This window comes from Chlorocebus sabaeus, chromosome 17 (genome assembly GCF_047675955.1).
Source record: "Chlorocebus sabaeus isolate Y175 chromosome 17, mChlSab1.0.hap1, whole genome shotgun sequence".
NCBI classification, from domain to species: domain Eukaryota; kingdom Metazoa; phylum Chordata; class Mammalia; order Primates; family Cercopithecidae; genus Chlorocebus; species Chlorocebus sabaeus.
Window position 1 is genome coordinate 28713187 of NC_132920.1, and position 63636 is coordinate 28776822.

The following is a 63636-nucleotide window of genomic DNA, read 5'->3' on the forward strand; positions in this document are numbered from 1 at the left end:
GGCATGATTTCTTTATCAAACTTAAAAAAATCCCCAATATAACAGGGAATTTCCAGCATTTTAACCTGAAACTGAAGACCATCATTGAATGCAGGTTTCAATTGCCAGTCTAGAAGTTTACTAATTCTTCTGTGTATTGGAGCCTAGATGTGCATATCCTTGTCAATCAGTTTGGCCTAAGGGAGTCTTTCTTTTAATCATCTTTTCGAATAGGAAAAAGCCTCAAATTAAGTGTTTTCTGAAACTTTTTCATTATAGCTGTCTCATTTCTAACAAAATTTTAGTGCCACAGTTATATTATGCTTATGTGCAGAGGCTCTTTGGAGGACCACCAACCATTGTAATACTAAAGATTTTTGCTACTTCCCCTGGAATCAATTTTGCCCCTGTGGGGGTGATATCATCCCTGATATGAAGGTATACACCGAGAGAAATAAGACAAAATATTAAACCAAATTTTAACATAGGTGACAATACTTTAAAAGAAAATTAGTTTAAAAAAAATTTAGTCATTATTTCCGGGATACGAGATAATGAGCAATTATTTCTTTTATTTCCTAGTTTCCATTATATACTTATATATACCTATAGAGGATGTTGTAAATATTCTATAATATTATGTATGTATTCTATAATTTTAAGTATGTGAAAGAAAAACTGTATATTTTCCTTTGCTAAATCGTAGGTCTTTAAATATATTAAATTTTAGGGTTAGATGATTTATATATCTTTAGTGTTAACACAAACTGAATATATTACTTTACTATTCATTACCCAATGAGAATTTGTGATATTCTGCAGATTTGATAACATTTTCATGGAGATTTAATTAAAAGCATTGACATAATCATTCTATAGACATTTATTGGCTATGTAATTCATGTCAGAAACTGATTAGACACAGCAAAAACACACATGAATAAGAAGGTCTATATTGTTGAAAAGCTTACTAATGCATCTTCTTCAAACAGACATACAAACAAATAACGAAATAAAAATGGGATAATGCCATATACTTATATGGTCAGAGTTTTTAGGGACCATAGGCCATAGACCGATGAGATTTATAAATACTTTTCAGTTGAGATAAGATTTCAGCAGGGGATAAAAGGTTGAATAGAAGGTTTTTAAGTGATAAATGCCTAGAAAGATTTAGGATCACTCATTTTTAACAAAGGAAAATTGATACTCTTTTTCAGTGGCCACAATTTTATCATTCTATACTTTTGTCTTTCTTCCATAGTTGTTATGACACCATAAAGTTTACAGTGTCTTCATGCTTTCCTTAGCCTCTGATTTCACTGTCCTCCCTCATATTTTTTATGTTTACCAAGGTATGTACAACTGACAATTTTAGAGTCACTTGCAAAGAAAATGTAACTATTGGGTACTGGGCTTAATACCTGAGCGATACAGTAAGATGTACAATAACCCCCCATGACACGTGTTTATGTATGTAACAAACCTTCACATGTACCCCCAAACCTAAAATAAAAGTAAAAAAAAAAGAAGAGGAATCAAAACCTTGAAATAAAGGTATGATGTTCTTGCTGTGGAAATTTAGAAGCCACAGGGTTTAAGGATTGAAGAGAGATCCCAAACCCTTATTACTCCCATCCTCCCACTCAATTACTTCATGTAGGCTGTGACTTACTGTCTTTGAAATAACATAGCAAGGGCACTGTAGATGTGAGGAATCTTTCACTTGCAGAGAGGATTTTCAATCTCTGAAATGGCTGATTTGCAGAGAAGTGGAGTCGTTTATTCTCTAGCATAGCGATTTCCAAATTTTGAATGTATTTACCAGTAAAACAAAGTAAAAACGAAGTAAAGCAAAGTAAAAACATAAGCTTGCTAAATTTTCTTTTGTCATTTAAGAGCATCAGGCTTTGAACGTGAATGGGTTTTGGATAAATTGATTTAACTTCTCTTGATAAATGCCAACATTTCTTTAGTGCTCTACATTCTACTTTTCTTCCATCTAATTCATGATTTTGCTGAACATTTTTTCATCCACAGTATTCTCCTCAGTGCACTCTTTACATCTTTGTTTCGTAAAGTGTAGATCGGAGGGTTAAGGCCGGGTGTGATGATTGTGTAAAAGAGAGTGAAGAACTTCCCTTCATCTTGGGATATGGTATTCTGTGGCTTCATGTATATATAAATGATTGTTCCATAAAACAGAATTACTACTGTGAGGTGGGAGCCACATGTATTAAGGACCTTTTGCCACCTTGTTGCTGACTTGATCCTCATTACAGCTTGAGTGATAACTCCATATGAGATAAGAATTAGTGATAGAGGTACGAAAAGAAATACCACTCCAAGAGCAAAGACAACAATCTCAATTACTTTTGAATAGACACAAGCCATCTTGATCAATGCTGGCATCTCACAGAAAAAATTATTCACTTCCCAGTGCCCACATCTTGGCAACTTCAAAGTCAAGGAGCAAACAATTAAGGCACTGGCAAGACCACTCAACCAGGCAGTGAACACCATTTCCTGGCAAAGCTGAGGGTGCATTATTAAGGTGTAGTGAAGAGGTTGACAGACAGCAGCATAACGATCATAGGCCATCACAGCCAATAGGAGATATTCTGTGGCTCCCAAGTCAAGGACAAAGAAGAATTGGAGCACACACCCTCCATAAGTAATAGATTTTTTTGGACCCCATTGAGTTGCCAGCATCTGGGGGATAATGCTAGTTGTATAACAAAGGTCCAAAAAGGACAAATTGGATAAGAAAAAATACATGGGGGTATGGAGCTGGGCGTCTAGATAAGATGCAAGAATGATGGTCATATTTCCTACCAGAGTCACAATATAGACGATGAAGATAACCACTGAGATGACGTGCTCTAATTGGGGTCGATCAGAAAACCCTAGAAGGATGAAATCTGTTCCAGAACTTCCATTGCTTGTTTCCATTGCTCCTTAAGAAAAGCTAGGAGATAATATCATGGTAACTAAAAATAGTGTCAGCTTTAGGTAGAACTGAACATCTCCGAAGTTTGTCATGGGTATCCAAAACTCTCTTATTTGCATACTTTCTCTCATTGGGAACATCTCTTTTAACATTTCCCCATGGCCCAGTTTCAACAACTTGTTCATGTTTAATCCAAAATGAATCTAATAATATGCTAAATCCAATCAGGCTGAATTGTAAATCATTGAAAAAACTTAATTTGCTATGTCATTCATTGTTCTATGTATTTCAATTAAGTAATAAAATCATGAAGTCAATTATGTGATTTTTAAGAGAAGCGTGTATACTGTGGAGTTGTTCTTCTTTGAAGCTGTGATGTAAGCATCACTTGATCATGATAAATCCTTGCATTATTGAAAGAGTTAAGCTTGAGGTAAAAAGTTAAATGATATCTTTTTTTTTTGGAATAAACTCCACCATTTGATAGAATCACTTTCAAGATTTACTTGCAAATATCTACATTCCAGCCATTATAATTGTACTTATCATCACCACCAACTTACTCCTCCTCCTTATATATTTTTTACTTCTCAGCATTGCAGGCACTGTTGTTATTCTATCAATTTTGGTGTTCCCTACTATTCTGCCTTTTTTTGTGAGTGTGTTTTTTGTTGCCAGGAAATAATTATCTTTCTTATTATTTATCTTTACTTACATGTATAAAGGCCCATATGTTTTTTGAACAGCTTTAACGACTGATATTACACCATCTAAATAGCCTTACTGATTTGTTGCAGTTAAATATTGAGGTGATTCCAGAACTATTTGACCACCACGTACAACAATCTGTGTCCAATCCTGCTTACCAGCCATTCAGCAGAATTAGCTGGGCAGGTAATTCAAACAAAAAGCGGTTCATTAAATAGCCAGAGTTGTTTTAACCTGTGAAATTTACCAATTACATGAGTGGATGTTCTGATTGCTTTGAAACCCTTTAGGTAAAACCATCACCTCATTGGACTCTAAAAGAATACAGATACAGATAAAAATGTCATCGATCTCACTATTTCTGATTATTGTATCATATCACTCAGCAGACAAACTAATGAGTGACTAAATTAGTTGTTGTTTTTTTTTTTTTAAGATAGAATCTTGCTCTGTTCAGGCCGGATGCAGTGGCTCATGCCTATAATCCCAGCACTATGGGAGGCTGAGGCGGGCAGATCACTTGATGTCAGGAGTTCAGACCAGCCTGGCCTGTGTGGGGAAAATTTTGTATTTTCTACTAAAAATACAAAAATTAGCTGGGCGCCATGGTGTGCGCCTGTAGTCCCAGCTACTCGGGAGGCTAAAGCAGGACAATTTCTTGAACCTGGGGGCAGAGACTGCAGTGAGCTGAGATCGCACTACTGCACTCCATCCTGGGCGACAGAATGAGACTCTTGTCTCAAAAACAAATAAACAAACAAAAAACAAAAAAAAAAAATCTTACTCTGTGACTGGAGTGTGGTGACACAATGATAGCTCATTGCAGCCTGGACCTCTGGTGCTCAAGTGATCCTTCTAACTCAGCCTCCTAGGTGGCTGGGACCACAGATGCACGCCACTGTGTCCAGGTAATTTTTAAATGTTTTTGTAGTGATGAGGTCTCACCATGGTGTTCAGGCTGTTTTGGAACTCCTGGGCTCAAGCAATCCTCCTGCTTTGGCCTCCCAACTGCTGGGAATACAGGCCTGAGCCCTGGTGCCAGGCTAATGGTGAATTAAACATTTTTTCCACTGATAATTTCTGACCACAAAATTCAGATGTAGCATACTTTACATTTATAGTGTCCTTGAGGCCATGGAAACCTCATTTGCTTCTGGTATATAGTAAAATAAAGGGAAGATAGATTATCTATAGTATGTCATTGTTATAAGTGTTGTAGTTAGAACATAATAATGTTATAATCATAAAGAAGGAAATGTTATCAAGTAGTATGAGATAGAGATGCAGTTTTTCACAGCACAAAAATGGAAATCTGATTTAATTAATAAGTGTCCAGTTTTATTTTTTATTTTTATTATTTGCAATAGGTTGTCAACTAAGGAATGATAGTGCTTCAATGCACAGATTCTGAACTCAAAGTCCCTGGCATCAAATTCCAGCTTCACCACTTGGAAGCTGTATCCTTGGGCAATTATTTAACTTGTTTGTGTACCAGGTTCTTTATACATGAAGAAAATGTAGTAAAATTTCCTTCCTCAAAGGGATGTTGTGAGGGTTAGTATTTATAAAAGCACTTGGAACTGAGCTTGGTTCATATTTAATTCTAAAAATGATAACTTATATCCACCTATCATTGTTGTTCTGCCTACCCCTTAGTCCATTAATTTTTCACACAGTGATTTTACCACAGTGACCTAGAACTAAACTGGAATGTTTTACAAAAAATTTGTGTAACTTTAAAATTTACAAACATTTTTATGTACACAAAAATATGCAGAATCACAATGTGCACATTGAACTGAAAAGCTTCAGGAGCAGGAGATGACTTGAGGTGTCCAAACACTTTGATTACAAAATTCACTCAAGTTCCTTTGACTGCTGTTGGGTTTGCGTTGGGAATTAAAAGGTTATGAATTTCAAAGTGGAATAAAACCTCAGAAGTCATGAATCTAGCCTTCTGCTCTGCATAGGAGATCCTTCAACAGAATCTCTATACAACTGCTACTGGCATAACTTCAATGACAGAGAAGTCAAATACACTTGAAGCAGCCTCTCTCCTTTAGTCAATGCTGCTTATATTGAACTCAAAGATGGTTCCTTGCCCAGCCGTGGCTGGTCTTCTTTATTCTGAAAATAACACAGAGTAACTCAATTTAACATGGCCTCATAAAACCCCCAATATTGTTATATGAATAAATACATGGATACAACAAACAAAAAGTAAAGCCTGATGAGTTTCAGTGTATATTCTTGTAACCATCACCTAAGTCAATAAATAAAACGTTGACGATTACCCTAGGAGCTTTTCTTTGTGCCTTCTCCCAATGATAACTCTTCCCTATCCCCTGAAGTATCCACTATGCTGATATTTATAGTAATCCCGTCTTTGCATGTTAGTAGGTTAATTACCCAAATGTGCACCTCTAGACAATATTGTATAGTTTGGCTTACTAAAAATTTTTTATATACCTTTTAACTCTCTTTTAATATTAGAATCTATTACCAATATATGCTTAGATTTCTCTTCCCAAAGCACATTGTTAGCTGTTCCTACCACTACATGCTCTTTAATTACCATGCTTTTCTCGTTGCTCTTCCCTGAACACACCATGATTTGTCAAGTGCTGCAAATTAGTGAGTACAAAAGTAAGCACGATACTCCACTTGTGCAACACTACTGAAGGGAATAGTGAATGTCTATGATCTGCATAATTTTCTAAAATATACATTAATTATTTTTAGCAGGTATAAAACATTACTGGCTCTCTTTAAACTTTGGATCACGTAAAGCCCTGGCCATTCTTATTAGAAATGCTGCCAAGTCAGGCATGATAATTTATGTAATTTAATGTTGTGAACTCAAATACAGGACTTTTCATTTAATACTTTTTAACATTTGCATATTGATTTAAGCTTTGGATCTCAAACTTCGGATATTTTAATTTCAATTTAAAAGTGAATGTGTTATTTAAAATGAGACTTATAACACTGGCGCTGAAGAAATAGATAGCAAAAAAGAGGCATGCTACATTTTAATGGAAACTCAGTTTTTCATTTTTCACAGTATGGACTTCAGAGCCCAATAATCACGCATAACTTAACATTTTACTTTCTTCAGTGAAATCTGAGACAAATGAACCAAACATATTTCAACATAATTTATGATATGGAGAGAAAATTAGAGGCACAAAATTTCAAAACTGTCTAAAATTTTACAAAAAGTAAAAATATATGGATCTTTTATTAATTATAAAGCAAGAAGTATACTGCTGTAGTCATACAAAATGCAAGATGAAAGGATGAAATAAAAATAGGTAAGACCCTAGACTGGTTCAGACCGCCTGTGATTTTTGTTACAATTGATCTCAGCCATTTCCTCACTGTGTGAACTTGAGCAGGCTAATTAACTTCTTTAGCCTCTGATTCCTTATCTGTAAAATAGCTATTCTAATAGCACCTGCTTATAGGATGGCTATGAAGAGGATTACATGTTATGCTAAATATTTAGCATGATGCTTGGTGCATAGAGAGCATTTAGTAACTTCAAAATCCATGAACTGCTCTTGTTGAAGTTTAATCCTCATTCCTGAGGATTAAATTTATATTTAATCCTCAAAATGTTAGTATTATTTATATCTCACATACCTTTCACATTTTTGCTTTCACGTTAGGCTGAGTCTTATGCTATCTAGGATCTGTTTTCTACCTGGAGTCATCCTCTGTTAGAGATAGCACAGAATACTTACCAGAGCCGAAAAGATTAGAATATATTTTCATGAAGGAAGAGTTCACAGCTGTGATGTTCTCCTGTAGTCCAAACATACCCATGTTCCCATTATGATGTTCCTTCATTTAATTAATAAATTAGAAAAAAAATTCTTGTTGGGTGAGTTACTAATGCCCCCCAAAATTGGATTAACCACTGGTCATACTGACACTACAGTGCCATTCACACTTACATGCAACAGCTGAAGTAAAATTTAATAGAAGGCTCTATTTAATGTGGATATTGGAAGTAAACTAGATGTGGGACTGGTGAAAGTCCCTAATAATGAATTAGGTTTGGTTAAATATATTTTTGGTTGGCTATTTGACGTCTTTTTAATGTATACTCTTGTTATTCATATTTATAGCTAGATTTTTGCCTAATTAAACAAGGAGAGCACTATGTTGGTCAATGTATATTCCAAGAATCATTAACATGTAGCAGGGCTGTATTTATTTACAGCTCTAAAGGCTACCTATGTTTATATGGTTTAGACCTTGGAGACTGATGCCCCACAGAGGTGATTAAGCAAAGCTATGACTGTGGTCAGAGGCATATCCAAATAATAATTTTATGAAAAGTTCTCTTAAGACATTAGGTTTTGGCCAGGCGCGGTGGCTCACGCCTGTAATCCCAGCACTTTGAGAGGCCAAGGCAGGTGGATCACCTGAGGTTGGGAGTTCAAGACCAGCCTGACCAACGTGGAGAAACCCTGTCTCTACTAAAAATACAAAAAATTAGCTGGGCATGGTGGCACATGCCTGTAATCCCAGCTACTCAGGAGGCTGAGGCAGGAGAATCACTTGAACCCAGGAGACGGAAGTTGCGGTGAGCCGAGATTGCGCCCTTGTACTCCAGTCTGTGCAACGAGAGCAAAACTCTGTCTCAAAAAAACAAAAAACAAACAAAAAAAAAGACATTAGGTTTCATTTTTTCTTTTTGTTTTTAAGTTTTTAAATTTTAAAATTTGGAGATTAATTATATACTATATTAAATTTACATTGAAAAATGAATTTATGATGTAAACTATATCTATAAAAATGAACACATTTACTTGAAATTTGGTTTATTCAATTGATAAGGTATCAATAAAATTGGATAAATTAAGTTATGTAGGTGTTGTTTCTATAGGACAGAAAATATTTGGCTTTAAAAATTTATGGGATAATCATAATTCTAGGTTTATGAACCATATTATCATCGTTCTATTTTCAGCAAATTAAAAATAGTATGAACACTCTGGAGCTTATCCCTCAATTTATGGTCTGGAAACTTACCACCACCCCCAGCTTCTGGTAATTACCATTCCACTCTCTGCTTCTATGAGTTTAACTTTTTCAGATCCTCATTTAAATGAGATCATGTAGTAGTTGCCTTTCTGTAACTGGCTCATTTCACTTAACATCATAGCTTCTAGGTTCATCCATGTTGTTGCAAATGACAGGGTTTCCTTTTTTTGTTACGAGTGAATAGTACACCACATTTTCTTGCTATATTCATTCATTGATGAACACTTAGTTTGATTCCATATCTTTGCTATTGTGAATAATGTTGCCATAAACATGGGAGTGCAGACATCTCTCTAGCATACTGATTTCAATTCCTTGGATATATACCCAGTGGTGGGATGGCTGGATCATATGGTAGTTCTATTTTTAAGTTTTGGAGTAACCTCCACACTGTTTTCTACAGTGGCTGTATTAATGTCCATTCCCACTAACAGTGCGCAAGGGTTCCTTTTTCCCCCCACATTCTCACCGAGTTGTTATCTTTGCTTTTTATGATAGTAGCCATTCTAAGAGTATGAAGTGATATCTCATTGTGCATTTAATTTATATTTCCCCATTGATTAGTGATGTTGAGCATTTTTTCATATACCTGTTGGCTATTTGTAGGTCTTCTTTTGAGAAATGTGTATTTGGGTATGTTGCCCATTTTTATTTTCATTTAAAAAATTTTAAACTATTTTATTTTATTTTTTATTTTTATTTTTGAGATGGAGTCTCACTCTGTCTCCCAGGCTGAAGTGTAGTGACACAATCTCAGCTCACTGCAGCCTCTGCCTCCTAGGTTCAAGTGATTCTTGTGCCTCAGCCTCCTGAGTAGCTGGGACTAGAGGCACGTACCACCACACCTGGCTAATTTTTGTATTTTTAGTAGAGACAGGGTTTCACCATGTTGGCCAGGCTGGTCTCGAACTCCTGACCTCAAGTGATCCACCCACCTAGGCCTCCCAAAGTGCTGAGATGACAGGTGTGAGCCACCACAGCCAGTTCCATTTTTAAATAGAATTATGTTTTCTTGTTTGCGTTTCTTATATATATTTTAGATATTAGCCCCTTATTAGATACATCATTTGCAAATATTTTCTCCCACTCCATAGGTTGTCTTTTCATTATTTTGTTTGTTTCCCTGACTGTGCAGAAGCTCTTTAATTTGATATAATCTCATTTATTGGCCGGGTGCGGTGGCTCACGCCTGTAATCCCAGCACTTTGGGAGGCCGAGGCGGGCGGATTACGAGGTCAGGAGATCGAGACCATCCTGGTTAACACAGTGAAACCCCGTCTCTACTAAAGAATACAAAAAATTAGCCGGGCGTATGGGTGAGTGCCTGTAGTCCCAGCTACTCGGGAGGCTGAGGCAGGAGAATGGCGTGAACCCGGGAGGCGGAGCTTGCAGTGAGCCGAGATTGCGCCACTGCACTCCAACCTGGGCGACAGAGCGAGACTCCGTCTCAAAAAAAAAAAAAGATTATAATAATAATAATCTCATTTATTTATATTTGTTTTTGTTGACTGTGCTTTTGGGGTCATATCTAAAAAATCATTGACCAGATCAATGTCATGGAGCATTTCTATGAGTTCTTTTAGTAGTTTTGTAGTCTTATGTTAAAGTCTTTAATGCATTTTGAGTTGATTTTTGTATATAGTTTGAGGTATGCATGTAATTTTGTTCTTCTACATGTGGATATTCAGTTTTTCAGCACCATTTATTGAAGAGACTGCCCTGTCCCCATTGTGTGCTCTTGGCACCTTTGTTGAAAATCAATTGATTATAAATGTATGGATTGATTTTTAGGCTATTTTGTTCCATTGGTTTTTGTGTCTGTTTTATGCCAGTATCCTGCTGTTTTGATTACTATAGGTTCACAGTAGATTTTGAAGTCAGGTATTATGATGCCTCTGGTTTTTTTTTTTTTTTTTTTTGGTTCAGGGTTACTTTGGCTATGGATTTTTGTGGATCCACACAAATTTTAGAATCGTTTTTTCTATTTCTCTAAAGAATGACATTGGTACTTGGATAGAGATTGCATTGAATCTTTATTTGGGGTAGTATAGGTATTTCAAAAATATTAATTTTCCCAGTCCATGAACATGAGGTATTTTTCCATTTTTGTGTCTTTTCTAATTTTAAATATCAGTGTTTTATAGTTTTCAGGTGTACAAATCTTTCACCTCCTTGCTTAAATTTGCACCTAGTTACTTTAATTTGTTTATTTTTAAAATTGTAAATGGGATTGCTTACTTCTTTTTCAGATGATTGTTATTGCATAGAAACACTGCTGATGTTTGTATATTGATTTTGTAACCTGTAACTTTACTGAATTTATTTGAATAGTTTTTTTTTGTTGTTGTTGTTGGAGTTCTTAGGGTTTTCCAAATAAAGGATCATGTCATCAGAAGAGACAATTTGACTTCTTCATTTCCAATTTGTATACATTTTTTTCTTTTTCTTGCCTAACTGCTCTGGCTAGGACATTCAATACTATGTTGAACAGAAGTGGTGAGAGCAGGCATCTTTGTCGTGTTCTGGATCTTAGAGGGAAAGCTTTCAACTTTTTATAACTATGATGTTAGCTGTGGGCTTGTAATATATGGCTTTTATTGTGTTGGAGAAAGCAGATTCTCAGAATATAATCTCCAGATTTTGTAATCTACGGATATAATTACATACTGATTACCTACTCTGTACTATGGAATTTAAAAAATTTCTTTCAACTAAGTTAGATGAAATTGTCTGTTGAATCGTCTAATGATACTTTCTGAAAGATCTGTGAGCAGGAATTATCTTTTGATCCCTATAGGCTCTCCACATCTGTTATAGTAACTGGCATATAGCAGGTATTCATTTAATGTTTATTAAAGACTATAATTCCGTACTTTCTAATATTAAAATCAATTCTGCTAAAACTGGTCATGATTATATTAACTTTGTTTTTTAAAATAAACTTTATTTTAGAAAAGTTAATATGTGCATTATAGGAAGCTGAAAAACACAAGAAGAAAAAACAAAGTCATCCACAATCACAAGCAGTTTACAGTTTGACATGACCTTCTAGGTCCAGTGTGTACATAGACAAAACATTCAGTTTTATGGGATTGAGATTATACAGTATGTATCACACTTTTCCACACATCATGAATATTTGCCAATTTTAAATCCCAAAGCTATGTAAGTATTTTGATAACAAAGAATACACAACACCGACTCAACCTGTTAGAAAAAAATGTAATTCTGCCTTTCTTGAGACAAAAATTTCATAGAAGACAAAAACGGCAACACACCTCTAGATAAAAGTATGGGCAGAGTTCTGATTAAATACTGTATTACCTTAATGCTCAATTTAAAATGAAACATAAAGCAACAGAATATACTAAGTATAATGTTTCTAAGAGAATTCATTAGCAGATCTGTACCATTAAAATATTAGAAGGTATGTTTGCTTTGGATTACTTAATGTATTCCTATAGTATGGCCAAAAGAGACACACACACATCAATGGCTATAGTCAAAATGTAAATACGAACACATCTGCCTTCATCTCTCCCTTTTTACTTCCTTCTGCCCCTCTGCTGCCAGCCTGATGAACAAGTAAGTCCTGACATATACTGCTCAAAGGTGGTTTAACAATTCCATGTCCAAGATGCATCTTTTCCATCAATTATAACAAAAAGATATTTACAAATTAGCGAATTTACTAGCTCTACTTTTTATCATACATTGTTACCTTGAGGTATTCATAAAGCTTAGATGTTGTAAAGTAATGAATTTTGTCAACAAAAACACAGGTACTTTATGAAAAATGCTCTTATATACCTATGATTATCACCTAAAACCATCTTCTAGATATGGAGATATTGGCAAAAAGCTCTTCCCTTCACCTGTACTCTTTTCCCTCTTCCATCATCCTAGTGACTAAGTATAGGATCATGTCTAACATAGATTAATTAATTAAGAGGTGGATTAGCAAAGGGCACTCCCAGGAGACAGGATTTCATAAAAACAAACGAAAGAACATTTACAAAGGGATTGTTTGAAGTCCTAGCCAAAGCAATTGGGCAAGAGAAGGAAATAAAGCCCTTCCAAATAGGAAGAGAGGAAGTCAAATTATCTCTGTTTGCCGACGACATGATTCTGTAGGTAGAAAGCCCCACAGTCTTGGCCCTAAAGCTCCTTCAGCTGATAAAAAACTCCAGCAAAGTTGCAGGACACAAAATCAATTTACAAAAATCACTAGTATTCCTATACACCGATAACAGCCAAACTGAGAGTCAAATCAGAAAGGCAATCCCATTCACCACTGCCACAGAAAAGAATAAAATACCTAGGAATACAGCTAACCAGGGAGGTGAGGGATCTTTACAATGAAATTACAAAACACTGCTCAAAGAAATTAGAGAAGACACAAACAAATGGAAAAACATCCCATGCTCATGTATAGGAAGAACAAATATCATTAAAATGGCTGTACTGCCCAAAGCAATTTATAGATTCAGTGCTATTTTTATCAAACTACCAATGACATTCTTCACAGAACTAGAAAAAAACTACTTTAAAATTCATATGGAACCAAAAAAGAACCCATATAGCCAAGACAATCCTAAGCAAAAAGAACAAAGCTAGAGGCATCATGCTACCCAACTTCAAACTATACTACAAGGCTACAGTAACCAAAACAGCTTGGTACTGGTACAAGAACAGGCACATAGACCAATGGAACAGAATAGGGAGCCCAGAAATAAGCTTGCATATCTATGACCATCTGATCTTTGAAAAAGCTGAAAAAAACAAGCAATGGTAAAAACACTCCCTATTCAATAACTAGTGCTGGGAGAACTGGCTAGCTACATGCAGAAGATTGAAACTGGACCCCTTCCTTACACCACATTCAAAAATCAACTCAAGATTGATTAAAAACTTAAATGTAAAACCCAAAACTCTAAAAACCCTGGAAGACAACCTAGGCAATATCATTCTGGACATAGGAATAGGCAAAGATGTCATGACAAAGACACCAAAAGCAATCGCAACAGAAGCACAAGTTGACAAATGGGATCTAATTAAACTTAAGACCTTTTGCATGGCAAAATAAATTATCAACAGAGTAACCAGGCAGCCTACAGAATGTGAGGACATTTGTGCAAACTATGCATCTGACAAAGGTCCAATATACAGCATCTATAAGGAACTTAAATTTACAAGAGAAAAACAAAAAATCCCATTAAAAAGTGGGCAAAGGACATGAACAGGCATTTCTCAAAAGACACATATGTGGTCAACAAACTTATGAAAAAGAGATCAATATCACTGATTATTAGAGAAATGCAAATCAAAACCACAATAAGATACCATCTCACACAAGCTTGCCTGTGTTCATTACAGTACTATTCACAATAGCAAAGACATGGAATCAACCTAAATGCCCATCAATGACAGATTGGATAAAGAAAATGTGGTACATATATGCCATGGAATGCTATGCAGCCATAAAAAAGAACAAGATCATATCTTTTGCAGGAGTGTGGATGGAGCTAGAAGCTGTTATCTTTAGCAAACTAATGCAGGAACAGAAAACCAAATACCGCATGTTCTCCCTTATAAGTGGGAGCTAAATGATAAGAACTTATGAACACAAAAAAGGAAACAACAGACACTGGAGTTTACTTGAGGGTGGAGGTTGGGAGGAGGGAGAGGAGCAGAAACGATAACTATTGGGTACTGGGCTGAATACCTGGGTGATGAAATAACATAAACAACAGACTCCTGTGACAAATGTTTACCTGTGTAACAAATCTTCATATGTACCCCCAAACCTAAAAAAAAGTTAAAAAAAAAAACCACAAAGAGATTGCTTTACGATGTCTATTTTTAACACATCTTGAGCATTAGGACTTATCCTTTAATACACAACAATATTAACTAAAATGCACATGTAGAACAACGGTTAGACCATGGAATCAATCTAACTCATGGGCATGGGTGCAGAATCCTTCGCCTGCATACTTCTTCCCTCAATCCACTGCGACCCAATGAACAATCAGCCTACTGTCAAAACATCTAGTTTAACAATTCCACTCAAAAATGCAACCACTCCCAGGAAACAACAAAAAAAGTGCTTAAAGGGTGTTACTTTATCCCTCTACTTTTAACCTATGTTGTACACTTTTAAACATCTAGATGTTTTAGAAAGACTAGATATTTCAAATAGGATGTAAGTTTTCCACTATATACACAGTAGCATTGAATAAATCATGCATATGTATAACATGAACTATAATTTGAAGGTATCTTCTGAATAGTAATATTCTGGCCTAGAAACCTTCCCCTTTTGATCTCTAAATCAACCCTGTGGACAGGTATAAGCATCCATAATACTTGCAGAGGATTTTAGCAATTTCACTTTTGTGTTTTTAAGAACAGTCTTCCCTATGAATTTTAACACAAAGTGTACTTAACGTATTAGTTTACTAACTCTACTTTTGTCATGCACTTGCAATCCCTTTAATGTTGTAAATTAGGACTCGTTTGTCCACTTACATACACTACATCCACAGCACAGTAAAAGAAAATGCAGACACAAGGGACAATGGTCAAGTGTGCCTCACCATAGACACACTGGTATCTCAATTACCCTTTGCACTTTCTGCTCCTTCTTCCTTCCCAAACCAGCACAAATATAATAATGTGTACTGCTCAGGGAAGTGGTTTGATCAATTTCCAAAAGACAATATTTCATATGAATTAAAAGGGTATCTACAAAATGTGTTATTTACTACCTCTACTTTTAACATTGTGTACTTCTAAACATCTAGAAAGACTAGGTGTTTCAAAGAAGGACTTCAGTCAGTCCACCATATACAAAACAGTGTTGAATAAACTGCACACATGTAACAATGGTTATATCTGAAAGTGTCTTCTAAATAGGAATATTCTGGTCTAGCCTCTCCACCACCAACCTGGTGGATATAGGCACATGTGACTTCAAGCTGATGTTACCATTTCACTTCCAAAAGTCCTTTCCAAAGACAGCCTTTCTATGAATTTTAACAAAGTCTACATAGTAGAGTTAGTAACTCTACTTCAGTCATACATTGACAACCTCTTTAATATCTAGAGACTAGACTAGATATAAAATTAGGACTCCTTTGTTCAGTATATACAAGATATATACAGTATAATAAAGTTAAATGAAATTCATGTAACACACAGGCAATGGATTAAGTGAAAATTTCTAGTAAACACTAGCAAAACAGTTTTTGCAATTTCACCTCCCTCAATCAAAGGAACAAATACAGAGAGTGTACACTGTTTACAAAGGTGGTTCAACAATTCCAGTTCCAAATAGTATTTCCCATTAGTTTTTAAAAGCCATTTACAAAAAGTGTTATTCTAGTACTTCTACTTTTAAATACATCAAGCACTTCTAAATATCTGGAAAGACTAGATATTTCATAAAATTTGTCCACTATGCACAGAGTACTGTTCAATAAAATTATACACATAACAATGGTTATAATCTGTGGTAACTTATAAATATGACAGTTTTGCCTTTGAACCAATCCCCCTCACTTCCTTCTCTCGGCCTTCAATCCAATGGACCAGTACAGGCACATGCCATGCTTATGGATGTTGGACAAATTTCTATCCAAAAGTCATTTACAGAAGACAAGGTTTCCTATGAATTTCAACACAGAGTGTACAAAATGTGCTAATTTTACTAAGTACTTAGTCAGACACTGGCAACCTCTTTAACATCTATGGACTAGATACTGCAAAATTAGGGCTCATTTGTTCATTCTATACACTATATACAGAGCAAAACTAAATGCACAAAACATATAGAAAAATGCTGTCTGAAAATGTCCAAGTATAAACACCCTAGCATAGTACCTTTCGCAATTTCTTCCCTCCGCTTCCTCTAAACTATCAAACAAGTGTAGACAGTACTATACTGCCCACAAAGGTGGCTTAACAATTCAATTTCCAAAACACAATATTACCTATGAACTTTAGCCAAAAGATATTTACAAAGTGATATTTTGCTACTTTTATATTTAATATACATCATTCTAAACATCTAGATAGACTAGATGTTTCAGGTAAGGAGTTAATTTGTCCACTATGTACACAGCAGTCTTGAGTAAACTGCACACATATAACAATAGTTATAATTTGAAGTTTTCCAAATATGAACATTCTGGCCTAGACATCTTTCCATCTCCATCAACTCAGTGGGCAAGAATGCTCAAATTTTCAGAAGACAATCTTCCTAGTCATTTTAGAAGAAAATGTACAAAAATATTAGTTTACTAACTCTACTTTTGTCATATTCTGGCAACCTCTATAACATCTAGAAAGACTAGATGTATATTAGGACTTGTTTTCCTCGATAGACACTGTATACACAGATAAGCCAAATGCACAGGCATAAGATACAATGGTTAATCTTGCCTCACTGTAAGTACACTGGTGGCATAGAGCTTTCTGCACGGCCTCCTTCTCCTCCTGCCCTGAAGCAGTGCACAAACACAATGTATTGTTACTCAACTGGTGGTTTGGATATCCCCCCCACCAACAACATTTCGAATGAATTTTCACAAAAAGACATTTACTAAATGTGTTACTTTACTATCTCTGATTTAACATATATCAGGCACTTCAAAACATCTAGAAAGACTAGACATTTCAAAAAAGTTTAAGCATTGTCAACCATATATAGTGAGGAATAAAATGCACACAAAACAATGGAAAGAATGTGAAAATATTTTCTAAATCTGATGAGTGATATAGAACCCTCTTCTTTTCCTTTTCAGTTGTTCTGGTCCATGTCCTCTAACGCACTGAACAAATGTGGATGTGTCCGCTCCTGTTACTGCTTCCAGAGGTGGTCCAACAACTCAATTTCAAAAAGTCATTTCCAGAAGACATCTATTTTCTATTTTTTTTTTTTTTTTTTAATAAATGGGAATTTACACGATATGTGATTTGCTAACTCTATCATATGTCGGAAACCTCTACACCTCTGGAAGGGCTAGATGTGGCAAATGTTTCCTTGTAAAAGTTTTGGGGGAAGCTGAGAGCAGCTTTCTCATATTATACACAAAGTCCTTCTATAAACGCCGGTACATCTTCCCAAAGCGTGGTGGGCATCTCCAAAGCGCCAAATGTGGCCTGTTACTCCATGTCTCTCTTCCCACATCAGGGTCTGGTAGAAGGAAGGCCAACTGCCCCATGGACGCTACCATTCCACCCGTCCTCATCCGGGACTCCGCTCACCTTCCGGCCGTTAAGGCCATTGTCCGTTGCCATCAGGACCAGGTAGGTCTCGCCCAGCTGGGACAGAGAGGTCGCCCGAGAACCCGATCTGCGGCGCCGTGGCCTACAGAGAAGGCCGGGCCAGTCCCTAGCTCCGCCTTTGCGGGCCCTGAGCCCCAGCAGCCTCCGCGTGGTTCTTCCCGCCAGGCACACCCGCCGCCATTCAAAGGCGCTGTGTCGCGGCGGCCACCAGGTCACCGAGGTGGGGTGGGGAAGAGAGGTTCGCCGCTGCTTCAGGACTGGGATCTCTGCTGGAACTCTCCACATTTTTTAATCAATTTGAAATTTATAATAATGTATGTTTTTTAGGTATTGTTTTTACTGACAAATTTTATTTCTAGATCTTTCATCAGTTTTCCCATACTGATCAACAAATAGACCTTCATCACACACTAATTTGTAATGTCATTCTTTTTGTATTTAATATTCTAATGTAAAATGCACTAGGGTCTGTTTTGAGGCAATGTTGTTTCAATCATCTGCAAATCAAACTCTTTTTCTTTTTCTGAGACAGAGCCTCACTCCGTCACCCGGACTGGAGTGCAGTGGCACAATCTCTGTCCACTGCAGCCTCGACCTCCCAGGCTCAAGTAGTCTTCCCACTACAGCCTCCTGAGTAGCTGGGACTGCAGGCACGGGCCACCACGCCCGGCTATTTTTTTAATTTTTTTATGGAGACAAGGATCTCACTCTATTGCGTAGGCTGGTCTCCAACTCCTGAGTTCAAACTATCCTCCTGCCTAGGCCTCCCAAAATGTTGGGATTACAGGCAGGAACCACTGCTCCTGACCCCAAATCAAACTCTTAGTAATATTTGATAATATTTCAGTGCTGGCCAGAGCAAATCCTTGCTTATTATTCGTTTATGAAAATGGTTTGACTCTTCTAAGCTGTAATTTGATCAAATAAATCTTGAAATCAATTTGTTACAATCCAAACACAATGCAGACAATTATTGGAAATGTCTGCATTTAAATTTATATTTAAAATAGTTGTTTTTTGAAGAATGTGGCATTTTGTTTTTCCCTTTTGCTCGGTAAAGATTAATAATACTTTAAAAATGTTCAACATATCTTGTTAAGTTTATCTTTATTGATATCATTTTAATTGCTCATTGCTTATTGTTGTTAGAGTTATATATGTATATTTTAAATTAATTTTTTTTTCTTTTTTAACTTTTATTTTAGGTTTAGGGGTACATATGCAAGTTTGTTACTTGAGTAAATTGTGTTTTGGTAAGGTTTGGTGTTCAAATGATTTTGTCACCCAGATAGTGAGCATAGTACCCACTCAGTAGTTTTTTAACCCTCACCCTCCTTCCTCCCGCCACCCTCAGGTAGGTCCAGATGTCTATTGTTCTCTTTGTGTCCATGTGTACTCAGTGTTTAGCTCATACTTATAAGTGAGAACATGTGACATTTGGTTTTCTCTTTTTCATTAATTCACTTAAGATAATGGTCTCCAGCTGCCATCCATGCAGTTGCAAAGGACATGATTTTATTCTTTTTATGGTTGCGTAGTATTCTGTTGTGTATATATGCCACATTTTCTTTATCTAGTCCGCCACTGATGGGTATCTAGGTTGATTCTATGTCTTTGCTATTGTGAATAGTGCTGTGATGAACATGCGAGTGCATGTGTCTTTTTGGTAGAACAATTTTTATTTCTTTGGGTATATACCCAGTAATGGGATTGTTATGTAAAATGGTAGTTCTGAGTTCTTTGAGAAATCTCTAAACTGTTTTCCGCAGTGGCTAAACTAATTTAAATTCCCACCAGCAGTATATAAGTATTCCATTTTCTCTGCAACCTCGCTGTCATTTTTTGACTTTTTAATAATGTCCATTCTGACTGGTGTGAGATTTCATTGTGGTTTTGATTTGCATTTCCCTAACTATTAGTGATATTGAGCATGTTTTAATATGCTTTTTGGCCATGTGTATGTCTTCTTTTGAGAAGTGTCGGTTCATGTCCTTTGCTCATTTTTAAATGGGGTTGTTTTTGCTTGTTGATTTGTTTAAATTTCTTATAGTTTCTGGATATTAGACCTTTGTTGTATGCTTAATTTGCAAATATTTTTTCCTATTTTGTAGGTTGTCTGTTTAATCTGTTGGTAGTTTCTTTTGCTGTGCAGATTTTAAATGTTTATTTTGTATATTTCTTTTTCACTGAATCTATAGGGATTTCTAACAACTTCCTTACTTATTTTTTGTATTAAAAATGGAGTGGATTCTGTTATCTTAAAATAATGATAGTTTTCTTTCTTCTTATTTTTTTGGGGGATATACCTGTATCTTTCAGCTAATGTAAAACAACAGTGGAAACTCTCGTTGATATTTGCTCTTAAACATTTTAGTTCAGAGGGACTAAAAGCAAGGTGCAACAAATTAAGAAGTAATGAATAGTGTGTAATGAGAGAAATAGAGTGTGTTTTGAACTAGCCTAACCCAATTTGGTCATGTTCAACACCAGGGTCATTTTTGGTAGTTAATCATGGTGCCTAAAAAAGGCGAGGTGGGCATATGGTTAGCATTTACCACCATAATCTTATGTCCCAGTTATGATGAAAGTGACTCTGATCAAATTCTGCCATGCATATAGAGATTCGTTAACCAGACATTAGCATAAGACAGTTTATGTCATCTGCTCTGTAAATTTAATAAATCCACAACTCTCTGTCCTTTAAGATACTCCAATACTGTCTTGTATAAAAGGTGTATTTGAAGAAGATAAGATAACAGTGGTAGGGTTTTACTTTCATGTCAACATCGAGAAAGTGGAACTTATCCATGGCTGGACACAGGCCCATTTAGGGAACAAGTCTTGGGCACTACCCCTAAAGTTTAGGCTACATATCTGGCTAGGTTCTTATGCCCTTCATATAAGAATAGAGAATGTTTCTAAAATATGTTAGATAACCCTTATATATTTGGTGCCATTAATTTCAGGATGATAACGGATTTAAACCTCAATTATTATGTGAGTTGGCTAGGTATCAGATGTTGACCAAAAGGTGGATAACTGAAGGGTTTGTGGTAGCTGCCTTGGAGGGCAGCCTTTCTGATTAAATGCTAGTTGACTTCCCCATCTAATAGTGTACGTTTACTGATTAGAGCCACTCATGTCCATAGAATGTAATATTTGAATGAATAAATGCACTTACATCAATTGCCTGACAAAGTGTTTTAAAGTATACTACAGTTATCATGACAAAGTTTTTCTCTGAAGAAATTTGTCTATGAAGAATAGTGAGATTGGTAATAGAACATAAATAAAAAGAACTACCAAGGAACATTTCCATCCAACTAACTTTAAAGAAGATAAAATTGACCTAGAGTTAATTGCCTAGTAGAATTAATTTCTACACAGTGATTTGGAATTTGGGAGTGCAAATAGTGAAAACAGGTACTGGAATTGCTTCAGTGTTGGGAATGGACCCACATAGTCATAAATGGGTACTTATTGGTACTAGAAAATTTTCTCCACAATTACTCTACATTAAATATTACTCCAGGTTTTCAGGACATGGAAGTAGCTTCTTTTTAAAAAATCCTTTCCATGTTACTTCTCCACCTAGATAGTTTCAAAAAGTGTATTATGTTTTGATTTCAAAATTTTATTCATTGAAACATAAACTTGTTCACTTCTATTCAAGACATCAAAATAAAGATAAATCACTGAATTGTAGGAAAGGTTTGTATAAATTAAGTTCTAAAAGTGTGAGCTAAAAATATGCATTATTAATACAAAAAGCTTCTTGGTAATAACACCAAATATGTGCTCCTTATAATCACATGGATCAAACTTGTACACTCTTTAGTTAAGGGATGTAATGGGGAAAAATAGAAGATTGGAATTGTTTTAATTGCATCTGTGTTCTGAGGAATGGAGCAACAACAGCGGAAGAAGACAAGGCGTTCTTTTACTTAAAACAACAAATTCTAACTGTTTTCTAATGCAAGGTGAATGTATCTTACCCCTTATTCTAGTGTTTATAGAAGATAGAGCCAGACAAATATTACTCTCTAAGTGACAGTGACATCATTCCTTCACAGATACTACAGTTGAAAGAATCGGAGGTCCTAGATCAGAGACAAAGACAGATTGGAATAGAAGTTGGGGCCAAAAGTAAATAAGATCTTCCAAAACGTGGAGCAAGGGGGACCTAAAAGAAACAGACACACCCACAGAGCAAAGCTCTGTGGTAGGGATTGCTAAGGAATTTTAAGAAGTCAAATATTCATTAGGCAATGTTTTCCTTTTTATCCTGCAGTGTAATCCTCCTTTATTATTCCCAGTTCTTTATGAAAATCCTACTAACTGCATCCCCCATTTGTTAGTGGTATTTTAGAGAAAAAAAGAACATAGACTTGGTTCCCTGGTAAGAGGACAAGAAATAGTCTTTAAGCGGACAAGAAGCTGTTTCTCATAGTAGAAATTGGTGAGAACAGTGACCACAGGGACTCAACTGTGAGAGGAGGTTAAAAATGTATCAGGAGCAGTATTTTAAACAAAAATCTTCAAAAATAATAAGATCCTTCTCCCATAGAAAATAATTTCCAGAAATGCAATGAAGAGTATCACAATTTCTTCAGAAAGTAGATGGAGTTTTAAAATTTAACTTATGTATTAATATAAAAAACAATATCAGAAATGCCAGAAACCTGGATGAACTGGTATCTATAAAAGTGATAAAATGAATCAATGTACTTCAGTAAGTTGGGTACATATTTAGAATTATAAATTATCAGCATCTATACCCAGGTATTGCTTGAAAAAAGTTACCAACTAATAATTAGCTTAATTTTTATGTGTTTGAAAATTTGATATGCCATATCATTTTTATGCAACATACTTCTATAATACATGTCAATACATTTCTTAAAAATATATTCATTGTAAAGTAGGTATTATGTACTTGCAAAGATACCCAAACACATCAATTAAAATTATGGGATTAGAATTAGATAATATGTGCGTGTGTATGTATTTGACCTCTAGTAGTTCCTGTACTTTAAAATTCATCACTATATGACAATTGCATATCATAGCATCTTCAACTTGAACCCATTTATGATAGGTTTTTGTTTAAGAAGTGAGAGAAAATTAAGAACTGTTATGAATGTAAACAGTTATAGTAAAAATGGCATTTCATTTTCTCAAGATATTTGTGATTCTCTGAATTTGAATAATGTATTTTTTAGATTATAGTCTTCTAAAGAAGAGAAGTATTGAAAAGAATTAGCCATTTACTTGCACTGAGGGGAGTCATTATGTCCATTTTCTGCTATGGTTTCCTTAGTCCACCACTCCTCAAGTTGTGATGGTTGACTAAGTTAGAAGGGTTGCTTTTATCTTTAATCATAAATCATTATGAATTTCCTTGTCTGAACCAGTCAGTATCTACCACGTTGTGGTTAATTGGGACCAATCAGAGTGGAACTTCTTGTGGAAGAATCTGGAGATGTCCATATGAAAAAGAAATATGCAATAAACTTGATTGTATTATATTGCATTTTTCCGACACTAGGCATATGTGGTTTTGAAAATTACCTTTTTACTGGGCATTTTGTGAGTGGCAGAAACATTTTTCTGCCTTGGCCAAGGGCTAACCTTAGAAAAAGATAAATGTGATAAGTAAGAGATGATTTATGGATATAATATCTAAGAGAGCTGACTTAGTTTCTGAATGTTGTTAAACCCTTTGAGACTGGTGCTCCACTACAGTAATTAAGCATCATTATGATGCAGGTGAAGGTAAGACATTCCGAAATTTTCTAGGACATGTTTTTGAAGGCTTGGGATATTCTGCTTAACCCCTATTTTTGTATTGTTTTTTAGTTAAAAACGATAGGCTGGGCGCGGTGGCTCACGCCTGTAATCCCAGCACTTTGGGAGGCCGAGGCGGGCGGATCACAAGGTCAGGAGATCGAGACCACAGTGAAACCCCGTCTCTACTAAAAATACAAAAAATGAGCCGGGCGCGGTGGCGGGCGCCTGTAGTCCCAGCTACTCGGGAGGCTGGGGAAGGAGAATGGCGTGAACCCAGGAGGCGGAGCTTGCAGTGAGCCAGGATCACGCCACTGCACTCCAGCTTGGGCGACAGAGCAAGACTCCGTCTCAAAAAAAAAAAAAAAAAAAAAAAAAAAAAAAAAAAAAAAAAAAGATAACAAGATGATTTTTGCTCTGTTTACAAACATTTGAATGAACACTGAAAAATTCATCCAAATTGTTAAAAATATTCAATGCCTACTAAGAGTCATGGAACCCTATTATATGATGGTGAATCGAGAAAGAGCTATACAAAATTATGCTTTCAAGGAACTTATAATTACATTGGCTAGAGGCTTATCAGTTCTATAAATAATGGTTGCAAAACAATGCAATTTGAACCTTTATAGAGATTTGCATGGCTTGTTAAGAGAACCATAGTCTAAGACAATGGGCTTCAACAGGGGGATACGCTCTGGGATACAGAGACTTTTGTAGGGTTATAAAGTTAGTTTTAAGGAAATAAACTTCTAGATCCTCCTTGTCCCTTTGTTTTCTTCCCTAGCATTTTCTTGAGGAAATGCCAGGTTGAGGGGTTAGACAGGTTCTCTTTCCAGCCTTCACTTTCAAAGATCCCCTCTCCTCCTTCACAAAAGAAAGGCGTAATTCCCATCTCTACTGATCTTACATATCATTGACGTTGTGAAAACCAGTGGTACCCCAAAGAAAGGGACAACTCAAAATTCTGGTGCTGTGCTCCTCATCATTAAAGATGACATGATGGAAGAGAAAATACATATTTTTAGATTCTAGCAATGTATCTTTCTAAATCTATCTAAATTGACCACTATTACTAAATAATGGGCACTTTTAGAGAAAGGTATCAGATCATGGCAGAAATAAAAGTTTAAAAAGTAATCACATTATCCCATAAAAGCTAAATATTATATTATGATAAATAGAAGTAAAACGATTTATTCTTTTATGAAATTCCACTACATATAAACATTACCACATTTCTAAAAATTCACATAAATTCCCCAATTCCATAGATGTATGTCAAAAGCCTAACTTGTTTCAAACTAATCATATTATCTTTCCATTAACTTGAGACAATCATGGAATAAATATTTCATGAATGAAAGATAAATGGATAAGACTGTGTCATTACCTTTAAAACCCTTTAATTTGTGGCTTCCTTGTATTATGATAGAGTAGTAATAGACTTAAGTAACAAAGACCCTTTACTCAAGATATCGATTTGAAATTTCATTGAAAAAAAGTGAATTGTTTTAAATGGGGCTTATGACAATTGTCTTATAAACTGCACTGTTTGCATCAAACACAAATAAATATTTGGGTGGCATTACAAAAGATTGGGTGTACAAAATCATTATTGTGTATATATATCTTTTTTCTCAAGCTCCAATAGAATGAACATTACTTGCATATTACTTACTATACACACCATAATGCATATGAAGCCATTTACTCAGGTCCATATTTTGGAAGAGGCAAGGATTAACATTGAAAATACAAAACTAGATAACCAAACAGTTGCTATGGGGTTTTAGAATAAATTAAATGCATTCACATTTATGTTTACATCCCATTTGTGTTATATTTCAAGCAAAAATAAAATTTCTAATGATCTGTTTTCTCTGATGATATACCAATGATCAGGGACATAAAGGAGCTAAGTAGAATGGTTGTAATTTTGTTTGCATCTACAAAATGTTTGTATATAATAATTATATTTATTGATCTCTATGATGTAGGAATTACTTGCCTTTGTAAAAATTAAAGAAAATTAGAAAACATATTTAATTGCCTTATTCACTCTAGTCTTTTTCTATGACTTGCAATTTCTCTTTATTTTTGTAGATTTGTGGTGCAATCTCATCAGTTTCTTCAGGGCATCCTTCATGTCCTTATTTCTTAAGGTGTAAATGAGCGGGTTGAGACTTGGAGTGATGATGGTGTAAAAGAGGGTAAGGAACTTGCCCTGGTCTTTGGAAGCACTGTTACCTGGTTGCAGGTACATGTAGATAATAGTTCCATAGAATATAGACACTACAGTAAGATGAGATCCACAGGTATTCATTGCTTTTCTCTGGCCTATTTTTGACTTCATTCTCAGCACAGCTTTGGCAATGTAGCCATAGGATATAAGAATAAGGATGAGAGGTGTGAGGACAATTATAATGCCTAAAGTGAAAACAGACATTTCAACTGTTGTGGTGTCTACACAAGCTATCTTGACCAGAGCTGGCAACTCACACAAGAAATGATCCAGACGGTTGTTTCCACATGTGGGCAAATTCAGAGTGAGTGTACACAGTACTACAGAATTGGCCATACTAATACTCCAGACCATGATAATCATCTTTAGACATAGATGTGGGTTCATGATTACAAAATAATGCAAAGGCTTACATATAGCTGTAAAACGATCATAGGACATAACAGCCAGGAGAAGGCACTCAATTGAGCCCAACCACATGTAAACATAGAGTTGGATGATACAGCCCACATAACTGATGGTCTTATCAGGTCCCCACAAGTTGACCAGCATCTGAGGGATGATGCTGGTTGTGAAACATAGATCTAGGAAAGATAAATTTCTGAGGAAAAAGTACATTGGTGTATGAAGCTGGGAATCCAGGAGAGATGCGAGAATGATGGCTGTGTTACCCACCAATGTAATTAAGTAGAAGATGGTGACAACTCCTGACAGGATCATCGCCATTTTTGGATGGTCAGAGAAGCCAAGCAGAATAAAACCATGTAAAGAACTATAATTTCTTTGGTCCATAGTCCTTCAATGTCTAAATCCTAGAGTGAGAAAAGGAGGAGGAGGTAGATGATCATACAAGGATAAGGAGAAGGAAGAAGAAGGAAGAAGAGGTAGAGGAGGAGGAGGGAGAGGAAGAAGAAAAGGAAAAGAGGAAGAAACAATTTGTCAACATGAACTATCTAAATAATTTGATAAAATATAGAACTAAACAAAGGGCGATAATTTATGTTACTAATTGAAAAAATTTAGTGGATAAAAGTAAAAATTACAGCCAAGAAATCTGCTATTTGTCATAGATTCTTTTACGGCAATGAGTTTAATATTAGATTTAAAAAAAAATCCAGGTGACCATGGGGAGTTCACTTTTAAACTTGAGGTCTGAATTATCTCACGTGTAGATTTGAAAGTTTGAAATAGATGCTGGTTCTAAAATGACCCTATGATTCTTTATAAGCTAGTTAGCCTGATAAAATGAACATATTCTTTTATTTGATCAGTAAATTCACCTGTAAAATTTAAGTACTGGGCTAATGGTAGGATGAGGAAAAGATGTGATAAACTGGAGGATGAACCTGGGGACATTATGCTAACTGAAGTAAGCTGAAAGACAAATACTGCATTATTTCGTTTATATATGGAATCCAAAAAAGTTGAACTCATAGAAGTAGAGAGTAGGGGCAGGAGATGGATAGGAAAAGGGGAGATGTTGATCAAGGGCATTAAGTTTCAGTTAGAAAAAAGGAACCAGCTTTAGTGATCTCACAGAATGGTACAATAAACAATAGTGCATGATCTCAAAATTACTAAGAGCAGATTTTAAGTGTTTTCACCACAAAAAATAAGTATGTTAGGTGATGGGTTTGTTAATTAGCCTGATTTAATCATTATACATTCTAAACATATATTAAAACATTATATGGTACCTCATAAACATATACGATTATTGTTTGTTCATTAAAAATATAACTTACAAAAGAATGAGGAAAGATTGTTCCTCTTTTTTCATATCTTAGTTACTAAACACCTTTGATCTTCTACTTTGTTTTGTAGGACATCTGGTATTTACCCTTGGACGCTTTGTCTTTCTCCTCCTTAACACCTTACTTATCACCAAAACTGGTAAATTTGGATGCAAAAATATATGCTAATTATCCTTTCCCTTTAAAAAATCCCTACCACCACTACCCTAATCCAAACCACTATGATTTCTTTTCTAGATTCTGGCAATAGTCTTGCATCCAGTCCTTGAATCCAGTCTTATGCCTTTACATTGTTATAACATTTGATAAAATCACGTCATCCATCTCCTTAAAACTTGTCAGCCGCTTTCCACTACATTTAAGAAATACTATATTGTATATTTAAAATTTTGCGAGGAGTGTAGATCTTATGTTAAGTGTTCTCATCACACACACACACACATACACAAACACAATAAAGAAGGTGGGAGGAACTGTTGGAGGTGATGGATGTATATATGGCATAGATTATGGTGATGGTTTCACAGGTACATACTCACTTTCAAACTCATTAAGTTGTTTACGTTAAATGTATACTGCTTTTGTATGTCAGTCATACTTCAATAAAGTGGTCAAAAAGCTAAAATAAAACATTTGGTTAAAAAATAACAGCCATTAGCCAGGTGTGGTGGCATGCTCCTATAGTCCCAGCTACTCAGGAGACTGAGGCAGGAGGATCACTTGAACCCAGGAGGTGGAGGTTGCAGTGAGCTATGACTGCACCACTGCACTCCACCCTGGGTGCTGGAGCAAGATCCTGTCTCAAAAACAAACAAAACCCAGATAAATATCAAACTGGTGCTTCTTTCTCTCTTTATATAGATGTAGTACAAAAAGTTGTGCTTTTTTTGTTTGTTATGCCATTTCAAAATTTTTAAAAATATTATTAAGAAATTACTTCCAACTGTGGCCATGATTCAAAAGTGGATAAATTTATGAGACTAACTGGAGATAGTGGTTGAAATAGCCATTTTGAGAAAATCATTTTGTGATTTCCTTGGCATTAGCTTTTCAAAAATTATGATTTGATTCTGAGTTCTGCCATTGATCAAATTGGATAGAAAGAAAAATAATTCTCTGAAAGATATTTCAAGCTGTCACACTCCATTAAAGTTCCATAATGTCTGAGCAGGGGCATGAATAATTAATACTTATTTATATTAACAGACTCGTTGATGTATATAATTGTGCCTAACTTCTGAATAAAGCAGGGCTTCAGTTAAAATTATATAAAAACCTGAACCTGAAAATTCTTTTAAAATCAAAATCAATATTATGCTGTTAATTTCTTAACTATTTTCATTATTACTATAGTCTATAAAGATTAAGTCAGGAAAGAATAAATATCCTCCTTCTGCCTATTAAAAAGTGACATAGAAAAATCTTCAAATAAATTTTCATGCGCAATATGAGATTTAGAAATGGATAAATAAAATCTGAGTCCTTTAGGGCTCCACAACCTTCAAGAATAAAATATTTCACCGACAGGTTTCACAGACGGCATTAAAAAACAAAACAAAACAAAATTTTAAAAAAGTATCTGAATTCTTCATTTTCAATTTAATCTATATTTCTCGCTTTTGTTTCTGCTGGATCAAAATGTTTGATATCACAAATTAAGAAATAGCTTCATGTCCTCCTCTTATAATAAAGAATACATTTAATGTTTCTTTCACAATCTAGATAAGGAGAATTTCTCTGCAGAGATTTACAATATTTATTCTCAGACTTCTGAAATAAAACCAGCCCATACAGATCTAAGTTCTTTTTCTTCTACTTTCTACAAATTGTTTTACCAACCCAGACATACTGTTTCTCCAAGAGATTAAGGATGAACATTACTGTGATCCAGAGAGAGTTCTTTTGCCATTCTACTTCTCGACTTTTGTAGAGTCCACACTATGGAAAATAGATCCCGGTGAAGCATTTTCTCTCCAGGGCTGTAAATTTCTCATGGTTTCCCTGCAGTTGCCATGGTGAATTCTGCTTTTCCCAAAGTGTGTTAGGGTAGAGATTCTCAACAGGACTCCTCCTTCTTGAATATATGACTTCAAGTAAGAGGATGAAACCTGTCACAAATTCTTACTTCTTGTTCTGAGTTTAAATCAACCTGCAAGTAGGTCTTGACCAAACAGAAACATTACGAAAAGCAACCAAATAATTCAGAATCAGAATTGAGCAAAATTTCCCAATATTACCTGAAGACTCAGATAATCAAAAAGATTATCTAAACCATTGGGACTGCATCCAATTAACTTTACTAGAGTACAGTGTCATAGAAAATGCCAGCTAATGAAACATTTGGAGAACTAGACTATACCCTAATATTTCACTAGGGCAGGTTTAGTAGATGTAAAAGTTATTTAATATGAAGGAAAACTATAGGACAAGGAAATAAGAAAATGTATTTTCGTATTTTCTTAGGTTGTGAATGTATTATAAATAAAATTTACTCATAAATAATATAGATTTCCAACACTACAATTATACTTAACTATAGAATAATCTTACTATTCAAAGCACAAATAGTGATTGTGGAACTAAACTTGCTCTGAGCAGATATCATTTAAATAAGGTACCTCTAGTGGTTGTCTCTGATACCCATGGTCAAAACAGTTGTATTTGAAAGAGCTGTTTAATCCCCAAAGCTCTAAACAATAAGACCAGGATCATAAGATTTATATTTTTGCTCAGTTGTTTTGGTGACCATGAGGGGTGATTCAAATACTTCAGTGTCTATGACAGTTCGTTTTGTTGTTGTCTCAGAGGTCACTATTTACACATTAAATTCTGGAGTAAGTATATACTATGAAAATTTTTGTGAGTTGGCTTATAATCATAGGTTTTAACAGCTTCCTTAAATTAAAATTACATATTAGCAATAATTGGTTTTAATAAAATACATAAGCATGAATTGACTGCCTCCTGATACACGTTCAAATGTAGATGACATTACTGATCAATAAAATAATTTTAACTACCTGCTTCTGTATGATAATAGTCAACATATCTTACACTTGAGATACAGTATAGTGTAATGGTTAGATGGATAGATTGTGGCGCCAGACTTTCTGGGCTGAAATCCTGGTGGCTAGAGTTATCAGATGTGTGAACTCGGGAAAATTACTTAACCTTCGTTGCCTCTGATTTCTTATCTATAATAGGGGATACTATAATACATAATTTAAAGGGCAAATATAAGGATTCAACAAGTTTAATATGTGTAAATACTACAATACTGGTTGGCACACAGTAAGCATCCAAATAAGTATTAACTATTACAATTTCAATCAGTTCAGGGTGTTTGTGTGCTGCAAAAATATTTGGGGAAAATTTATGCTGATATTTCGTAAAACATCTGGAAAAATACTCTCCTTATAAGCACTTCCTTTAGGATTATATATAATACATATATAAATATATATACTATATACACAGTATATACATACGTAAGTGTATATATTCTTTATAAATGCTATAATAATGATGATAAGAAACAACATCTACTAATGGTACATTTTTGTCTATCAAGATTCTAAATATCTGAATACTTGAAACTGTTCATGGACTAGAGACTCAATTTCACTTGTGTATTTTTCTCTTCCCATTTAGTCAAGTTTTCTACAGTTCTCCTTTTTCTTTTAAAAACTACTGCAAAGTTATAATTTAATTTCACAATTTCAATCCAACCATAAGCAAATATTCGATTTTCATTTGAAAAACAAAAATGTATATAAATTGTCATGCCCACCCATATTTCTGGTTTAAATACATTCCTACACAGTGATTTTCTAGTCCCTTGCCCATTATTCTGTGATTAAAATCCATGGGTTTGTTACTCTGGAGAAATTATAGAGGAATCCTTTGGATTTTTGAATTATTTTTTAAAAAGCTTTTCATTTGTTATCAAGAAATGGATATACCCAGCTTGTAAAGCAGATGCTGGTGCCTTAAACTTTAATATAAGACCTTTCCATTCCCCTTTGAATAAATCAAGACATGTTTTCCTGTTTCCTTTTTATTTAACCACTTTTTTCCCTTGCTTACTTTAGCCCTTTACTTATGGAAGTCATTTAAAGTGAAGTTATTAGCAGTGCTTCCACAACTGGCTGCTTATCAGAGTGACTGTATTGGCTGGCGTATGTAGAAATTTTAGAAATACACTGTCCTGGGATTCCTATGCCCTTGCCAAGGGCTCAATTCTTTTCTGTTTATACTGTGTCCCTAGATACCATCTTAGAGTTTTAAGGCTTTGAATCCCATCTACATATTGATGGCTTTCAAGTGTCTATTTCCAGTCTTCTACATTGAGCATCAAATAGGTAGTTCCAGCTGCCTAATTTCATGCACAAAATTATAAGTCTAAACATAGCTAAAATAGAACTCTTGATTGCACTGAGTCTGCTCTAATTCCAGTCTTCCTCATTGTAGTAAATGATATAAACACCTACCTATTTCTAGCCAGAAACCAGTAATTAAGGAGTTATCCTTAATTACTAGCCTGCCCTCATCTTGAAAATCTGAACGATTCCAAGCTTGACTTGTCTCCATTTCTAGAATGACTAACTGGGCCTATTTTTCCTGGATTACCCGATGTATTCCTATCTTGTTTCTCTACTTTAATCCATTCCCCTTTCAATCTATTCTCCATATGGCGGCCAAAAGCATTCTTTAAAAAAAACCACCCATTGGCCGGGAGCGGTGGCTCACGCCTGTAATCCCAGCACTTTGGGAGGCCGAGGCGGGCGTATCTCCTGAGGTCAGGAGTTCGAGACCAGCCTGATAAACATGGAGAAACTCCGTCTCTACTAACAATATATAATTAGCCGGGTGTGGTGGCGCATGCCTGTAATCCCAGCTACTCCAGAGGCTGAGACAGGAGAATCGCTTGAACCCGGGAGACGGAGGTTGTGGTGAGCCGAGATCGCACCATTGCACTCCAGCCTGGGCGACAGAGCAAGACTCCGTCTCAAAACAAAAAACAAACAAAACAAAACAAAACAACAACAAACACGCAAGAAAACCAAAACCACAAATCAAGTGTTTCCATTTACCAATTTGAAATCTTTCTAGACTTCCTATGCACTTAGGATAAAATTCACACTCCTTACCAAGAACTCTCAGATGCACCATGCCTGGCTCCTTTTTATCCCTCCCTCCTTCTCCCATTCGTCTCACGCCTTTGTCATTCCAGGGTTGCAGGTGTTAAAGGGTCTTTGCATTGAATCTCATTGGCCTGGCAGATTCTGTCCCCAGATTGAACTCCTTGTTTGTAATCGTTTTTCAGATATAATCTATTCAATGAGATCTTTCTTGACTACTTAATCTAAATTAAAATCCCTCCTCCCCAGCCACTCTGTATCACATTTCCATGTATTTTTCATAGCACTTATCACTCTAAATTTTGTTTTTTAAAAATGTATCTCCCCACAATTAAAACCTAAGATCCAAACGAATACGGATCTGATCCCCCTTGTTTGCCACATAACTGAATGAATCAATTCAGCAAATTTGATTAGCAATAGAAATATAGCAAACAACTAAGACAAAACAGGAAAGTCCCTGACCTAATGGAGCTTGCTTTTCTTTGTGAAAACAAGCTCATTAGCCAAATTATATAAAGTGTTTATTTGTTCATTGCTTGTTTTTTAAATTTTTTCTGATTTCTTTTTTTTTTAATATAACATCCCACCAAATAGGAACATTGTCTCTTTAGGAATAGCATCCCGTATGGATGTTGATTTCTTACTATGTGATTTTACAGACATTGTCTTCCAGTATTTCCGTAGACTAACTGGTCAGGACCTGTTAGCCCTGTGATAATGCTGCACTCAGCATTCCTTGATGATGTCATTTTAGCTTCCAGTGGCTGCTTGGTGCCTGGAAGGGAGTCTAGCATGTAACAGGGATCAATAAATGTTTGTTGACTATAAAGCAGTTAGAGCAATATCTGATGTGTATATTAAATATCCCATTCAGTCAAGATTATCTAGGGTGATATATTGAAGAAATACAATGCTAATGCATTTATGTGATGATGGAGATCAGAGTTTAATGATATTGATCATCAAATAGCCTGGATAAAGAGTACGTTCCCACAAGAAAGAGATTTCTGAGACTGCTTTTATGTTATCCTTTACATTTCTATTTTTTGAGTTTTTTTTTTTTTTGGCTTTTGACTTTTGGGTCTCACTCTGTCACCCAGACTGGAGTGTGGTGGTGTGATCATGGCTCATTTTGGCTTCAAACTCTTGGGCTCAAGAGATCCTCCCATTTCAGTCTTTCCAGTCACTGGGATTACTGGTGTGTGCCACAAAACTTGGCTCTGTTTGATTTTTTTTTGGTGGACCATATATTTTACCAAAGTATCTGAAATATTGTAAATGATATTTATTGAAATATCAGAAAATATTTTTGGCATACTTTGGGGAAAAAAGCAAACACAAAACCAAAACAATTTACCTATTTACCTTCTCGTGAACTTATGAAATCAAATATTTTAAGCCTTATTTTCCCCAAACTGTATGATTCTCTCAATAGTTGCAGAAAAATCTTTTGATAAAATCCAACACATCTTCATGTTAAAAACCCTCAATAAATTATGTATCCAAGGAACATACTTCAAAATAATAAAAGCCATTTATTTCAGTCCCACAGCCAACATCATACCAAATAGGTAAAAGCTGGAAGCATTCCCTTTAAGAACTGGAATAAGACAAGATTCTGACACTACTCTTATTCAACATAGTACTGGAAGTCCTAGCCAGATAAATCAGGCAAGAGAGAGAAATAAAAAGCATTCAGATAGGAAAAGAGGAAGTCAAATTATGCTATGATTCTATGACTAGAAAACCCCAAAGACTCTTCCAAAAGGCTTCTAGACCTGATAAAACAACTTCAGTAAAGTTTGAAGATACAAAATCAATGTACAACAATCAATAGCATTTCTATACATCAATAACATTCAAGCTGAGAGCCAAATCAAGAATGTAATTCCCTTTAAAACAAACACACACACACACACACACACACACACACACACACACAATCTAGGAATACTTCTAACCAAGGAAGTGAAAGATCTCCACAAAAAGAACTACAAAGCACTGCTGAAAGATATCATAGATGACACAAACAAATGGAAAAACCTTCCATGCTCATGGATTGGAAGAATCGACAACATAATTAAAATGTTTAAATTTTACCACCTAAAGCAATCTACAGATTCAACACTATTCCTATTAAATTACCAATGTCATTTTACACAGAACTAGAAAAAACGATTCTAAAATTATATGGAACCAAAAAAAGAGCCCAAATAGCTATAACAATCCTAAGCAAAAAGAACAAAGCTGGAGGCATCACATTACTGGACTTCAAACTATACTACAAGTCTACAGTAATCAAAATAGCAAGGTACTGTACAAAAATAGGCACTTAGACCAACGGAACAGAATAAAGAATCCAGAAATAAAGCAGCATACCTACAACCAACTGATCTTGAACAAAGTCGACAAAAATAAGTAATGCAGAAAGGACTCCCTATTCCATAAATGGTGCTAGGAAAACTGGCTAACTATATTCAGAAGGATGAAACTTAACCCTTACTAAGCACCATATGCAAAAATTAATTCAAGAAAGATTAAAGACTTAAATGTAAAGCCTCAAACTATAAAAATCCTGGGAGAAAACTCAGAAATACCCTTCTGGACATTGGCCTTGGCAAAGAACTTATGACCAAGTCCTCAAAAGCAATTGCAACACATAAAAAATTGACAAATGGAACCTAATTAAACCAAAGAGCTTCTGCACAGCAAAAGTACCTATCAACAGAATAAACAGACAACTTATAGAATGGGAGAAAATATTTGCAAACTATGCATCTGACAAAGGAGTAATATCCAGAATCTATAAGGAACCTAAACAAATCAACAAGAGAAAAACAAATAACCCCATTAAAGAACAGGCAAAGAACATGAACAGACAATTCTTAAAAGAAGACATAAAAGCAGCTAACAAATGTATAAAAAAAATGCTCAAACACTAATCATTAGAGAAATGCCACTCAAAACCACAGTGAGATACCATCTTGCACCAGTCAGAATGGCTATTACTAAAAGGTAAAAAAATGACAGATATTGATGAGGCTACAGAGAAAATGAACACTTACATACTGCTGGTAGAAATGTAAATTAGTTCAGCCACTATGGAAAGTAGTTTGGGAATTTCTCAAAGACCTGAAAATAGAATTATCATTCAACCCAGCAATTCCATCACTGGGTATGTGCCCCCCGCCCCCAGATAAATTGTTCTACCCAAAATATACATGCACTCGCATGTTCATTGCAGCACTTCACAATTGCAAAGACATGGAATCAAGCTAGGTGCCCATTAATGGTGGATTGGATAAATAAAATGTGGTACATATACAACATGGAATGCTACACAGCCATAAAAGAGAACAAAATAATGTCCTTTGAAGCAACATGGGTGCAGCTGGAGGCCATTATCCTTAGCAAATTAATGCAGAAATAGAAAACCAAATATCACAGCTTCTCACTTGATTTAAAGTTTAAGGAGCTAAATTTTGGGTACATACGGACATAAAGATGGAAACAAAAAACACTAGGGATTTCAAAAGGAAGGAGAGGAGGAGAGGAGCAAGGACTGAAAAACTTCCTATCATGTACTATATTCACTGTCTGGGTGACAGGATTAATATAAGCCCAAACCTTAGCATCACACAATATAACCTTATAATAAACCTGCCCATATACCCCCCTGAATCTAAACTAAAAATAGAAATTAAAAAAAAACCCTTTTTCATAGTAATCATAAAATATATACTTAGGCAATTTATGAAAATAATGTAGTTTTACATTTGTTCTTTTCACCCCAGCTTTATGAAGATATAATTAAGTAAAAATTGAATACACTTACTGTGTACATGATGTTTTGACATACGTATATATTGTGAAATGATTACCACAAACCAGCTAATTAATCTATCCATCAGCTGACATATTTTTTCTTGTTTTGTGGTGGGAATATTTAAAATCTACACTCTTAACAAATTTCAAATATTAAATACTGTATTGTTAACTATATTCACCATGCTGCATATTAAATCCCCAGAACTTGTTTGCCTTAAAGCTGAAAGCTTGTATCTGCTGACCAACATCTCCCTATTATTCCCTCCCCCAGTTTTTGGAAACCACCATTCTAATTCTATTCTCTGTTTCTGTGAATTCAACTTTTTAAGATTTCATGAATAAGTGAGTTCATATGCTATTTGTCTTTCTCTGATTCATTTATTTTACTAAGCATAATGCCCACAAGGTTGATCCATGTTATTGCAGCACAGAATTTCCTTCTTTTTGATGGGTGCTTGGTTTGTTTCCAAGTGTTGGTTAATGTGAATGATGCTACATTGAACATAAGAGTGCATATATCTCTTTGACATACTAATTTCATTTCTTTTGGGTATATACCCAGAAGTGGGATTGCTGGATAAGATGGTAGCTCTAGTTTTGATTTTTGAGGAACCTCCATACTGTTTTCTAAAATGGCTGTTCCAATTTACATTCCCACCAGTAGTGCATAAGGATTCCCTTTCTTTCTGAATCCTTCCCAATGCTTGTTATCTCTTGTCTTGATAATAGCCATCCTAACATATGTTAGCTGATCTCACCGTGGTTTTAATTTTCATTTCCGTCATGAATAGTGCTGTTGAGCATTATTTCACATATCTGTTGGCCATATGTATGTCTTCTATTGAGAAATGTCTGCTCAGGTCTTTGGCCATTTAAAAATCAATTTATTGTATTATTTTTGCTATAGAGTTGTTTGAATTCCTTGTGGTTTTTGGATATTAACTCATCAGATTTGTGAGTTATGTAAGATAATGGTTCCATTTTATTCTTTTGCGTGTAGAGACTAAGTTTTCCCAGCACAATTTATTGAATAAACTATCCTTTCTCTTGTGTATTCTTGACACATTTGTCAAATATTAGTTAGTTGACCATATATGTGTAGATTTATTTCTGGTGTCTTGATTCTGTTCCATTAGTCTATGTGTCTGCTTTTATGCCAGTATCATACTGTTTTGATTCCTATGTTTCTGTAATATGGTTTCAAGTCAGGAAATGTGATGCCTCAGCTTTTATGTTGTTCAAGTTGTTTTGGCTATTTTTTTTTTTTTTTTTGGTGGTTCCATACATATTTTAGAATTGTTTCTCTAATGCTGTGAAAAATGTCATTAGAGTTTTGATAAGAATTGCATTGAATCTGTCAATTACTTTGGGTATTATGGACATTTTAGTAGTATTAATTCTTCTATTCCATGAGCATGAAATATTTTAAACATTTATTTGTATTTTCTTCAATATATTTCATCAATATTATAGTTTTAAGTGTAAAGATTAATCAACTCCAGGGTTAAATTTATTTCTAAATATTTTATTCATTTTGTTTTTGTTTTTTGTTTTTATTTTTTTGAGAGGGAGTCTTGCTCTGTTACCCAGGCTGGAGTGCTGTGGCCAGATCTCAGCTCACTGCAAGCTCGGCCTCACAGTTTTACGCCATTCTCCTGCCTCAGCCTCTCGAGTAGCTGAGACTACAGGCGCCCGCCACCTCGCCCAGCTAGTTTTTTGTATTTTTTTAGTAGAGATGGGGTTTCACCGTGTTAGCCAGGATGGTCTCGATCTCCTGACTTCGTGATCCGCCCGTCTCGACCTCCCAAAGTGCTGGGACTACAGGCTTGAGCCACCGCACCCGGCCAATATTTTATTCATTTTGATGCTATTGTAAACGGCATTTGTTTTTCCAGATAATTCAGTGTTACTGTACAGAAACACAACTAATTGTTTATTTTTTCAATTGACAAATAAAAATTGTATTTCTTTACAGTGTACAATCATGATGTTTTGATATATGAATACATTGTGGAATGGCTAAGTTAAGCTATTTAATATATTTATTACCTCCTTTTTTGTGATGAGAACATTTAAAATATAATATTTTGGCAATTTTTAAGAATACAATATATTGTTATTAAGTATAGCCATCATGATGTGCAATAGATCACTTGAATTTATTCCTCCTAATTGAAATTTTGTAATCTTTGACCAAGATCTGTCTGTATTCCCCACCCCCTGGCCTCTGGTAAGCACCATCTTACTCCGTTTCTGTGAGTTTAACTATTTTAGATTCCATTTGTTTTTCTGTGTCTCACTTACTTCACTTAATGTCCTCCAGGAAATACATGTTATAATAAATGGCAAATTTTCCTTCTTTTTAAAAATTACGAATTGTATTCTATAGTGTATATAAACCACATCTTCTTTATTCATTTTTTTGATGGACACTTAGGTTGATTCCATATTTTTGCTATTGTGAATAATGCTGCAATGAACATGGGAGTGAGATATCTTTTCAAATAAGGCTTTCTTTGGATATATATCCAGAACTGGGATTCCTGGATCGTATGATAGTTCTGTTTTTAATTTTTTGAGGAACCTCCATACTATTTTCCATACAGGCTGTATTAATTTATATTTCCAACAATGGAGTGCAAGGGTTTTCTTTCTCTGCATCCTCTCCAACATTGTTATCTTTTATTTGTTTGGATCATAGCCATTCTAACATGTGTGAGGTGATCTCATTGTGGTTTTAATTTGCATTTTTCTAATGATTAGTGATGTTGAGCATTTTTTATATACCTGGCCATGTCTTTGAGAAATGTCTATTCAATCATTTGTCCAATTTTTCATTAGGCTGTTAGTTTTCTTACTACTGAGTTGTTTGAGTTCCTTATTTATTTTGCATATTAAACACATCAGATGTATGGTTTGCAAATATTTTCTGCAAATATTTCTTTGGGTGGTCTATTCACTCTGTTGATTGTTTCCTTTTCTGTGCAGAAATTTTTTGGTTTGATGTAATTCTATTTGTCCATCTTTACTTTTGTTGCCTGTACTTTTAGGATTACCTAAAAAAAAAACCATTGCTCAGGCCAGTGTCATGGAGGTTTTCCCCTGCGTTTTCTTCTTGTAGTTTTAAAGTTTATAGCATTATGTATAAGCTTTTAATTAATTTTGAGTTGAGTTTTGTAGATGGTGTGAGATGGGAGTCTAATTTCATTCTTCTGCAGGTGGACATCCAGTTTTCCAAACACCATTCTTTAAAGAGACTGTTCTGTTTTCATTATGTGTTTTTGGCACTTTTGTTGAAAATCAGTTGGCTGTAAACACTTGGATTTATTTCTAGGTTCCTTATTCTATTGTATTGGTCTATGGTTCTCTTTTTATGCCAATACCATACTGCTTTTATTACTGTAGCTTTGTAGTATATTTTGAAATTAAGTACTATAATGCCTCCAGCTTTGTTCTTCTTGCTCAAGATTGCTTGGTTTGTTTAGAGTCTTTTGTGGTTCCATATAAATTTTAAGATTGTTTCTCTATTTCTATGAAAAAATCATTGGTATTTTGATAAGAACTGTATTGAATTTTTTGATTATTTTGGGTAGCATGAATATTTTAGCAGTTTTAGTTCTTCCAATCCATGAACAAGGAATTTTTCCATTTATTTTGTTCAATTTCTTTAACCAATGTCTTATAGATTTCAGTATATGTATCTTTCACCTTTTTAGTTTAATTTATGCCTGAGCATTTTCATGTTTTGAAAATAGGATTGTTTTATTGATTCTTTTAAAAATAGTTTGTTGTTAGTGTAGCACTACTTTTTTTTTTTTTTTTTAATATACATTAAGTTCTAGGATACATGTACAGAATGTGCAGGTTTGTTACATAGGCATAAATGTGCCTTGGTGGTTTGCAGCACCTATCAACCTGTCATCTACATTAGGTATTTCTCCTAATGTTAGCCCTCTCCTAGCCCCCCAATCCCCGACAGGCCCCAGTGTGCAATGTTCCCCTCTCTGTGTCTGTGTGTTCTCATTGTTCAACTCTCACTTATAAGTGAGAACATGTGGTGTTTGTTTTTTTGTTCCTGTGTTAGTTTACTGAGAATAATGGTTTCCAGTTTCATCCATGTCCCTGCAAAGGACATGAACTCATCATTTTTTATGGGTGCATAGTATTCCATGGTGCTTATGTGCCACATTTTCTTTTTCCAGCCTGTCATTGTTGGGCATTTGGGTTGGTTCCAAGTCTTTGCTATTGTGAACAGTGTTGCAATAAACATACGTGTACATGTGTCTTTATAGTAGCAAGATTTATAATTCTTTGGGTATATATCCAGTAATGGGATAGCATGATTTATAATCCTTTAGGTATATACCCAGTAATGGGATTGCTGGGTCAAATGGTATTTCTGGTTCTAGATCCTTGAGGAATTGCCACACTGTTTTCTACAATGGTTGAACTAATTTACACTCCCACCAACAGTATAAAAGCATTCCTATTTCTCCACATCTTCTCCAGCATCTGTTGTTTCCTGACTTTTTAATGATCACCATTCTAACTGGTGTGAGATGGTAACTCATTGTGGTTTTGATTTGCATTTCTCTAATGACCAGTGATAATGAACTTTTTTTCATATGTTTGTTGGGCACATAAATGTCTTCTTTTGAGAAGTGTCTGTTTATATCCTTGGCCACTTTTTGATGGAGTTGTTTGTTTTTTTTCTTGTAAATTTGTTTAAGTTACTTGTAGATTCTGGATATTAGCCCTTTGTCAGTTGGATAGATTGCAAAAATGTTCTTCCATTCTGTAGGTTACCTGTTCATTCTGATGATAGTTTCTTTTGCTGTGCAGAAGTTCTTTAGTTTAATTAGATCCCATTTGTTGATTTTGACTTTTGTTGCCATTGCTTTTGGTGTTTTAGTCTTGAAGTCTTTGCCCATGCCTATGTCCTGAATGGTATTGCCCAGGTTTTCTTGTAGGATTTTTATGGTTTTAGGTCTCACGTTTAAGTCTTTAATCCATCTTGAGATAATTTTTGTATAAGGTGTAAGGAAGGGGTCCAGTTTCTGTTTTCTGCATATGGCTAGCCAGTTTTCCCAACACCATTTATTAAACAGGGAATCTTTTCCCCATTGCTTGTTTTTGTCAGGTTTGTCAAAATCAGATGGGTGCAGATGTGTGGTGTTATTTCTGAGGTCTCTGTTCTGTTCCATTGCTCTATATATTTGTTTTGGTGCCAGTACCATGCTGTTTTGGTTACTGTAGCCTTGTAGTGTAGTTTGAAGGCAGGTAGCATGACGCCTCCAGCTTTGTTCTTTTTGCCTAGAATTGTCTTGGCTATACGGGTTCTTTTTTGGTTCCATATGAAATTTAAAGTAGTTTTTCTAATTCTGCAAAGAACGTTAATGGTAGCTTGATTGGGATAGCACTGAATCTATAAATTACTTTGGGCAGTATGGCCATTTTCATGATATTGATTCTTCCTATCCATGAGCATGGACTATTTTTCCATTTGTTTGTGTCCTCTCTTATTTCCTTGAGCAGTGGTTTGTAGTTCTCCTTGAAAAGGTCCTTCACATTCCTTGTAAATTGTACTCATAGGTATTTTATTCTCTTTGAAGCAATTGTGAATGGGAGTTCACTCATGATTTGGCTCTTTGTTTGTCTATTATTGGTGTATAGGAATGCTTGTGATTTTTGCACATTGATTTTGTATGCTGAGACTTTGTTGAAGTTGCTTATCAGCTTAAGGAGATTTTGGCCTGAGACGATGGGGGGTTTGCTAAATATATAATCATGTCATCTGCAAACAAAGATAATTTGACTTCCTTTCTTCCTATTTGAATACCCTTTATTTCTTTCTCTTGCCTGATCATCCTGGCCAGAACTTCCAATACTACGTTGAATAGGAGTGGTGAGAGAGGGCATCTTTGTCTTGTCCTGGTTTTCAAAGAAAGTGCTTCCAGCTTTTGCCTATTCAGTATGATGTTGGCTGTGATTTTGTAAAGGGCAAAACAGGCTCCCTTTCCTCAAGCCTCTTTTCATTAAAGCCTGTAAAAATTACAGAAAAAATATTCAGAATGGGTTAAGCAATTTGACAGTCAGGAAATTCAGTTGAAAAGTGAGGTTTAAAACCTTCCTCAGAAAGTTAAAGTTCTAAATTGTATTGAGAAAATAGAATAAAGATTCACAGAATATTTACATTAGAATGAATTAATTAAGTACAGAACATTTTAAAGGCAACTAAAAAGATCAACCATGCATATTAAGTAACAGATACTTACAGAAAAAAGCCAAAGTCTGTCTTTGTCTTGCATTTTAAAATTGATATATCATAGTTATACATAGGCCAAAATTCTTAAAGAAAAATTGGTAAAAATTACTTGTTCCTATCAAAGACTCACTATTTCCCATATTTAAAAAGCTTATAGTTATGGACTTATAGTTCGATCGAACCTCAATGAGGTTCAATGAGTTAAGAAAATCCATATGAAAGACCAGAGATCAGCTAATTTTCCCCCCAAGAGCAAGATAGAAAATATTTTACGTTTTGCAGGCGAAGAAGCAAAATTTAAATATTACAAAAGTACTTAGGCAACAAGACATAAAAATTCCCACTTAGTGTTCTATTGGCTAAAATTAAAAAAAAAAAAAAAAAACCCTGACAATAGTAAATGCTAGAAAAAATGCAGAGCAAAGGGGACTCTTATTTATTACTGATGGAAATGCAAAATATTACAATCACTTTGAAGAACCACTTGGCAGTTTCTTATAAAATAAACTCACCATATCATCCAACCACCATCATTCTTCAAAGAACTAGAAAAAAAAATCCTAAAATTCATATGGAACCAAAAAAGAGCCCACATAGCCAAAGCAAGACTAAGCAAAAAGAACAAATCTAGAGGCATCACATTACCTGATTTCAAGCTATACTATAAGGCCACAGTCACCAAAACAGCATGGTACGGGTATAAAAATAGGCACATAGACCAATGTAACATAATACAGAACCAAGAAATAAACCCAAATATTTACAGCCAACTGATCTTTGACAAAACAAACAGAAACATAAAGTGGGGAGAGGACACACTGTTCAACCGATGGTGCTGGGATAATTGGCAAGCCACATGTAGGATAACGAACCTGGATCCTCATCTCTCACTTTATACAAAAGTCACCACAAGATGGATCAAAGACTTAAATCTAAGACTTGAAACTGTAAAAATTCTAGAAGATAACATCGGTAAAAACCTTCTAGACATTGGCTTAGGCAAAGATTTCTGACCAAGAACCCAAAAGCAAATGCAACAAAATCCAAGATAAATAGGTGGGGTTTAATGAAACTAAAGAGCCTTTGCACAGCAAAAGGAACAGTCAGCGTAGTAGATAACCCACAGACTGGGAGAACATTTTTCACAATCTATACATCTGACAAAGGACTAATAATCCAGTATTTACAAGGAACTCAGACAAATTAGCAAGAAAAAAATATCAAACAATCCCATCAATTAGTGGACTGAGGACATGAACAGACAATTCTCAAAAGAAGATATACAGATGGCCAGCAAACATGTAAATAAATGCTCAACATCACAAATGATCAGAGAAATGCAAATCAAAACTGCCATGAGATACCAACCTTACTCCTGCAAGAATGACCGTTATAAAAAATTAAAAAAAATAAATGTTGGCATGGATGTGGTGAAAGGGAACACTTTACACTGCTGGTGGGAATGTAAACTAGTACAACCATTATGGAAAACAGTGTGGAGATTCCTTAAATAACTAAAAGTGGAACTACCATTTGATCCAGCAATCACCTCACTAGGTATCTACTCAGAGGAAAAGAAGTCATTATACAAAAATATACTTGCACATGAATGTTTATAGCAGTGCAATTTGCAATTGCAAAAATGTGGAACCAGCCCAAATGCCCATCAATCAATGAGTAGATAAAGAAACCGTGGTATATATGTAAAATGGAATACTACTCAGCCATAAAAAGGAATGAATTAATGGCATTCACAACAAACTGGATGGGATTGGAGACTATTATTCTAAATGAAGTAACTCAGGAATGGAAAACCAAATATTGTATGTTCTTGCTCATAGGAGGGAGCTAAGCAATGAGGATGCAAAGGCATAAGAATGATACAATGGACTTTGGGGACTGGGTGGGGGAAAGGGTAAGAAGGAAATGAGGGATGAAAGACTACAAATTGGGTTCAGTGTATACTGCTTAGGTGGTGGGTGCACCAAAATCTCACAAATCACCACTAAAGAACTTATGTAACCAAATACCACCTGTTACCTAAAAACCTATGGAGATAAAAAATTAAAAAAAAATCAGCTACAAACCTCTTTTGCTATACTCATTGTTTAGTATATGACACATTTTTGCATGATTCTGTTATATAGGTTTTAACAGTATGTAATTATGACATTGGGTAATACTTATCATTCACTCATTTATTTAAAAATGCTTATTTAGAGCCCATTCTCTCAATACAGGTCAGTACTGTGAAGGACAGGTACAGAGTGAAATCAGGCCTAGTCCTTACAGACATGTGGATATGCCAGGGAGTCAACTTTCCTCCAAAAGAGTGATGTTTCCTTTGTCTCCAACAAGAGCAAAACTATAATATCCTTCCCTTCAAGTCTACAAAGGAAATTTTATTGCAATGCATACAACATAAACTGAGTGAATTAATTTATTATAATTAATAATTGATTACAATAAATATATTTCTGTATCAGAGGTTTGCACATTGTGAGTTAATAGATTTTGTTCTTGTCATTTGGAAGAGCACAGTGGAAATACATGAAGGATGGGCAGATGTGTGAAGGCTTCAAATGAATGTATGTAGTTGTTAGAAAAACAAATGTTTCTGTTAAACACAAGTTGAAAGATGGGGGAGCAGAGGAAGTATAAGAAAATTTATGGATTTATAATGAGGAGAGTTGATGTTATGGATAAAGTCGGCAGAACACTGCCTTCTTACATCATTAGCAAACTTTCTACTTTGTCACCCCTATCTCAAAATTGACAGTCTGATAGCTAGTTTATTTTATATTTGTCCCCAGGTTGTGCTCTACCTTTTTTTCCCATTTTCCTTCTGCTGAATATTCTGATTTTAAATGATGAAACAATTTAATTCTTTAATTACCTACCAAATACATCTAATTTTCTCATTCTAGGTAAGTTGTCTTCCCATTGAAGGGTGAGTGGCTCTCAATATTAGGAGACAACATAGAAATTTCTGAAGATTTTAACTTTTCCATTTGATAACCTAGAAATAATTACTTCAGTCAAATACTTCAAAAGGAAGAAACCCCATTAAGATGGGTAGGAAAGAGTCAGATATTATTTTTGAATTATTTTATTTACAAAGGATCAGTGAATGTGTAGTTGAGAGGGTCAGTTATAGAATATGAGATATTAACTCATTTGATCTTACTGGCAATCCATAAAAAGCGTTAATTTGCAAATAAAAGATTGGCCTTTAAATCACATTTATAATAACAAGAAGGTAAACTGCAGTCTATATTACTCATATATATTTTTCCAGATAACATATAAAATGATAGGACTTGATTTTTGTTCTGAGTAAATGAGTCAGTCTATTAACATTTATTTATTGCCCACTTTTTAGATGCCTGCAGATATTTCTAGATAAATACAAAGGAATATAAGGACATGGTTCTCACTACCATGCAAATTGAAGACAATCTGAGGATTAGGATTTACGCTTGAAATGATATCCATCAAACCATACTGGTGTGCTACAAAAGCAAATATGTAGACAGGGTGAGTAGTAAAAGAATGCTAACAATTTTGGAGGAGGTTAAATCAACATGTAATTTTAGAACAGGAGATCTTCTGACCTGTGTGTGAAGAATGTGGAGTATAAAAATAATTACTTTTGTTCTCTTCCTGATGATACAAAAAGACAAGAAGCCTCCTCATTGCCCCTTTTATATCCCTGTTCCTCGAAGTGTAGATAAAAGGGTTAAGCATAGGAGTCACCAAACTATAGAACAGGGACATGAATTTGTTTTTGTCCTGGGAGTTGGCAGAGGGCTGTACATACATTCTAATTACTGGCCCATAGAGGAGAGATACAACAGTATCATGAGAACCACATGTGTTGAAGGCCTTCTTCTTTCCCCCTGAGGACTGAATCCTCAGCACAGCAGCTACAATGAATTCACAGTAAACAAAGATAATTGATTAGAGAACCAGGGACTAAAATATCCTCACAATGGAGAGCATAGATACACTGAATGTGGTGTCAACACACGATATCTTGATCATCGCTGAGACCTCACACAGAAAGTCGTCTACCTTGTTGTTACCGCCTAGTGGCAGCTGGACGGCAAGGGATGACTGAAGTAGAGTTGGCCAAACTGCTTAGCCATGCCATGGCCACTAGGAGGACACAGAGTTGCTGATGCATGATAGCGGGGTACCTCAAGTGTTTGCAGATGGCAATGTAAGGATCCAAAGACATCACAGCTAAAATGATGCATTTGGTGCTCCCCAAAAATATCCCCTGGGTACCACAATAATTGAGATGTCGCCCAGCAGTGTGCAGAGATAAGCAACAAGCCCCGTTATGAAGAGAAGCATTTCCAGCTGGGGTGGTCAAAGAAACCCCAGAGAATGAAGATCTTTGGAGCAATTGCATTGCCCAGATTCCTAACTGTCATTGCTCTTGTTGGTGTATTTGAGGGAAAGGAAAGGCTTACTTTAGTATTGAATTTTTCTGATAGTCCACTTACTCAGTTAAGTAAAATAAACTAGTTATGAAGGGGTTTTCTCTGCGATGTAACTTCACTGGTGATTTGACACTTGTAAGCATGAAAAATTATGTCTAAAGGCCAAAATGTTACCTTTCTAGTGCCTCTAAAAGGAAGATCAACAAATCTCTATATCTTACCCAAGAAATGCAATATAGCAAACTTTTACGGAATAATGATTAAGTAATGAGAAACATAATTAATCTTATATTAGAAAAATGAATCAAATGGAGAAATGAATAATTTTAAAGAATGCCTAAGAACTACCCATGCTAACTAACACATGTGTTCATTTCTTTCATCCAAAATCTGCTGGCCCTTGTCATATTCTGGTTCAATTTACGAGTTCATTTAAGTGAGTTCAGAACTCATTGAGCTCCATGTGGATCAGTCTGATTTGCATAGAAACAACATAATACTATTCCTTACCTCTTCTTCCCAAATCCTGGAATGACGATTGCCAGCGTAAAACTTTTGTCATAAAAGGAAGTACACAGCTGAAAGGAAATGGTTCCTTGCAACATGTTCAGTACTTACAAAACAAGACAATTCATTGCACAGCCAAGTGATACAGGGTCATTAAAGTATCAGCAGTTATACAGTATGATGTGTGTTAGTGCTTTTCACATTGTGAGTTGTAATCTATTGTACAGTTATATGCTATTTTATTGATTTATTTTACTTATTTTCATCACTCTTTTTATATGTGTGTTTGTATGACCTGGATTCTGATGTACAATATATTCCTTACTACAGGTAATGGTAAAAAATTTGAACAATACTGGCATAGTAGAAAAGAAACAAGATATGACATTAGAAAATCTAGATTTAGTACACTTCTCAATTGTTAATACATGTACATTTTAGGCCTTGTTTAAATATTCAGAACCTCCCTTACCTGTCTTGCTCTGTTGTGGAGATTAGTTAGCACCATATGTGTGACCACGCTTTATGAAGTCCAGTACTCAAAGTTGGGTTTGTTATTTTCATGAAATACAGCACTCTGTTTGATTTTAAGTCTATATCTTCTAGTTAATTTTTCTTCACTTTGTATCCAAATATTAACCATGTCTTATATTCCCATAAGTCTCAGAAGGGTTACTTTTTCTACCATTTTATTTCCCTACATTACTCAGATCACTTGTCTTGAATCTGATGATAATGATTTCTAGATGTTAATACCAGTACACATATGTTTTTAATCAGTGGAAATGCCCGCAAATGCAAACAGTACCATAGATTATTTTTCAAACACATGTTTCAATATTTTAAATTATAATGATTAGTATTAGTATTAATAGGTGTCAATTTATTTATACTTTTTAAAAATTGCTCCTTGCAGAGCAGGGCTACCCTACAGGCAGTGTGCCCAGAGTAGCCTTTATAAAAATAGTTATTTTAGTATGCAAGTTTTCATAAGGAGATCACAACATACATGTAGTTGTATAAAAAGATTAAATCAATCAAGTTAAATAGATTATTTCTACTCATAGACAGCAGTTACCTAAATCAATGTTGATATTTTCTAGTGGTACCCTCTTTTCTTACAAAATGAATATTAATCTTTTTCTTCCATCAAGATTCAATGTTAATTGGGGATAAATATCGAATGTTCTTCATGTATTCAGTGGCCTTATGTCATATCATAGGTCTTTAATAGTTATTTATTTATTTGATTGAAAGGATCCCAAATATTTTTATTGTTTATTTATTTATTTATGCTTTAACTTTTTATTAAAATGCTTAGGATACAGAAAGATTTTCTTTTGTAAATGACTGTTTTACTTTTTCTGAAATAGGACATATATACGCTCTAATAAAACAGAATGAAACATCTTAATTCATGAGAATTCCTGTACAAGGCGCTGATCCTGTGTTTGGAGATGAGCTCCTCACAGCAGCTTCTTTCAGCTATCTTATTACAGGAATAGTGTTCCATGGGGCAAGAAATACATTGGTTCTAACTGATTTTCAATCCACTTTCTCCAGTGGAATAAACCACTTTCACAAAGAGCTGCCCTACGTAGAACCCACAGTTTTCTAGCTTGCAACAAAGTGACTAGGGACAAATAGGGGGAAAAATCCAAAACTAAAAATAAGAAAACCAACATGGAAGCAATCGTACTTCTTATGTCTCTGAATAGTGATGTATGGGGAACCTTTAACCAAAGGAAATTAAAAAAAAAATGCAAGTTAACTATCTAGTTCATTCGCTGTTAGCTAAATTTGTTCACTTAAGGCGTTAACCTCCTTCCAAACAATTTTGTCTTAATGTAGCTATGCTTGCTAATAAATGAAAAGAATACATTTCCCAGGAATATACTTTATTGAGCCTCTGCATTCAGTACCTGACAGTGAAAAAGTATGCTTTTCCAACAAGTCAGTAATGAAGACCGAGAACTCCAACTACATAACTATACCCTCTCACCCCAGTAATATGTTATCCACATTTTCCCCACCCTCACATTAGAATAAAGATATCCTCCCAACTTTTCATCTCCTATCTCCTGTCTTTTCCTAGGAGATCCTATCTTTTGATCTTTTCCTACTAGGGTAGAATTTAGGTTAAGATAGTAAAAATCCAATTTCACATGTGGCACTAAGAAAATGGAATGCTGTAAAATCAGTCCTCATCACTGTGGTAGGGATGCTGTGGCTTTTATACCGAGTCTTTACTGCCAATAAGTGATGCTGCCTCCAAAGGAACAGCTCTATAGAAAGTTTTTGAGTTAAGTGTTTCCCCCAGCTTATTTCTGTATGGAGAAAGGCAATTTCGTATATAAAAACTCCACACAAACACACCTGGAAAAGCTACAGATGTTAACCTTTACTTTAAACACCAGCAACATAGATATCTAAGGAGATAAGGTGTGAGACAAAGAGCTCAGGAAAAATCCGATAGAGACCAAATTCTCCAAATGGAAATTTTAAAGCCCACTGAGTAAATTTTTCCTGCATTCAAACAAGTGCTACAATACATTTAAGTCCTCAACTCACAGAATTAGGAGCCCTTAAGCTGTTAACTTTGTCCTGTCTTCCTATTCAGAAAAATTTTCTGCTAGAATCTGTGCAAAAGTAACTGACACACCTGCAGTATGTGACAACATGAGAGATGTTCTCAACTCTTTTGTGAGGTGAAAGTCATTTTTAGAACTGAAAATGAAAAAGGAAGGTGCTATAGAGGGAAATGAAATTTCACCAAAGTATAAAAGCAAATACTGGCTGAAGTCTATAACTTTATAAATAAGAATAATAACAATAACTTATACTATAATTATCTGCTTAACAGTGAACAGTCTGCTACACATTCCTTGATGAGGAATGACCCTAGCTTACCACAGTGGAAACCTGCCACAACTACAAGGCCAGGTTCTGTGCCTTTTCTAGTTCTCTGTTCAGAAGGTAATGCCACCTTCTCCAAGGCAGTTAGAGAGACAGGTGAGCTCAGGGGAGCTTCTCTCACCAACCTGCTAACACAGCAGGAGTGAGTTCACCCAAATGAGCTCTGGCCTCCAATGTGTGTATCTGTTCATAATTTTATGAAGTATCTAAATGTCATTCATTAGTTAAAAAAAGAATAGAAAACTCTGGACTAAGTAGATTTTGGACTCAGAAAGTTAGAAGGGGTATCAATTATATTAACAGCACTTTCTTTAAAAATAGAATCATTTTCTTTTGAAATCAAGCAGAGTGGTGAGATGTGTTTTTCTTTTCAGGTGCCCCATGATGGTGCACAGCTTCACTCAGCAAACCCTGCCAGCTTCCAAGCCCCAGGATACTGACCTGCACCAGCATGTGGGGCAGCATTACCTCCCCAACAGTGTGGAGAAGAGAACATTTCACCACTGGGTGATGAGAGAGTTGACAGAGGCTCTTGGCTTCTCAACGCCAGACATGATTGGAGACCTTTCCTCGTTCTATTAGAAAAGTCCATGAAGAAGCTGTGAATAGTATCAGTCCAGAGAAGAAAAACTGTTATTTTCACTGTCCAAACATCAGCCAATATATTGGGAGAGCCAGCAGAATCCCTCGCCCTAGCCTTGCCTCTTGAGCACACTGCACATGAACACTTCCATGGGGTGAGCGTTAGCTCCTAAAGGGCCACGTTCCTCTTTTCTGTGGTCTATCCAGAAAGCCCAAATATCTCAAAGAGTTTCTCTTCACTGATTGCATTGTTCTGTCTATTTTGTTACCCAGGATAAGGATTGGCACATTGGATATTATTTCATCAGTCATTAAAGCATTAAGCTGAACTTTGGATTCCATGAGGCCAGAATGATCTGCAGAGTCCACCAGAAAAACAATCCCATTAATTCCTGGGAGATAATTTTTTCAAACCTGACATGGTTGCTTGTGTGCACCAAGATCAAAAGTTGTAAAAGTCATTCCAGCAATTATTAGCTTTTCTGATGTCAGATGTAGTGTTGGAACATGTTGACCCAATCTGTCATCTTTGAGCATGCGAAGAAGAGTGGTTTTGCCTGCATTGTCCAAACCAAAGAATATAAGTTTTACAAATTTCTTGTAGAGTCCAGGAACTGGAGAACACTGCTGAAGCCATTGTAGATCCACTCAAAGATGAAAGACATTATTCATGCTTACTATGTCTTGAAGGGCTCCTCCTGCAACAGTGGGTGGCCTGGGCCCTCCCTCAGAGCACACCCCAAATATTTTCAGATATGAAAACCTACTTACTCTTTAGAGGTAAGGAAGGTATGTCTAAAAAATTTATTGTATTTTATTTAAGTTCTGGGATACATGTGCAGGATGTGCAGGTTTGTTACACAGGTTAAACGTGTGCCATGGTGGTTTGCTGCACCTATAAACCCATCACCTATGTATTAAGTCCAGCATGAGTTAGCTATTTTTCCTGATGTTCTGCCCCCTCTCCACCCCTGGACAGGCCCCACTGTGTGTTGTTCTCCTCCCTGTGTCAATGTTTTCTCATTGCTCAGCTCATCACTGCACAAGTGAAAACATGCAGTGCTTGGTTTTCTGTTACTGCATAATGGCTTCCAGCTCCATCCATGTCTCTGCAAAGGACATGACCTTGTTCTAAAGGTACTTAAAAGAAAGTACTTTATAGGGTCGTCACTCACTGTATAAAGCTGTGAAACTTTGTTCCCCATACAGATAATACAGTTGAAATTTCTTGGTAAGAGTCATTATAGTAATTCCTTAGTGGGTATGCTTCCCTCTAACTTCCTTGCCATAATAAAATGAAATGACAAATTTTGGCACCTGTTATTTATAATGAACTCAGGACTAAGAGACTCCAAGGAAACTGAATCTGCCTCAACAATTTTATAAATTTCCTTGGATCACAAGGGGGAAATTAGGATTATTATCTTGGGTGCCAAGATCTAATTTTCTTTTATTTATAGTTTTCTCAAGATATTATTTCTTTAGATTTCTGCTACAATAGAGCCATCATAATCCTAGTTCTACATACAGACAAAAGAAGTCTTCAGTAATTTCTTCCACAATAGCCCAACACGGTATGGACTTTTTACCTACCATTGACTAAAGTTCCTCATTTTATTTAAACCATAAAAACATTGTGTCAAGAAGATATTAACGTACATTAATGTTATTTAAACATGATTAAAAATCATGGAATCTAGAACTTTGAAAATATGGGTCCAGAAAACTTTTGGCCATGGGCTTGTTTTTAAAGTAATTGCTTTTTTCACCCATACGTCACAATTAGCAGCAGATCTAACAATCTGGAATCCTTCTAGCCAAGTTCACACTGATCATCTCAGGCTTGTTCTTCATTCCCACTTTTGTTTTCATCATTTGTTGCGTTCTATAACTATATTCAGCTTCTGGTCCTTTATTGTTTAAAACAATATTTAATTGACAATAAAGATTGTGTATATTCAAGGTGTACAGTGTGATGATTTGATATATGTATACGCATTGTTTTTATTTCTTTTCTGTCTAAATCCACTCCCACCCAATTCATTATTGAAGCTGATGAATACATTTGACTTATTCTCTGTAACCCGCAGCTTTATGTAGGGATGCAGTGTATATATTTACCTGTTATAGCTTTAATTTTAAAACATTATCCTTTTTGATTGCATTAGTTTCCTGTGTCATCATACCAGGTGTGGGAATGAAAAGCGAATAATAAATTCTTACTACACAGTTAATCCAGTTAATGAATCAAATGGAAATAGAGAAGCACAACTAAAAATGAAAAGCAATCAATGAAGAGGGGTATTTACATTATTATTCATTATTTTACATTAGATAATTGGTGCATATATTAAACAATGCTGGAGTATGAAGTAACCATCTTGACCTCTAATACTGCTCCTCAGGACCACTTTTGAGCGGTCACTATTGGGAAGGGAATGGGTATGTTTTGTAAATGGTTGAGAAATTAAAAACAAATATTTAGCAATCAGAATTTTGAACCCTGATACATTGTATTATTATCAGCCAAATATTCTGTGCCTTCTCTGTGGGATAGTTGAGAGACACACTCTATTGTTGGAAAAGGAAATCTTTTTTATCTCATCCATCACTACATTATAATTGATGTAGAGCATGATATCTGCCTTTTCTATTTTCTAATTTTTTTTTTTTGCAACTAACCAGTTTCCTCTCTGCCACTGCATGGTGTATGTGGTATTGTTTGCTTTTTAGTTCACAGTTCACCAGATAACTGGAGCATGTATACCAAGAACTGAGACAGGAGTATGTGTCACTCAGAGACCCTCTATTCTATAACTTGATGAGGCTTCAGGGTTGTGTCTTTTGGGCCTGTCTCTTTTGTGTCATTCATATATACACACACACACACACACACATGTACACACACACATATATGTATATGTTTGTTTTTATATATATATGAATGAGTTCATATATATATGAATGTCATATATATATGAATGAGAATGTGTAGGAATCCTTATGAAGCTAAAGGGGTGGGCTGTGGATGAGACTATCAGATGTTCCACTATAACTGTCTTTCCTTCTAAGCATCGATAGAAATTTTTTCTAGGTATGTGGTGGTTCAGAAAAAAAGATGACTTTCTAGCCTTCCATGAAGCCAGGCTTGAGCAAGTGCCTAAGGTTTGGCCCATGGGACATACATGGAAATGTATAATGGGGCAGCATTCTGAAACCTTCCTTTAGCAATTGTTGGCATGTTAACTTTGCCATTCCTTTTTGGTCTCTTCCTCTTTGCAGCAAAGTTGTTGCCTTGGACAATACAATGAGTCACTATTTCATGAGCCATCAGATGCCTGGATTCCAGAGAGTCATATGCAGCAGAATCAACTTGGCAGCCATGGATCTTTGCCTCTGGATTGATTTTAAGTGAGAGAGAAAGATAAATCTCTGTTTTGTTAAAGGCACCGTTACTTTAGGTTTTCCATCAGTTATGGTTAGACCTAATTCTACCTAATACACCACCCTACCACACAAAAAATGTCATATTGAGTAAGAATACAGGGAGGTGGAGAAAACTGAAATTAAAAAATTACTATGATCTCTTAGGCAAAGACCTAAGGAACTTCATCTGCTTTGGGGAACTCTGAAATTAGGGCTCCACGGAGAATAAGTAACTCTGAAATATAAGAAAATATTCTATCTCTACTGAGCAAAGCATGAATGTAGAATTAAAAAATATGTCTTTATAACCTTTGAATTAAAAACACTAGTAGAGCTTGAAGGCTTACATTGGTCACATCTGGGACAATTTGAGTACCAAAATAAAGTAAAATAGTGGGCTGGGCGCGGTGGCTCACACCTATAATCCCAGCACTTTGGGAGGCTGAGGCGGGTGGATCACCTGAGGTTAGGAGTTTGAGACCAACCTAGCCAACATGGTGAAACTCCGTCTCTACTAAAAATACAAAAATTAGCTGGGCATGGTGGCAGGCACCTGTAATCCCAGCTACTCAGGAGGCTGAGGTAGGAGAATCGCTTGAACCCGGGAGGCAGAAGTTGCAGTGAGCTGAGATCTCCCACTGCACTCCAGTCTGGCGACAGAGCAAGCCTCAAGCTGGAAACCACCATTTTCAGCAAACTAACACAAGAACAGAAAACCAAACACCGCATGTTCTCACTTATAAGTGGGACTTAAAGAATGAGAACACATGGAACAGGGAGAGGAACATCACAACTGGAGCCTGTCAGGAATGGGGAGCTGGGGGAGGGATAGCATTAGGAGAAATACCTAATGTAGGTGACGGGTCAATGGGTGCAGCAAACCACCATGGCACATGTATACCTATATTAACAAACCTTCATGTCCCACACATGTACCCCAGAACTTAAACTATAATAATAAAAAAGGGTAAAATAGTGATATAAAATAGAAATTTATGAGTATATACTGATAAAAATATTAAAAAGTGAATAAATGAAGGGGGAAAAGGGAAAACTCTTATGGCACATCAACTAATAAATAGGGCATACTAGGTTTGGAGAATTATTAATAGACGTTAAAATTGGTGGGTAAAAGTTTAAGATATTTACATAATTATGCTGTCTCCCACAAATTACTTATTAATTTCTAAGCAAAAAGCATAATGAGATCTCGGGGACACCATGTTAGTCAAGTGACTAAAGTTAACAGCATCTATTTTAAGACAGATTATCCTTATACACTTTTCTGAAACGTTGCATCATGATTGGCTCCTGAATGGGAGAAAATATAAAGAACATTTTGGAGATAATTAACAAGATCTGAATATGATCTATTGATTACATAATAGTTATTATATGACTGTAAAATGTTCCAGTTTTGATGATTGTACTGGCTATGTATGTAAGTTAATGTCTTTAGCAACTACGCACTAAAGTGTATGTAGTAATAAAAAGTTTGGAAAAAATTTCATAGATATGAAAGCTATATTTATATATTATATATGTATAAAAGTAAGACAAATGTAAATGAATGGTGACTCTGGAAAAGGGTATTTAAAGTTCTGTATTATACTTGCGACTTTAAAAATTATATTAAAATACGTTATAAATGTAAAATATAGCAAACTACATTAAATAAAAAGATGACAATAAAAAGAACCCTTGTAGTTAAGATACTTCCTGCCAGATTAAGGCCTTAGCACATGCTGTTTTGTCTACTCTGAAGAATTTACTACTTCACTTATAGATCTGAGCCTAAATGATACTTTCCTAGAAGAGCTTTCCTTGACCCTTTCTTGGTTTAAACTAATCACTCATCCATTTTATTAATGAAACCTTGTCATTTTTACTTTATAGTACTTAGTACAACTTGTAATTACATGTTTAGTATTATTATTTGTTTTCTTTCTCCCACTAGACTATAAAGGTTGTGAGGGGAGGAACTGTGTCTGTCTTATTCACCAATGACTACCTGGCAAATAGCAAAATCTGTATGTATAGTAAGCAATTGAAAAACATTAGGCAAGAATATAAACTGACATTTAGATACAGATTCATATTGAATTATTGGCAGTAGTAGTTACAATAATCCAAACAAGGAGTGTAAATGTTCAACAATAGAAAAGTGGTTCAATGGATTTTAATATACTTCCATGGTGAAATTAAATTTGCAGCTATTTCAATTATGTTTTAAATACCAGAAAACATGGGAGTATTTTCTGATATAATGCACATGAAAAAAACCCAAACTCCATTGGTAGTGAGTTGGGAGAAGTGCATAAAGGTAGATTGGGTAATAACAGAGGTCCAAGTAAAAGGTGGTTTCCTTTGTGTTCTTTCCTTTTTTGTGTTTTATCAAGATATGATCCATATAGGAAAAATGATTCCCATGAACATTTCTATAATTAGCTCTATAATTAAGAGGACATTCCACATGCCTGAGGTAGAAGTTGGGACAAATATGGAATTTGACAAAAGGGAAAATGGAGAAATGCTATCCAGGGTAATAAAGAAATGAATTGAAATAAAGTTTGAAATAAAACTCAATATTTCTTCAGTCTCTTCTTTTTCCACTTATTTGAAATGTCATTTAAATATTATTATATTATATATTAGATATTATACAACATATAATTATATAATTATATAACATATAATTATATTATCATAATTATAATTATGTAACACAATTATATTATCATAATTATACTATAATTATATAACATATAATTATATTATCATAATTATAGTTATATAATATATAATTATAGTATCATAATTATAAGTATAATATATAATTATATAATGTATAATTATATTATAATTATATCTAATATATAATTACAATTATATCTAATATATAATTATATGTGATATAGAACTATATATAATCTATAATTATATTACATCACCAACCTCATCTTGCATGTTTTTGTATTGTTTAACTGTACTAAATTACTTGTAATGATGAAATGCTTTGTTTTGTAAACCTTTCTCTGTTGCCCAAAATGTTGCCTCATCTGTGTCCTTACATTACTAACAGTAAACAATCATTCAAATGTATCAGTTTAAAGATCATTGCCTTCTGGAACTAGCACATTTCTTCAGCAGAGGAACTGTGATATTTCTTCTCTGGACTACTGCTGTCTTGTGAACAATAAACGTTTATTGAATGACTACCACAAATAAAGAGTAAGCTAATTCAGTTCAATATGAGAAAAAATGATTCCCATTAACATTTCTATAATTAGCTCTATAATTTAGAAAAGATTCCACATACCTGAGGTAGAACTTGGGACAAATAAGGAATTTAACAAAAGGGGAAGAAAGGAGAAATGCTATCCAGAGGAATAAACAGATGAATTGAAAATAGAATTTGAAATAAAACTCAACTGACATTTAAGGTTTTCAGATTGAGATGCACACACTTAGCAGGTTTAAAACCAGCTAGATTGGTTGGGCACAGTGGCTCATGCCTGTAATCCCAACAATTTGGGAGGCCGAGATGGGTGGATCACCTGAGGTCAGGAGTTCGAGACCAGCCTGGCCAACACGATGAAATCCCGTTTCTACTAAAAATACAAAAAATTAGCTGGGCGTGGTGGCGGGCATCTGTAATCCCAGCTACTCAGAAGGCTGAAACAGGAGAATCGCTTGAACCCAGGAGGTGGAGGTTGCAGTGAGCCGAGATCGTGCCATTGCACTCCAGCCTGGGCAACAAGAGTGAAATTCATTCTCAAACAAAACAAAAACAAACCCAGCTAGATTGAAGCCAAATTACATACCTAAAACAGTTCTGAAAAGGTGCATATGATGAATTTTATCAAGAGATCAGAGGGTTCAAAGTGTTTGAAGACTTTGATTCTGATGGAATAATTTTTGGCTTGGAATAACTGGTAATTTAATTATAAAGATATTAAAATCCCTAACTAAAGGCGTAGACAGGATGGTTGTAGAATAACAGTATACAAGAGGGAAGGCAATCCATCAAAGTCTCCTGACTACTCTGAAGTTGATAGGAAATTGGCATGACTTGCCTCAAGGAACAGAGTACACTGGAGGAACTTCTGAAAAGAAAGGAGTTTCTAACTTTGAAGACGTGTCATATGGGTTCAGCATTGCTTCCTAAACAGAAGAAGACTTTTCCTTCTTTCTTTCTTTTTTTTTTTTTTTCCTGAGACAGATTCCCACTCTGTCACCCAGGCTGGAGTGCAGTCGTGTGATCTGGGCTCACTGCAACTTCTGACTCCTGGGTTCAAGTGATTCTCTTGCCCCAGTCTCCCAAGTATCTGGGATTACAGGCACGCACCACTGTGACTTGCTAATTTTTTTGTATTTTTAGTAGGGACGGGGTTTCGCCATGTTGACCAGGCTGGTCTCGAACTCCTGACCTCAGGTGATCTGCCTACCTTGGCCCCCACCAAGTACTGGGATTACAAGCATGAACCACCATGCCTGGCTAACAGAGGAAGGATTTTCTAACTGTTGATAGAATTCAGTGAAATCACCAGAGCCTGGAAAATAGGAAAATGAGTTCAAAGGTCATTACCATCCTTGAAGATAAGGAAAGACTAAGAAGATTCTCATCACAATAGAGTACTTCTTATTTCTTACAGAAAAAGATTCTTGGCATCACCCTTTTGAAGGCCTCCTTCATATCTTTATTTCTAAGGCTGTAGATGAGGGGGTTCAACATAGGTGTGATGATTCCATAGAAGAGGGAAACCATCTTTCCCCAGTCCTTAGAGGTGGATGAAGGAGGTTGTAGATACATATAAATGGCTGTTCCATAAAAGAGAGACACCACAACCATGTGGGACCCACATGTCCCAAATGCTTTTCGCCGTCCTTCTGCTGACCTGATTTTTAATACTGCTTGAGCTATGAAGCCATAGGAGATGAGGATCAATGTCACTGGAATTAGAAGAATTAGTACGCTAAAGAAGAAGAGCTCAGCCTCAATAGACTTTGTGTCAGCACATGACAACTTGAGAAGTGCAGGCACCTCACAGAAAAAGTGGTCCACTTCCTGGTGACCACAGCGTGGCATGTTAAGAGTCAAGGAAGACTGCAGCACTGAGTTGCTGAAACCAGTGAACCATGAGAAGGCTGCCATCCTTAGGCAGAACCAATAATTCATGATGACTACATAGTGGAGGGGTCTGCAAATAGCCACATATCTGTCAAAGGACATAACAGCCAGAAGGAGACACTCAGTAGCACCTAGGGCCAGGAATATGATGAGTTGGGCCACACAGCCAGCATAGCTGATGGTCTTTTTGTTGTAACCAATATTTACCAACATATGAGGGACTGTAGTTGTGGTATAGCAGAGATCTAAGATGGAGAGATTAGTGAGAAAGAAATACATGGGCGTATGAAGTTTGGGATCCAGAATGCACACCATCATGATGGACACATTGCCAAATATGGTGATTGTGTATGATATTAACAGGACCACAAAAAGGGGCATTTGTAGCCAAGCCCTATCTGAGAAGCCAAGTAGTATAAACTCTTTTGGGGAGCTCTCATTTGCCCAATTCATGATGACTCACTTATTTCGCACTCCTAAAAAAATGTAAGATAGGAAAGCAATCAATGTATGTTTATTGAATACTCTTATTGGAACGGAATTAAATTTAATAATAGCTCATCATCAAACACAATTTACAGTCAATTGAATAAAGCCCGTGTGAAATATAATATGGTTACGTTTAAGCTTAAAAGTAGTTTCTGTGTTTTCAGTAGTGTTTAAATTACTTCAAAGGAAATCATCACATTTAAATAACGTAAAGTATGTAACATATGCATAACACATGGAAAATTGTGAGTTCCCAATGCATTTTATGTTCTCTCCTCTTCTTACTTCCTAACCTACCTGAACAAACAGTTTAGAAAGAAATACTACTTTTACTCCAACTATTTTAAATTTGGACTGAAAATGCTAATATAGAGGTTATAAGTGTTGAATCTAAATCTGCAATTGATCTAAAGAAATTTTGCTTCTTTCAGTAACATCTCGATGTGATTTTTTTGAGTTTTGTCTTTCTCCTAAATGCCATGCATGTAGGTCCATTTCCATAAAGAACTACCATGGGTATTAGTAATAAAATTATGGTTACTTGTGATATACAGTAATGACCATAGGTGTCATCTCCCCATCTGCAAATACCTTAATTAAAATAGTAAAACTGATAACATAAATGTTGCTTTACTTAAAATGCGCCAGAAACTGCAACCCCTCACAGTCATGGTTTACGTTTTATTACTTCTGTGATTCAGTAAGAATAAATAATTTGCACACTCATTAATGGCGAGGTCAAGACTAACACCTAGGATTTAAAGACCACTCTTTCTTTTATACCATATTTCCGCCTAAATACACAGTACAAAAAGAATGACTGCATACAGCACAAGAGTGGTCACGAATTAGAACAGAAACAAACCAAAAGTTATATATTCAAGTTGATTTTCTTCAGTCTGTAAAAGTCATCAGTTATTTAGTTATATAACCTAAGTGCACTTAACTTCTTCAGTCTACTTTGCATGTTTAAATGAAATGTCATTGAGATGATTTACACCATTTGAATTTGCAAGCATAAAATTTGATAGACTGAAGAGTGAAGAGAAAATAAATATTGACACAACTTACCAGAATTGTAAGTTCTTTTCCAGAGTAAAAACAATGATGATACCTTTTCCAGAGTAAAAACAATGATGTATAAAATGTAATTTGATAATGGAATGTCTAAATGAAAATGAACAGAGATGACTTTAATATTTTTAACTTATTCCATTATATATTTTTTTAGCAAATTTTTTTTTAGCAAATAAAAAATATTTATTTCTTGGCAAATAACAGTAATACACCTTTGGTTGAAAAACAAAAGAGAATATGACATTAGGCTTTTTTGAATGTTGAAGTAAATTTACAAAATGATAACTATGTAAGGTAATACATACGTTAAATAACTTGATTTAGCCACTTTATAATGTACACATACATCAAAACATCATTGTACACTGTAAATATATACAATTTTTACTCATTAATAAACTTTTTTATGTGAGAAAAAGACTACATAGAAAGATAAAACATAAATGGCAAGACAGAAAAATATACAATGTTTATGGAAAAAATGGTTATTATTTTAAAATATAAAGAATTATTACATAATAATAAGAAAAAGATCAAAAATCCAATAGAAAAAAAATGAGCAATGGACATAACTAAGCAGTTTGGGGAAGAAAACAACATAAAATGATGGTAAAAATATAAAAGATTATAACTTTTCATTATTGAAGAAACACAAATAAAAACAAGAAGAAAGCATCACATTGTCTTTCTATTTAGTAGCATTAAAAACAAATCACTGTTAAAAGTTAGCTGTTAGGTACAGTGCCTCTAGAGCTAGAATCTGCCAGGTTTTTATCACTGGATTGTGTGATCCTGGGCAAATGGATGAACATCCTTGTGCTACTTTAAAAAACAATCTCTGAATTGACAAAAAGAGAGTATTATGAAGCTCAAGTGAGACAATGTATACACATCTGAACTCAGGACCCTGCCCCAAACATACTAAGCATTTAATGAATGTGAGCTTGATATTAATAGTAGTATCATTAATATTAGTCACTAATAAGTCATTAATAGTAATACTGTATCATCTCAGCTTGTCTTGTACATGAGAAAACAAGTAACTTACTATTGGTGGTTCAAGTGATTGTTATAATTTCATAATATTATAATATCAAATGATTGAATGTATATATCACTTTTTCTTTGTTTCTAGCATGATATACTGAGTTCACAGTTTTCCAGTAAATGGAAGTTAAATCAATATTGTAGGTGATATCTGGTTATCTAAAGGGCATGGAATAAAAGAGGACCCTGTACAGTAGCTGTTATTTTCCACTCCTATGTTTTCACATCCTCTTCTCTTCACATTTTATATGGCACTGTTAATTTCTCTTATTTTCTTCATATTTTATATGGCACCAATTTCTCTTTTACTTTATCAGAAAATGAACTTACCCCTTGACAAGAACATGTTGATTCCACTGTCATGTTAACTTTTTTCCTATTTTTATTTTCTACAAGATCGAAAAGAAATCTTAAATCCCACTGACTCTTTTTATGTACGGAGACATAAAGAGCAAACCTTCATTCAAAAGGCTGAAAGGATACGAAGGATTTTTGGAATCACTGAAAATACTTGATATTGATTTCCAGGTTCTCAGGAAACAAATTGGGCATTCTGATTATTTAACATGATGTCACTCAGAGGCAGGGATGTAGGTGAGATGTTCTTGAGAGATCCTTCCCATTCATGGTAATATAATTCACCGTAGTAGATGCCACTCACCTTTTTTCTAAATGTCCAAGAGATATTCACGCCTTTCTTTGTGTTGTGTTTCAAAGGAAGTCTGGTTCAAAGACAGATTAATAAATGCAGCTGACTTTTTGAATTTTCAATCCTTGTGACATTCTAACTCAACTACCTTTTGCCCACTGACCAAGAATTAAGTTAGCATGAAACCTGGACTGCATCAAGAACATGTGAGAAAAATACTTATGAGGAGGGGAAAATGTGTTACAGATAGTGTTTCTTCAGTCATTGGGGCATTTTTGACTGACAGGGGTTCTCCTCAGCAGGTTCCTAATGGATTTCTACAACGAGAAGTTGACTTTATAGACATCAACAACATTGG

The 63636-nt window shown here is 35.2% G+C and overlaps 3 protein-coding genes and 2 pseudogenes across 3 annotated transcripts in view; all 5 read right to left on the reverse strand.

Moving 5' to 3' along the window:
- The window catches only part of LOC140708846 (putative olfactory receptor 2W6), a 5454-nt gene extending 1497 nt beyond the window's left edge, over positions 1-3957 (reverse strand). The window contains exon 1 of the mRNA XM_073005774.1: positions 1-3957. This exon is cut by the window's left edge and continues 1497 nt beyond it. Coding sequence (XP_072861875.1) covers positions 1987-2931 — 945 coding nt within the window. The 5' untranslated portion in view covers positions 2932-3957 and the 3' untranslated portion in view covers positions 1-1986.
- Positions 3958-25844: 21887 nt separating this feature from the next.
- Positions 25845-27130, reverse strand: LOC103221903 (olfactory receptor 2W1). Its single transcript, XM_007973335.3, has one exon. It carries the CDS (start codon positions 26805-26807, stop codon positions 25845-25847), a length of 963 nt encoding a protein of 320 aa, XP_007971526.2. The 5' UTR covers positions 26808-27130.
- Positions 27131-46585: 19455 nt separating this feature from the next.
- On the reverse strand, positions 46586-47525 carry LOC140708906 (olfactory receptor 2B11-like; annotated as a pseudogene).
- Positions 47526-51530: 4005 nt separating this feature from the next.
- LOC103221902 (small COPII coat GTPase SAR1A pseudogene) lies at positions 51531-52124 on the reverse strand (annotated as a pseudogene).
- Positions 52125-59302: 7178 nt separating this feature from the next.
- LOC103221901 (putative olfactory receptor 2B3) lies at positions 59303-60534 on the reverse strand. Its single transcript, XM_007973334.3, has one exon. The coding sequence runs from the start codon at positions 60467-60469 to the stop codon at positions 59528-59530; it is 942 nt and encodes a 313-aa protein (XP_007971525.3). The 5' UTR covers positions 60470-60534; the 3' UTR covers positions 59303-59527.
- Positions 60535-63636: the final 3102 nt, after the last annotated feature.

Coding starts and splice junctions, on each gene's coding strand:
- LOC103221901 (XM_007973334.3), bottom strand. CDS start 60,469: ATGAATTGGGCAAATGAGAGCTCCCCAAAAGAGTTTATACTACTTGGC.
- LOC103221903 (XM_007973335.3), bottom strand. CDS start 26,807: ATGGACCAAAGAAATTATAGTTCTTTACATGGTTTTATTCTGCTTGGC.